Raw genomic sequence first — 72,089 nt, 5'->3', positions numbered from 1 at the left:
CATTCTGCAGGTACTGACGACAACTTGATCATTTCGCAATTCCACTTCATTGTTATGATAAATACAGAGATAGGGGACAGGAGGAGCTTTGTCATTTTCTACCCTGTAAGAGAATAAAAAAGAGCCCAAATAACAAATGTGTGTATAGATTGTAACCAAAGGATTTTAAATACTTTAAATATGTTTTATTTTAATATGTATTGTTGTTACAGCTACTGAAATGAAAGAAACCATGCACCCATCTGACAAATTTTGCTGTGCCAGTGCAACCAGCTGATTGGCTGCTTCAAATGTCCATGGCCAAGCCCCTCTGTCATCATTGGTCTGGTTTTGTGTAGCCTATCATGATCATGAGTGGCTGCACCTGTGGGTGCAGCATAAAAGGCTGTTTGGTGCAACTGCAAAGAGATTAGACTGATCAGAGAGATCTCCTTGATAGCTCTTGCCTGTGTGGCAGTTGGTGAGGCCTTTTGGAGGCTGATTTTAACGTACAAAAATACTCTTATCTCCCGCAATGTGTCCAAACTTCCTCCTTATGTTGCGATCTCAAGAGCCGGGTTGTAACAAATGGGGGCTCGTCCGGGATAATCTGGACTCTTTGGAGGAGGTTCTGGTGTTTTAATTGAGTATTGTGTTTTTACAGCCTGGCCTTTGTTTGTCTTTAGAGGTTTGTGGATGTGGCGTGTGGTGATTCGTTGGTACTGTAGCAGTTTGGTTTTTGTGTGTTTGTGTATGTTGCTGCCTGGGTGAAAGCAGTAACTTAAATTTGAGTTATAGTCAGCTGGATACCACATTGTTGGATTAACAGGAAACTCTAAATTTTAGCCTGCAGACTTACATCTCTTCAATGGTGAGGTCTGGTTTCCAAAGAGATTCAGCTGGAACTTCTATGTATGGAATTTCACAAAATTCACTTTTATTCCATTGAATATATTCATTATTCCACACCTGGAAAAGAGTAAAATGAGGATTTATATTTTATGTCTTTTTCAGTCAAATAGCAAAATAAATAATGATATTATATATACAGTGGGTATAGAAGGTAATTAGAACTCGCCAATTTTTTACTCTTTGTTATGCAGCATGTTGCTTAAATAAATGAAATTTATTTTTTCCTCATTATTTGTACACACAGTACAGACTCACTAGTCCTTGGCCTCTGTCTTTATGGCTAGTGTACAGTCTCACACGGTGGGGCAAAATGCATTTAGTCAGCCGCCAAATGCGCAAATTCCCCCGCATAAAAAGATGAGAGAAGCCTGTGATTTTCATCATTTTCATCACCTCAACTATAGAGACAAAATGATAAATAAAGTCCAGAGAATCACATGGTCTGATTCTTAAAGAATTTGTTTGCAAATTATGGTGGAAAAAAAGGTATTTGGTCAATAACAAATTCCACCTCAATACTTTGTTATATATCCTTTGTTGACGATGACAGATGTCTAAAAACCAAAGCTTTCAAGGTTTTCGCACACTGCTGCAAGTATTTTGGCCCATTCCAACATGCAGGTCTCCTCTAGAGCAGTGATGTTTTGAGGCTGTTGCTGGCAAACATGGACTTTTAACTCTCTCCAAAGATTGTCTATGGGATTGTGATCTAATGACAGAATAGGCCACTCCAGGAACTTGAAATGACCTTCCTTACACGGGCAGTGTGTTTGGGATCATTGTAATGCAGAAAGACGATATACATGACCCCATTCATTCTTTCCTTTACACGGATCAGATGTTCTGGTCCCTTTGCAGAAAAACAGCCCCAAAGTATGATGCTTCCACCCTCATGCTATACAGTAGAATTGGTGTTCTTTAGCTGCAACTCAACATTATTTCTCCTCCAAACACGACGAGTAGAGATTTTACCAGAATATTCTAGTTTGGTTTCATCTGACCAAATAACATTCTTCCAATCCTCTTCTTGATCATCCAAATGCTCTGTAGCAAACTTCAGATGGCTCTGCACATGTACTGACTTAAGTAGGGAGACACGTTTGGCAGGGCAGGGTTTGAGTCCCTGGCAGCATAGTATATTACTGATGGAAGCCATTGTAACTTTGGTCCCATGCTCTCTGCAGGTCATTCATTAGGTCACCCTGTGTAGTCATAGGATTTTTAATCATTTTGACCCCACAGGGTGAGATCTTGCATGGAGCCCTTGATCGAGGGAGATCATCAGTGATCCTGTATGTCTTCCACTTTCTAATAATTGCTCCCACCGTTGATTTCTTCACAACAAGCTGCTTACCTATTACAGATTCAGTCTCCCCAGGCTGGTAAGGTCTACTGAATAGTTTCTGGTGTTTTTTCACAGCTCTTTGGTCTTGGTCAGGGCTTTCTGTTAAATTGGAATAAATGTCTCCCTTGCAAATTTGTGGAAAAAGCACTGGTAAATCGGACCAATGCTTTATGTTGTCCCAGAGCTCATATGGGCTTTTAATAACGTTAATGTTGTCTTCATTACATCTTCCATGTAGCTCTACAACCTCTGGTTACTTTGCTTCCTTTGAACTGCAGCTGATTAAAGTCGGGCGTAAGGACCCATGTTACTGTGCTGTGGTTTATTGTCCACCTGGTCCAAACAGTTCTTTCCTTCAGGAGTTTAGTGACTTTCTATCCTCCACTGTGAAGCTGTCCAGGCTGGTGATTGTTGGTGACTTAAACATCCACGTTGATGATCCCTCAGACCACTTTGCCATGAATTCCTCCAGCCTCATGGACTCCTTCAGCTTTACCCAGCATGTTTCTGGCCCCACACACACCAGGGGGCACACTCTAGACCTTGTTTTTACCCTGAGTCTAAATGCTGACAGCTGTTTGTCCTGAGGACGTTTATTTATCTGATCACCATAGCATTTTTTCTAACTTGTCAGTTTCTGCGTCCCTACCTCCTGCTTGCCGTCTGGTTAGTTCACGTTTTTTTAATGAGAGAACAGCTAGAAATGTTTCTGCTGCTTTTGATCCACCCTGTTCTTCTGATAGCGACCTAGTTTCCTTAACTTCTCAGCTTAATGAGCACTGCCTCTCCATTCTGGACAACATTTGTCCTGTCAGAACCACATCAGTTCCTGCAGTGAACCCTACTCCCTGGTTAAATGACTGCATTCACAGCCTGAAGCGCCAATGCAGAAAAATTGAGCGCTTGTGGAAGCAAACTCGCCTCCACGCCCATCTGCTGCATCTAACGGATCTTCTGACATCCTTTAACTCTGCAGTCAGACACGAGGGTTGCCTATATTTCCAACCTGGTGTCCCAGAGCAAAGGGAACCCCAAGGTGCTGTTTAACACCATCAGCAAAATTGTCTCTCCTGCCTCTCTTACAGCCTCTATCCACTCTGTTGCAGACTGTGAAAACTTTCTGTCTTTCTTTGTGGACAAAGTCAATAAGTTTATATCTAGCATCTCTCCCTCAGCTTTATCTCTGCCTCTCCTGACTCCAACCCGACCCGTCATCCTGGATAGCTTTGCTCCTGTTTCTTTGCCTGAGTTAACCAAACTAGTTAACTTTATGAAGACCTCTGCACACCCCTTCGACATCTTACCATCACCTTTGTTTAAAAATACTTTTCAGTCCATCAGTCCCAGCATGCTCTCTATAATTAATGCTTCTCTGGTTTCTGGTCAGGTCCCTGCTTACTTTAAGAACACTGTAATGCACCTGCTTCTTAAAAAACCAAGTCTCGACCCCTCTCTCCATAGTAGCTTCAAACCCATTTCTAAACTTCCGTTTATCTCCAAGATCTTGGAAAAGGTTGTGGCTAAACAACTCACAGCTGCTCTTGATGAACATAACATCTATGATAGCTTCCAGTCAGGTTTTCGTAGAGCTCATTCTACTGAAACAGCTCCTCTTAGGGTCTCTAATGACTTTCTGAACCACAGTGATGAAGGGGACTGTTCTGTTCTGGTCCTGCTGGACCTAACGGCAGCCTTTGACACTGCTGACCATCACCTACTACTGGAGTGGCTGAGAGACTGGGTAGGCCTATCAGGACCTGCTCTGGAGGGGTTCTCCTCTTATCTTTCTGAGCGCTCCTTCTCTGTGGCCGTCTCCAAGTTTAGGTCCTCCACCACTTCCCTCACCCATGGTGTCCCACAGGGTTCTGTGCTGGGGTCTCTGCTCTTCCTTCTCTATCTGCTTCCTCTTCAGCACATCCTGAGCTCCTTCAAAGGAATCTCCTACCATCTTTACGCAGATGACATCCAACTGTACATCTCCTTTAAGCCCCATGAGATGTCTAAGCTGCAGTTGTTACACACCTGCTTAGACTCTATTAAAACATGGATGGCTGGGAACTTTCTATAGCTGAATGAAGATAAGACCGAGATCCTCATCTGTGCCCCAGACAAGCTGGTTCCCAAAGTCAGAGGCTCTCTTGGTCAGCTTGCTTCTCACACCAAACCCTCTGTCAAGAATCTTGGTGTGACCTTTGACCCAGCTCTCACCCTGGATTCTCATGTCAGTTTTCTTGTTTGCTCTTTCTTCTTCCATTTCAGGAACATTGCTAAGCTGTGTCCCATTCTGTCCTGCTCTGAAGTTGAGACTGTTATCCACACCTTCAACTCCTCACGCTTAGACTACTGCAACTCTCTTTTCACATGTCTGAGCAAAACCTTCCTGAACCGTCAGCAGGTGGTTCAGAATGCCTGTGCTCGGCTTCTGACCAAGTCCTCCAAACACACACTTCAGGGTTCATTTCAAGATCCTGGTTCTGGTCTATAGGGCCTTACATGGACAAGCACCACCATACATTGGTGATCTTCTCCATCCCTATACCCTCAGCAGGTCCCTGAGGTCCAGTGGCCAAAGCCTACTGGTTGTGCAGCACACCAGGCTAAATACCAAAGGTGACAGATCATTTGCTGCTGTGGCCCCCAGACTCTGGAACTCTCTCCCCCTGAGTCTATCAGTGGACTCAGTGGTCTCCTTTAAAAAGCAGCTAAAAACTCAACTGTTCAAGCTGGCTTTTGTATGACCTTCTTCATCACCCTCTCCTTATTCTGCTCTCCCCACCTTCCTAAGGATCCACTGATTTCCCTCTTTCCTTTTCACACACACACACTCTCTCTCTCTCTTTGCATTTTATCCACAATTTGTCTATTTTTGCTCATTTTAAATATATTTTTAATAATTTTCTAAATTTGTTTTTCTATTTAACATTTTTTTGTTTTTGTGAAGCGCCTCGTGATTTTTATCTTGAGAGGCGGTGTAGAAAACATCTTTTCTTCTTCTTTGCCTGCCCTGCCTGTAGCAGCTCTGCCTTCAGAGACAGCGGTTCCACCTGCAATGCCCCTGCCTTCAGAGACTACAGCTGCCCTGCCTGCAGCAGCTCCGCCTTCAGTGACCTCACCACTGGCTCTGAATTCTCCATAGGTTCCTACCAAGGTCCAGCCTCCTCCTGTGGCTCCGGCTCTGCCTGAGTTCAGGTTTCTGCACTTGCTATGCTACCGCTGACTCCTGAGGCTCCAGCCACTCCATCGCCACTGGCATCCTGGGAACCGCCAGCTCCTGATCCTTCATCGCCGGCCCCCCAGAGTCTCCTGGTCCCCGCTCCTTCGCCACCGGCCCCAGAGTCTCTGCTGGTTCCTGTCTCCCCGTCGCCAGCCTCTGTAGTGTTTAGTGTTAGTGTTTTTGCCCAATCCTCATGCTGCTCCTGCTCCACACCATTGATAATAAACATTTAAATTTATAACCTACCTGTCTGCCTCATGGATTTCCTGCAATTGGGTACTACAACAACCTCTTACCAATGACAGAGGCTACCTCTTGAAGCTCATCAAGAGAATGACAAGAGTATTATACATATACATATATATACGTGTGTGTGCGTGCGTGCGTGCGTGTGTGTGTGTGTGTGTGTGTGTGTGTGTGTGTGTGTGTGTGTGTGTGTGTGTGTGTGTGTGTGTGTGTGTGTGTGTGTGTGTGTGTGTGTGCGTGTGTTAAATAAGAAAATTCTCACCATGTAAATCCAAATGTATGAAATGAAAGTTTGGTCAGTTTCTTTCTGTGGAAAAAGGAAAATAGCATGTATGAAAGCATGTTCATTTGTACACTTGTGCCTGACCATGCATTTACTTGAAAAGGTTTATTATAACAAAAGAATATTACATCCTAAATATCAATACGCCTTTCCACAGGCTCTTAGAATCATGTGATGTAGCTCAACCAAACTATATATTTCATTAATGCAATAATAGTAAGAGTAATAAAATTGAAATATGGCATATATTTTGCTGTTTTCTACTAAAACAAAAGAGGAGGAGTTAAATTTCCAGTTAACCTTGCCATCAGTGACAACAATGAGAAGAAAGACAACATTGTGGCAAATTCTCAAATATATAATATTCTAAGATAGTCTAATACACTACATTCAATCTAAATATTTATTATTCAAAAATATCAATTAATCAATCAAACTTTGTTTGTATAGCACTTTTCATATACAAAAAATACAGCTCAAAGTGCTTTACAGGTTAAACCCATTCCCTAAGGAAATGGGTTGTCGTAGTATATCATTATAAAATACTCAACTTAATTTTGTTGTTATAAACATTTTATAGTTTTCTAATGTTCTTACATTAGCTTGAATAATCTAAAGTGTCATAATTTTCTATCATATTCTTAATTATTATTTTTTTAACTTGTTCATGTTTTTGGTGGCATTCACTTTACCAGAATAGGACAAATGACTACATTTGATCAGTTTAATCAATCATTTCTTATATTTTCTATGTATAAATTTATTAAATATTTGTTTATTTTTATGTTCATGTACTATGGAAAGTTTTGTCCAAAGCAACTTACAAATGACGCTGTTAGCTGAAGCTAGTTGACAATCTAAATTATTGGTATGTGTAAAAAAAATGTCATGAGGAAGACAATAAAATTACATAGATTTAAGAAATTATACAAAATACATTTTAATTTTAACTGGCAATGCAATGCCAAACTAAATGAAAAACAAGATGTATATAAGAAAACTAGAAAAATTCAACTATCCATCTTCATTATCTGAACCACTTTATCACAATCAGGGTTGTGTGGTTCTGATACATAACTATCTCCAGCGGACATCAGATGAGAGACGGGGCACTCCCTGGACAGGTAACCAGTCTATCACATGGGCACACAGAGACAAACAACCAGTCACACAATCCCTCACACTTAGGGACAATTTAGAGTAACCAATTAACCTAACACATATGTTTTTGGTCTATGGGAGAAACCAAAACCAGAAAACCTGGAGAAATCCATGAAATGAATTGGGAGAACATGCAAAATCCACACTTCTTGTTGAGAAGCAACAATGCTACCAACTTGCACCACCATGTAGCAAACAGAACAAACAAATAACATTATAAGCAGGAACCAAAACACTGAAAAACCACTATGAGTAACTTACCACATCTAAGATGGCATAGACCACCATTTGAAGTTGAATGACCGTCTTTGTATTGTAATCTTTCACAGGCCGGCTCATGATGTATCTATCATTGCTTTTGGTCAGATTCAGGTGCTTTAAAACATCTTCATAACTGCAGATATGTGCTAGAAAACAAAGCATATTATAGATAGATAGATAGATAGATAGATAGATAGATAGATAGATAGATAGATAGATAGATAGATAGATAGATAGATAGATAGATAGATAGATAGATAGATAGATAGATAGATAGATAGATAGATAGATAGATAGATAGATAGATAGATAGAACATGTTCATGCATCTTATTTCTGTTTATGACCAACAGAGCAATAGGAAAAAAGTTTTTATAGTTAAACAATATTTTTCTGTATTGAAGATCTCACTGACAGTGTAGCTGTCTTTTTGATTGAGGAAATAAAAAGCATTTTCTGATACCTTCTTCCGTAGAACTGTGGTTGAATGTCTGATTGTTTGCATATTCATATCTTGTAGTGTTTCCTGTTGAGTATAAAAAAATACAGAATTTCCCAAATGGAATTTATCCATCAGTATATCATTAACTCAAAATATATAGTACTTACAAGATGGATAAAGATTAGTTTGTATCCAATATTTTCTCCAAGCTTTTAATAAATGATGCTTGACTACTGCTTAGAATTTCTAATTCTAAATAAGATTTATTTCAACTCTTAATAAAGAAAAAAAGCTTTTCCCAGACATTTTGCATTTGCTGGCCATGAGGTAAAAAGTGTATTTCCTTATTTCCACCGACCACAATAGCAGCATTTTACCTGCACGTTCCCTTCTAACCAGGAGCCTTTCAGATACGAGTGAACACCACATATTAATTAAGGATTCTATACAATAACAAGCTGTCACAACCTCCAACCGTCGGCACTCTTCCAGCCACAGAACCACACCCTAGAACTATACTTCTCAACCACCCGTGCACCAGACAGCACGACCACATCAACCACGCCTATAAATGGAAGCACCCCACTTGCATCGTCACTCACACATCGCTGCTTTGGAATCGAGCCACGAGTACTTGAGCCATTCGTCTACTTTGTTAGTAATCAGTGACTTCATCTTCCTTACACTGGAACGCCGATACAATCTCATTTCCCTTCAAGCTTCGTGCAGACGTTCCTTTATTACTCAAGTGTCTGCCACACTAGATGCTAGTCTCTCTGTGTTTGGGTCGTAAGATACTGTATGTTACAGCCAAACTTCCTACGGCCCCAGTCTTGCATCCCCTCAGCCACCTTCCTGACACAAGCAAGGAGTAAGACATCTGCTTGTATCCAAAAAGATCTGTGGTTTATTTGCTGTTGTGTTTACATAGGCTACAGGGGTTTCACAGGAAGTGACGTATGTTTATCTGCACGTAACTTTTATTTAGGTAGTTTGTGGATGTTGTACACTGTTTCATGTTTGACTTCTGGTGTGGTCCAATCTAAATAGCAAACTTGGATGTGTTTTGGAAGCATAGCATGTAAAAAATTGACTCAAAACATAAAGATAGTGTTTCTTAGCTTCTGGCATGCAACCAAACATTATACTTTGCTGCCAGTGGAAAGGAACCCGTCCACTACTACAGTGGCTAATTGCAATGCTTCGCAGCTTTTTGCAATGCTTTCACATCCGGTGGAAAAAGGTAGTAAGGCTGCATCAGCTCATTTGTGTTACTGACTGAACCTGGCTTGAGGGAAGATCATCACTGTTGTTGGTCATAATATAGTTTACCATAAAGCAATGATTGATGACAAAACTCATAAACTGCTAAGTCATTTATTCTGTCTTCAGCTAAATGATGATTGTGTGTGTGTGTGTGTGTGTGTGTGTGTGTGTGTGTGTGTGTGTGTGTGTGTGTGTGTGTGTGTGTGGTACCTGTCACCTCCGCAAAGCTCTGATTGGTGCTCGGCTGATCACCATGAAGAACGTCTGACTCTGAAGTGGAGACATTTATACCTGGCAGAAAATAAATTTTTTTGTGGGTTGGTTGCTTTGATAAATTTTCATTGTGCACAAATGTGGCAAGGTGAAAAAATGAGGGCGCGGGCAGGATTTGATACCTAGACTCCTGGGTGAGAACCACACTCGCTAACCAGGGACAACCCCTTGGCGAAGTATCCAGGGCGCATGATCATTCGGAATACAGTGACACTCACCTTGTCACACATCTCAATTTCAAACTTACCAGGTCTCAAATCTGCCCAGTAAATTGGTGAAGGCTCTCGGTAATCCATACATACATAGGTTCAAATTAAGTCAGCTGGGCTTTATTACATTTTGAGTTCTTCTGACTTCACATCAAAGGACCTTTAATTCAAACTAAAAAGTGTAATATTCTTTGCAGAATTTAAATTGTAGTGAACATTGAAAATTAAAGCAAATGTCCTCTGGAAAAACCTGTCCAGATTTTTACCTGATACGTATTTTAGGGTGGCGACCATGGCTGAACGAATAAAGCAGTTATCCCATGATCCAAAAGTCATGGGATCGGTTCTCAGTCCAGGCAGGCAACATACTCAATGTGCCATTCTTGGGCAAGATTTTGTAACCAAAGATGCTCCTGGGTGTGATACAAATTGCAGCCCACTGCTCCTTACCAATAAAAGTATGGGTCAAATGAGAACAATCTCCTCAAGGGGATCAAAAAAGTATAAGGAAAATGTGGATGTACTCTCGGATTTGAAGCCCTCAGAGAGATTGTGTCAAGCCTGTGATTACAATTCTGTTATGGTTTGATTCCAGGAGACACAATAGAAGAAAATAGAAAATTTTATTAAATTTGGGATGTGGCCTTTACTGAGACAAACCTAAAAAAGGGAAGATGAATACAATTATATTTAAAATAGAAAGGCTTAAGTATGGTAAAAAGTATTGTAGTATAGTATAGTATAGCATAGCATAGCATAGCATAGCATAGCATAGCATAGTAGATAGATAGATAGATAGATAGATAGATAGATAGATAGATAGATAGATAGATAGATAGATAGATAGATAGATAGATAGATAGATAGATAGTTGGACGGACGGACGGACGGACGGACGGACGGACAGACAGACAGACAGACAGACAGACAGACAGACAGACAGACAGACAGACAGACAGACAGACAGATAGACAGACAGACAGACAGACAGACAGATAGACAGATAGACAGACAGATAGACAGATAGACAGATAGACAGATAGATAGATAGATAGATAGTTAAATGCCTTCCTTTTAATAAAGCAATCTCACCTTTTAATAGTTTGGATCTACAGACATCCTGGACTCGACTCATCTGCCTTGTCCAGTTATCAACCTATCTCCAGACTTTCTTTTATTTCTAAATTACTGGAGAAGGTAATTTACTGATCTACAGACATCCTGGACTCAACTCATCTGCCTTGTCCAGTTATCACCCTATCTCCAGACTTTCTTTTATTTCTAAATTACTGGAGAAGGTAATTTACTGATCTACAGACATCCTGGACTCAACTCATCTGCCTTGTCCAGTTATCACCCTATCTCCAGACTTTCTTTTATTTCTAAATTACTGGAGAAGGTAATTTACTCACAGTTGACTGAGTATTTGATGGGAAATATATTTTTGGAAATTTTTCATTTCGGTTTTAAGCCAGTCCAAAGTACAGAATTGCCAATGCTCCAGGTTTTCAATAACATTTTATTGACAACTGATTCCGGAGACTTTGTTATTTTGGTATTGTTGGACCTGTCGACTGCAATCTATACTGTATCATACCCTCCTGATTTTTAGGATGGAACATTTTGTGGGTTTTCATGGACTAGCGCTGGATTGATTTCTATTGTACCTGGCTGACAGAATCTTCAGTGTCTCATTGGGAGATTTTACTTCCTCTAATTCTTCATTCTCTTGTGGGGTTCCCCAGGGTTCTGTGTTGGATCCTTTGTTGTTTCTTTGTATCTGTTACCTCTACAGTCATGGCCGAAAGTTTTGAGAATGACACAAATATGGGAAATTGGAAAAGTTGCTGCTTAAGATTTTATAATAGTAATTTACATATACTCAAGAATGTTACGAAGAGTGATCAGAGGAATTGCATAGTTCTTCTTTGCCATGGATATTAATTTAACCCCCCCCCCCCCCCCCTCCACACACACATACACAAATAACTTTCCACTTTATTTCTGTCATTAAAGGACCTGCTGAGATCTATTCCGTAATTGTCTTGTTAACTCAGGTGAGAATGTTGACGAGCACAAGGCTGGAGATCATTATGTCAGGCTGATTGGGTTAGAATGGCAGACTTGATGTGTTAAAAGAAAGGTGATGTTTGAAATCATTGTTGTTCCATTGTTTACCATGGTGACCTGCAAAAAAATGCATGCAGCCACCATTGCATTGCATAAAAATGGCTTCACTAGCAAGGATATTGTGCCTACTAAGATTGCACTTAAATCAACAAGATCATCAAGAACTTCAAAGAAAGTGGTTAAATTCTTGTTAAGAAGGCTTCAGGGTGTCCACGAAAGTCTAGCAAGTGCCAGGATCTGTCACGATGGGGAGCCAAGAGGAAGTTAGGACCCAAAGATGCAGAGAACCAGATGATGCTTAGTGGAGCAATAAAGTAAAAATTATTTTTATTTAATAATTAGTCCAAAAAGACAGGGAGCCAAAACACAAAATTCAAAGTCCAAAAATACGTAAACCTGGAATCCAAAACGAAGATCAAAGTCTAGAGGAGGGAAACGAGACAAAGGTGACAAAGAACAATGACCGAACAACAGACAGAGACGCAGACAGGGTTATATACACTGGGGCATGATGGGAGGCAGATAGGCTGCAGGTGTGTGGGGAGAGAACCAGGTGAAATTAACTAATCAGGGAGGAAACTAACATGACCTAAGAGTAAAAAACCTAAAGACAAGATGAGCCAGCAAAAGTACCTAATATTCTAAGGGGAAGGGAAACTACAAAAACCTGTGGGAAAACATATTAAAGAGACTAATAAAATGAGAAGCTGAACCTATAAAAAACTGCAAAGGGGTGACTGGGGAGACTGAAGGAACACAGTACCTGGGAGGTAATATCTGGAGTAGAGCCCTACACGGGCCTAAAATCTGAGCCCGTGTCCGGCCCGACCCGAGGAGGTGGAGCCCCAGCCCGACCCCGTCCAAAAAGGTTTTCAGGATTCTCTGGCCCGACCCGAGCCCGACTTTTTTTTAACCAACTAAATGAAAACAAAGTGTGTCAATCCTGACCAATGTGTTAAAAGACATGCAGGATCCAATCAATTTGTTTTTCCCTCATTTACAGTCACGGAGATAACGGCGCAGGCTCTGGTGTTAATCAAGTTAAATTTTATCTCTTTCCAAAAATTTTCACAAGAAAACAAAACAGTTAAAAGCAGGGCTTGTGTTGTGTTGACCGGACAGTTTCCGTATTTGACTGTTTATTTTGATGGAAAAAGAATAGAAAGAATTACCCCGACACATGCAGACGAACTGACATTTTTTTCATTATGCACATTGCAGATGTAGTTAAATCACCCAAGAAAAGATTCCCATTTGAACATCTGAGCTGGACACTGGTTAGGGTTAGGCCGGGCCGACCCGACCCAAGGGCCTAGGGCTTCAGTGCAGGGCTCTAATCTGGAGGGCTGAAGACCAGGGGACACATGAGGAACACAAAGAGACACATAAGGGGGATTCTTAGAGGGGGATAGAGCGCACAAGGAGACACATGAAGGAGACGCAGACACAGACCAAGACAGGATCGTCTCCTAACAAGGATTCAGGATAACGATTCAGAAATGGCAGCAGGCAGTTGTGAGCGCATCTGCACGCCGCACAGTAAGGCAAAGATGAAAGGAAGATGGCCTGGTGTCGAGAAGGGCAGTAAAGAAGCCACTTCTCTACAAAAATACGCATCAGGGACAGATTGATCATCTGCAAAAAGTGTGGTGAATGGACTGCTGAGGACTGGGGCAAAGTCATATTCTCAGATGATGCCCATTTCCAGTTGTTTGGGGCATCTGGAAAAAGGCTTGTCCGGGGAAGAAAAGGTGAGCGCTACCATCAGTCCTGTGTCATGCCAACAGTGAAGCATCCACAGACCATTCATGTGTGGGGTTGCTTCTCATCCAAGGGAGTGGGTTCACTCACAATTTTGCTCCAGAACACAGCCATGAATAAAGAAAAGTACCAAAATACCCTCCAACAGCAACTTCTTCCAACAATCCAACAGTTTGGTGAAGAACAATGCATTTTCCAGCACAATAGAGCACCGTGCCATAAGGCAAAAGTGATAACTCAGTGGCTCGGGGACCAAAACATTGAAATTTTGGGTCCATGGCCTGGAAACTCCCCATATCTTAATCCCATTGAGAACTTGTGGTCAATCCTCAAGAGGCATACGGACAAACAAAAACCTACTAATTCTGACAAATTCCAAGAAGTGATTATGAAAGAATTGGTTGCTGTCAGTCAGGATTTGGCCCAGCTGTTGATTGAGAGCATGCCCAGTTGAATTGCAGAGGTACTGAAAAAGAAGGACCAACACTGCAACTACTGACTCTTTGCATAAATGTCATGTAATTGTTTATTAAAGCTTTTGAAACATATGAAGTGCTTGTAATCATATTTCAGTGCATCACAGAAGCAACTGAAACAAAGGTCTAAAAGCAGTTTAGCAGCAAATTTTGTGAAAACTAATATTTGTGTCATTCTCTAAACTTTTGGCCACAACTGTAGGTTCATGACATAGGTATTATTTTCACAGCTATGTAGATGATACCCAGGTATACATTCCTTTTAAGAGGAGCCTCAATCATGCTTTGCAGTCTCAGTTAGATTGTCTTGTCGAAGTTAGGCAATGGCTGTTCTCTTACTTCCTCCGTTTTAATGATAAAAATACAGAGGCTGTAGTTTTTGGTTCGAGTGCTTCATCTGGGTGGGTGTGGTTGACCTTGGTGAGCTTGCCCCCTTCTTGAAACTGAGTGTGACTTCCTTGGGTGTTGTACTGGACGGGGATCTTGTCTTGGGCAAGCAGATCAGTGTGGTGGCTAAATCTAGGTTTTATGAACTTAGAAGGATTGCCAAGGTAAAGAACTTGCTGTCAAAAAATTATTTTGAAACAGTAATTCATGCTTTTATTACATCAAGGCTTGATTACTGTAATTCCTTGTACTTTGAGTTTCACAATCCCACCTCTCGCGTCTTCAGTTGGTGAAGAATGCAGCTGCACATTTGCTCACTGGGATGAAAAAGATGCAGCATTTTATTCCTGTCTTGGCCTCACTGCACTGCTGCCTGTTCAATTTAGAATCCAGTAAGGTACTTTTATGGGTTTTTAAATCCATGCATGACCTTGCTCCAGATTACCTCTCTAAACTGCTGGTTTTTCAATCCCCCTCACGGTCTCTGAGGTCGACTTATAGGATGCTCCTGGAAGTTCCAAGAACAAGACGTTCGCTTACAGGTAACAGGGCTTTTTCTGTAGCAGCCCTGAAATGTGCTGCCTTTGAACATCAGTTTGGCATAGTCACTGTCTCATTTTAAATTGATTGATTGATTGATTGAAGTTTTCTTTGCAGACTCATGGTCCATAACTCACTAAAAACATACAAAAATGAGAACAAAGGCATAATAACAGGAAGAAAAGAAAAACTAGTTTTTCAGGAGGCAGTTAAACCAATGTTTCCAAAGTATTGAAGTGTACCATATAGCACTGTTTTCACTGTTAGTCAGCAGTGAGATTACACTATTGTCAGATGTATTCATTCGACAGATAAACGAGTACATAAAATTCCTTAATACAGCGTTCAATGTGCTGATACCAACAGAGACAAAGAGTTCCCTTGTTCTAGTCCACCTGGGCTTTTTTTAAAAAAGAGTCTTAAGGCATCATTGAAAGCCACTTGTAGTCTCTGAAGGCTGGCTTTTTTGTAATTCCACCATAAGTGAGCTGTGTACAGCAAAGTGCAGTACGATCGAAACAAATTAACTTTTACATCATTAGAGCAAAAACCAAACTTCCGAGAAAGTAGGTTCGCTTGTGCATATAACACCCGGCACTGACGGTAAATGTCCTCATCATCAGTCAAGCGATCTGTGTACCCAAATATTTTACTTCATCTGTGACTCTCAACAGATTGTCAGAAAACTTAAAGCCTGGAAATGTCATGCATTTGTCCTCCTTGATTCATTCATGCCCATTCAGTTCAGAGACAGTAGCTATTTCATACAGTGTATTAATCCCAAAACAAAGTCAAAGTGAATTCAACTCAGCAAATGAGACATGTTTGGGTTCCTCTGTTAGCCCGTCAGTAATGCTGCAGAGCATCAGCACTTCAGAGGAAGTATTTTATTTATTTATTTTTAAAAAAAATTCTTGTTAACTCAGAAAAACAGAGCATTATTTTTATTTTATTTTTTTTGTAAAAATTATCTCATTAATTAACAATTTTTTTTATTTTTGTGTGGCTGACTGCCTTATGCTTCCTCAACTGAGTACAAAAATTGTAAATAGATAAAAAAAATCAATTTTTTGTGGCCAGCAAATTGTTTCATCTAATTGTTTTGGCCCACATGGCAAAAGGTTGGGACACCACTAATGTACTGGAACAACAAAAGTAAAGTGAGGTTCCTCTACCAGCAACCTAGTAAATTAACACTATATTCTGGTCCTCCAACATCCAACTTTTTTGCTGAACATAATCGCACGATAGGACTTCTGCAGAAATTAGTGGAATACCTTAGAAACTATAATAAAGTAGAGGAAACCAGTACAGGCTTTTAAGACAGATGTTTGAGAGAGCAGTAATGTAAGCCATTAAGTCAAACTGGAATGACAACATAAAGGAGATGAGGAGATGTCAGGTTTCATCTTTACAATTTCATATCAATACACACCATTATTCTTGTGACCAAAACATCTTTCATGTTGACCAGGACACTGAAGACCTCAATGACCCTGTGAATTTGACATCACAAGAAAACTGAAGAACTGTTACGTTTTTTTTTTAGCTTGATTAGAGAAGCTTCTATGATGATAAAAATGTTTGAAAAATAAAATTAATGAAAGGAAGTTCAGGTTCCCTTGGACAAGAAATCACATTCTCTGGATGATTGAGAAGTTCCACCAGCAAAGAAAAAATAATCAGCCTGCTTAAATATTGGGAAAAACTCCCCCAGTCAGAAATAAAAGCAACGGAAATAAAGTTCATCAGCTGTGATTAATAAAATGTTTTTTACAAGAAAATAAATAAATCAATTATCCACTGACAGTATGTGTCTTCTTGTCAAAGAAAAGGCAAACAACAGAAGACACTTCTCGGTCTATAAGCATCACAGAATGAACTGGTCTTACCTGTGATGAGGACCAGAAAGCAGATGAGAGTGAGACTCATGACTCACTCTGAACAGTGAGCAGCTCTTTCTTCTCTGAGCTATCTGAATATGTTTCCTGCTGTCTTAATATCTCTGCCAGGGACCGGATGGCCAACACCCTCAGCTTAGATCCAAACTGTTTATTGCTGCTTTCACAATAAATTCTTTAAAGGCAGGACTGGGATTAAGAAGATCTAAATAAATTAAATTATCTCTGAAGTAATTTCCATTAGCTTAATTGTTACAAATTGTATGGTTGGGACACCACTAATGTACTGGAACAACAAAAGTAAAGTGAGGCTTCCGTTGAATGGAATGTGCAGTTTCACTATTCATGTAGAATATTTCATATATTTGATTAAAATTTCCTGAATAAAAACAGTAGAATTGAACTTATTTAAACTAATGTTTAACTAATTTATTTTGCCCATTTTAAACTAAATATATGAAACTGAGACAAAACATTGTAAAATGTTATCTTTCTCGGTTTTCCATCAAGGAATAATGAAAAAGCCTTGAATGAAGCGTCCATCCATCTTTACATTCATTCATTCATTCATTCATTCATCAACGTTTACCGCTCGAATGCAATGATGCCCCAACAGCACCACCATTCACCCAGGGGTAGACGACTGGGACAATAATTCAGCCCTGAAATATCTCAATCTGTCCGATGTTGGTGGGTAGGGGGTATCTATGCTCTTGTGACAGCGCACTGGGACAAGCGCTGCGGCAGGGTATAGAGCAGCAGGATAAAGCACTGAGATAGTTGAGCGGCATCTCTAATCAAGCCTCCCATTTTGTATTTACAGGTGGCAGAAGGGGAGGAGGTGTGGTCGGAGAGCTGAGGACTACTAGTGTGAAAGCTTAGTAGTGTGAGAGTCATGAATAAAACATGTCTCTCTCTCTCTCTCTCTCTCTCTCTCTCTCTCTCTCTCTGTGAGTATGTGTGTGTGGGTTTGTGTGTGCCTCGACCGTAGTTGTTGCTGGTACGGCTCTGTATTAGGTTCCAGTGGCGGCTGGCCAGTAGAGGGTGATAGGGCGCCGCCCTCCCAGTTTCCCCTGTGTTTTTAATTTTTATTTAAAAAAATAAATAAATAAAATTAACAATAATCACATATTCTAAGTTAATTGTGTGTTTTGTAACAAAAATAAATCATATATATATATATATATATATCGGTCTCTGCCGGTCTCTGCCAATCTCTGCCGGTCTCTGCCGATCTCTGCCGGTCTCTGCCGAGCGGTGGAGGCTGTGTGCTGTTTTTCAATCGCCCAAACAAGACGGGACCGGTTGTCCAATTGCTGACAAGAAAATCAAAGGGTAGGAATGGGAGTGTATCCAATCAGCGTCGACGTTGTTTCAGAACGTTTCAGAAGCATGATGGGCGATAGAGCTACCGCCAAGGCTTTCGTTGGTGTTCGGTAAAACTCGGAGAGTCTCGACTCCAGCACGTTTTTGGTCATGACTCGTGACGGTCGTGACGCAGACGTAGACATGGACGCCAGTGTGCCTACAACATGGATACTGGATCTCAACAGCCACTGAATTCAGTTCGGTCTCTTCTCCAGTATCCGTTTGAGAGGAGAACTATGGTGGAAAAACTTAATGTCAAAGAGCTTGGACCAGATCAGCCCGACGTAAAGATAAGCCAGCAGGACAAGGAGAAGGGTCAACTGTACACACAACGCTTCTACCAAAATTGGTACACCAGGAAGCAGTGGCTAGCTGGATGCAATCACGCTAATGCGTTATTTTGCTTTCTGTGTTTGTTATTCAAAACGGCTGGGATCCACAGAAGGTGGATGTGGAACTTGTGTCTCATTGGGGACTCCATTCATTCTCTGACTGAGGAATGCAGCGCATCAGTGCAGCAGCCAACAAAGAAACGGAGGACGTTTGGACAGGGAGAACAGCAGCTGGGTGCAGAGGTAAGCTGTACATTACATTTTTGTAAACAAGACAATCAGAATCAGAAATCCTTGGTTGTCCCACAAACCGGGACATTTGCTTAATAACATGTACATTGTTTAATGTGCAATAACTGTAAAAACTAATTTCAACACACATACCTATTATACATATTTAATCATGTAAATGTGTATTTCAAGTAAATTTGTACATACATCAATCTGATTCCATTTTACTTGTTACACTTCTGCTGCAGCAAACAAATTTCCCAGCTTGGGAAGTGGGAAATATGACATTTGTAAGAGGATACTGATGACATTATTTCCTATGAAAGTGTTTCCACTTTCCATAAGTCCTAACAGTGTAAATTTCTGGCATTTTGTCTAAGTAGTGTTTACTACCATTACTGTAACAGTGACCTGCTCATAATTTTTCGTGTTCACTCAAATGTTGAAATTAAACAAAATGTTTTTGTTACTTGCCTCTTGCATTGCCTATTTACCATTTATGGTCATGTTATTTTATGTGCAATTTAATGCAGTATTTTTCAACCTTGGTCCGCAAGGCAGTTTGCCAATAGTCAGACACACCTGGATTAATCAGTTTGTCCAATGATGTAAGACAGGAAATAAAAGAGCTGTGCATAATTCAGGAAATAGTGAAGCTGTGCACAAAGCTCAGAAAGCACAAGTTTGTTTAAAAAAAAATAGCACAGCCCCACCAAAAATATTTTTCACCAGCCGCCACTGTTAGGTTCTCTGACCAGATAGGAGGAGGCTGATCATTTATGCAGTGTGCTCGATCCTCCAACGAGAATACAACAACTTGGAGTAAATCCACCAGCCGTCGACGTGCATGTTTTATTGGTTTGAGGAGAAGTACACGATCAATCTTCAGTCATTAAAGCCATTAAAGATCAATTTTACCCATATTTAAATACATTTGCAGTGGTCTCTTGTCTAGCCTTGTAAGTCGTGCTCTGGGGGAAAAACTCAGATGCTCCTGTTTGACGACGCAGAAATCAGTGGCAGCAGACGACCGGTTTTGGAGACTTATTTCCTGATATTTGGACTTCTAGCCTCCGGTTACCAAATAACTGCTCAAATAACACAAGCCTGAAGGACTTATGTGCCTTGGTGGGGTTGCTTATGCTAATGGTTAGCTTCTACTTGCTAAGACATTCTCTGTTGTTTCCCGGATGCTAAACCACAACAGCCTTCAGCTCCATGACTCTAAAGCTTGGTTTATGCTTGACGAATTCACTTTCCGCTTGGTGATGCGGCTCGCGGATGGAACGCGCTTCACAACTCGCAGCGTTTATGGTTCATGCGGCTTGTCTCTGCGGTGAGCCAATATTCTCCCAAATTGAACGGGGCAGCATGGAGCTCTACGGCATGCATCCAACACTACACCATAGTAGAAGTAGAAATGACTGTTGTTTACAACATGGCATTCCAGCATTTTTAACAGCGTCCTCGTCTTTTCTGACAGTGCGAGCTATTTCTCCAAGAATTATTAACAACATGTTGATCACGGTGATCTTTGAGAGCTGAATCATACAAATGCCTGTATTTACGAACCTCTGCCACACTAGTTCTTGCCAGTCCGCCATGTTTTTCCACGTCCTACCGTCCGCGTGGTTAGAAAATTTCCTAGGTGCGCGGTGCGGAATGTTTGGGCCATGCGGAGGCGCGGTGGAGGGGCGTTGTTGTTAAAATGACGCAAGTTTGCCGCGCGGAGCGGTGCAAACCTCGCGGACGCATCAAGCACAAACCAACCATTAAGTGACCGTAAATCTGCCAGGTATTTAAAATCCCAGAGTTTCACCATCTATTCTCCAAGTGAATAGGATACATTCAATTCAGTTCAGTTCAAAAATACTTTATTAATCCCAGAGGGAACTTGATTTGCAGGACATAATTTCCCTAATCCAATATCCTGGTGATATCCTGGTGGTATACTCGTCGTATACTGGTGGATGAGAGTCTGTGAGCTGTCCCTTCAAAAGAGTTACCTGGATCATTTAAATCCTCTTTATGCTAATCTTATAGCCACAGGTCGGATCAAATAAACCCAGAAGCAAAACTTTATGTGTAGATCCTAGATGCAAGATGCAACTGATATCTGGGTTCTTCGTATGACAATAGCTAAAGGCTCAATAGCAAATGCAAATAGGAGGGGCGATAGTGGGCATTCCTGAAACAGTATCATTGGTTTAGACAGAGCAATATAGCAATTTTATCCAGGATATAAATGTGGGTCCAAATTTAAACATTGCCAAAGTCTCAAAGAGGTAGTCACAACATATTAAGCAAACTTGTCTGGTCTATACCATACTATAGGGAGCAATGTCTCAAAAAGCTGAGACAAGAATTTTGACATCCACATTTAATGCAACACCAGTCTCAACTCAGCCTTCATTTGTAGAGCACCTCACAGACATGAGTCATGTCACCAAGTGCTGTACAAAAAGAGAAGAAAAACAGAGAAACCAACGGACAAAATTAAACCAACAAAGTAACAGTTACTAGTGTGGTGAGACAGTGTTTCATCCTCCCCACTATGTGTGCCAGGTGCTGCACGTTGGGCATCTGATTGAAGTGCAGAGCAGTTGGGATAAATAGAGATGGATTGCTAGCTCTGTGTCTTTGCTCCTCTGCTCTGTGGATTGCTTGTGGCTGTGATGCCTGGACTGATGATCATCCAGGATCGTAAGTGCTGTGTTTAGCCTGTGGTAGGTGGGCGTGGTCGGTTGCTGGGTGTCACACCTGTTTCTGTTTTAATGCTGGGTTCACTGGCTCACTGTCAAGAGTGCTGGTGCTGCACAGCTTCAATCTGATACCTGTTGGTCTGCTTCCCTTTGGTGACAGATACTGATTTCATTGCTTGAACAGCGTGGAGAACATAACTGCCCACCTCAGTGGTGACAAAGGTGAGGGCTGGGTTTCAGTCTGGTGCATATTGTCATGACTCCCATCCTTCACCCTCATTTCACCTTCATTTAGCTCACCTGGTCCCTTCACCAAGCTCCTGACGAGCCCTGTTTCCCTGGCAACCACAATCAACTCTATTCTTCTCACCTGTTCCTGTCATCAGCTTCATCCACTTCACCTGCTCCTGACTCCTCAGCTCATGTCACACACCTGCTTCCCCACTATAAAAGAACCATCCACCTATCCAGTCTCTGCCAGATTATTACAGCACTGCCAGTGAAGTATTCTCCAGCAATTCACCCTGCCTGATCTCTGCCTCCGGACCTCGTTCTTTGCCTGACCCCTGCCTTGTATTCTGCCTGCCGACTCTGTCTCCAGCCTCGCCCTCCTGGTGACTCTGCTTAAAATAAAATATTTTTTTAATATATTTTTACTGTGTTGGCGTCTTCACGGGTCTTCTGAGTTCTGTTCGTGACACATATGTGTGATTTTCTGAATTAAATTTCCTGTGCAGAATTTTGTTGCTTATTTTCTTTATTATATTCAATGTCTTTCGCATGTTTTCCCTTTAGAATAAGCTGATGACAGCTCCCAATCCACCTGTTCAACCACAGCGGTTTTATGTATCTCATTGCCTGGGGCCTTAGTGTTTTTAATGACAGTTTTATTAATTGTGAGTAAAATGATCTGTTTTAATATATGTCCATCAGTGGTCTTGCATCTTTTGAAACTATGACCTTAGCAAATTTGGGTAATCGGGCTGTCCACATGGCATTGCTTGGTTGGAACATTTTTATTTTCCCTTAATAATTATGTAACAGTATATTATATATTATGTTATAACAGCAACCGCTAACCCACAGACATAAAATCCAGATTATGAGTAAATCTTCTGCCTCATTTTAAAAACTGCTACTGATGTGCCCGAGTGCCTTACAAATAAGCGAAGTTCATTCCATAGTTTTGGACCCACTCTGAAGAAGACCCTATCTTCCTCTCATCTTCACCCAAGTCCGGGGATCAAAAGCCATTGTAGAGCAGCCAGGATTAGTGTCACCTGTTCATGTTTTCACTTGCCCTCCAAGAATCTCATTGCAGCATTCTGAACAAGCTGTTGCCGAGCTACAGCCCTCTAACCTACGTCAAATTAGACAGAGTTACTGAAGTCTAGACATGAGTTGATTAAGGCAGAAACAGTTGTTGGATAAATACAGTATTGGGTGTACGGAAATGATTTGTTTGGTTACCATCTGGTGTTTTTTAATTCAAACAAAGGTTCATTCCATCCATCTTCTGAACCCGCTTAGTCCACGTAGGGTCGCGGGGGGGCTGGTGCCTATCTCCAGCAGTCAACGGGCAATTAGGTGGGGTACACCCTGGACAGAGAGCCAGTCCATCGCAGGGCAAGGTTCATTCCATGTTCATATTTTGTTATTATTCTGTGCCTCCGGCAGGGAGGTTCAACCTTGTAAGTCTGCAGTTCTGTTATCACAAAAGCTCCCTAGTGAAGTCCTCGTTTCTCTGTTATACCAAGAACCTGGGAAAGTTTGCTTTCTGTGAGGGGGGTGGGTGTGTTTATCTTTAATGTGTGTGTGCTATGTACTTTTGAATAAAACCTTTTTGCGGGCATCTGCTCATCGAGAGACCGAACAGAAAGCCACTGGTGTGTATCTTCTTTCTATCCTGTTTTGCAAAGTCTGGTTGTTGATTATTGGTGATTGGTTATCGGTATTGATAAACTAAAACCTTAAATCTTTAACCCCCTTGTGTGTGTTGGACTTTCTTTGAGGTAATCCTGGATTGACTAAATAAAATTACCCAACAACAGCAATCTCAGATTCCTGTCTGTAAGAGCTGCAGCATAATGCTTGTTTATCCTTTTTCAAAAGCCCAGAACTCAGCCGGAAAGCCGTCTGGTCCAGATTTGCTGCTGATCACAAAAACAATCTCATTCACCAAAATATCAATTTCAAGATCCTCAAAAAGATCCCTACTCACAGAAGAGGTGGCTATACTGTTGAAAAAAGCCTCCAAATTATCTGCCATAGAGGAGTCAGATGAATACAGCGAGGGTTAAAATCGACCAAAACGCAAGTGATTGTCTCATTGTCCAAACACCTGATTCCTTGATTGTCAATAATTGTGGAACGTTCTGAGGCTGATATCTGATGCAGCTGATGTGCGAACAGACGTCTTGCTCATGTTCATAATATTCACAGCGTGATTTAGAGAATGGGTGTTCGTTCTGTTGAGTAGATAAGATGTTAAATTCTGTTTGGAGCATTATGCATTTCTTACTCAGTCGGTGAGGGGCACCGTCATCTCTTCCGTCAATGATTTCAGCTGCTCCTCCCTCTTCTGTCTCTTATCTGCACAGTAAGAAATTATTTCACCCTCAGATGAGCCTTCAAGGACTCCCAGATAAGGGAAAATAAGATTTCATGGGTTTTGGAAGGTCTGGATAAAAAATAATGTAATCTCAGCTTTCATGAACTCAACAAAACTTTCTACCAAGTCCAGCAAACAATTAAATTGCCAAGGATGCTACACCAGCCGTGAGCTCGGGATAGTTAACATTTATGAGCCAAGTTTTCTTTACGATGTCAGATACTTGGTACAAATAAAATACATTTTCACTTCTGGGCATGGTATTTAATGGTGCATAAATATGTTGCAGTAATTATTTGTTCTGTTTATGTATGAGGTCCTTTTACATCATTCAGAGGACTCAATAATGATTACTAATAACATGACTGTAATTTTATAGTAATTGCCTCAAAGGATAGAGAAATGTATACAGAAATAGTGCACATGGAAAAAAGATAAGATCAAATAAAAGACAAAACAACTTTCTCTCTGTTGCCTGAAGCCAACTACTTACATGAACATGCATTACAACAGCTTGTTAATATGGCCATATCAGCACTAGACATTATTACTGTTAGTTCATAAGAAATAAACTGTGACTTGTGTAGGTTTCCCAACATTTTTATTAGAGATTGTAATATCCAGCAATGGTCAGTTTTTAGGTACAGTTTGACCATTCAACATCTGGTGAAAATGGAGACACGAGACTGCATGTTCCCTTTAAATCGGCCTGCCTTCATCCCATCAGCTGGAGCTCAGAGCCTCTCTGCAGCTCTGAACACGTGATAACGTATTGTCAAAAATGATGTTCTCTTCTCAAGGTCCAAGCTTCCCTTATCGTCTTACAGGATTCTTCATGACTCCGAATAAGGAACATTAGCAGCTCGGATTAGTTGCTAAATCAAAGAATAATTTCTTCAATTAAATATGAACTTTTAAAACTTATAAGTTAGATAATCATTAAATAAACGTTTGTTTATTGCTACTTATAATTATAATATAAAGAAATGCTTTCATTAATCTGTGCTTGAGTGATTGAATTTTGAAATGAATGTCATGATTACATTGAAAGGTTTATATATGTTTCAGTATGTTGATATGACAAGGTCATCACCATTTGCGCTCACACAAGGATAAAGTAAAGTTAAGACAAACACGACACATAGATAGTCCTTTACCCCAGATCAGTGCATCGGTATCAAGGAAGGCGTGTTTCTGAGGTTGCCTTGGTAATATTCCTCAACTTGTCAACCTCTGGTTGGCTACACAAATCATAACATGAGAACATTAAAACTGGACCACTCTGGTGATTCATCAGTTCTTGAGAAAGCTTCAGACGGCCATCTGAAGCAAAACCTCTCTAACCCATCAAAGCTTTTGACACGCCGTCAAAATCTTTTAGCACCTGCGAAGCTGATATAGCTTACAGTTCCTGCAGAACAAGCTGATAATTATATATATATCAAAGGTCAAACATCCATTGATGTGGCAAGAATCTAAACACTCTTAAAACAAAAGTAGCAAAGAAATTTATGTCTTAAATGAATAATTCATATAAATTCACTACAAATCGCACTTGAGTCCATCGTTTAAAAATACTATTATTCAAAATGAGCATGTTTTTAATCCTAATGTGACAGTGCTTTGCTTTTCTGCTGCAGAGTTGGATGACAAACCACATGCATTTAGAAAACCACAAATTTCCTCATTTGCACTTCTACAACCAGGATGTGGGCAAGTAAAGCTTTTAGAAGAGCACATTTTCATTTTTTAGCAAAACAAGAAATCAGAAATGAATGCACTAGCTCCGTCCGAGAAAACAGATGGAATTAGAAATGTCCAAGTAAGCCAGGAAATGATTTTTACTCATCTATTTCAGAAATGTGCTCCTTTAACTACAGACATTTTAGTTTGTGAACCTTAAGCTCTCATTTCTGTTTTTACAATTTTGTTTGTTTCTTCAGCTGTGGGCAGGATCAAAACCAGCTCTTAACCTGTTGCCTTGGTTTCTGACCAGAAAAGGGGCAAAGGTTTCAATTGAGCCTTTGCCTCAAGCACAAGAGTTTAAATACTGTGTTTTGTTCACAAGTGAGTGGTGGATCAACGGCCCTTAAACTTAGCTTATAGTTCTCCATCACAATGGTACAGAAACATGTACCCATATCGATACAGGCTTTTATTGTTGCCTGGAGAATGGCGTTTCACAAAAATAAACAATAATGAACAAGAGTCTGCTTCTAGACCTGCAGAAAGAGAGAAGAAAAAATAAATAAATAAAAATGGGACACAACAACAATACAACAAGATCCAGTTATCACTGTGTCAACTTGATGAAGAAATATATACTGTAAATCCACTAATACAGGCCCGGGCCTGTATTTTACTCAAGCTCACCAAGCTCCAGGCCTTTATTGGAAGGAGGGCCAGAATTAGAGGCAAGCCTCAATTTCTATTTGAGTTCGGTTGGTTCGCTGGAGTTTTTGACAATTAAAATTGCGCCCACATTTTCAAAGTTAAACACATTTCTTTTAACAACGGTAGTTTCGGCTTCAGCCCTCTCCCCCCTCCCCCTGTGCAGCGGCCGCAAACTCACTGATGCGCCTGCAGCCTCTCAGAGTTCCTGCTGCTCTAAACATTAAAATAATTATTTCATTTTCTGTTCCTCACTTCTGATTACCTTCAATGGTGTCTGTTTGTTGCAACCACCAGGTACAAAAACTAACTTGTTTTTATTTGACTATTTTTCTGTCCTGTCTCTGTTTATTATCTCCCTGCATCTCCTCTCAATCCTAAAGAAAAGCTGCTACCTGGTTTCTTATATATTCACCTTATGAGTTACCTTTGAACTGCAGTTCTAAAAGATCTACCGAACACAAAAACAGCGGGGTGCGCGCTGCGCGCCGGTCGCACCGATGTGGTGCGTCACCGGAGGACAAAACAGGTGATGCGCCCCGCTCCACAGCAGCGAAAAGCATCAGGCACAAATAAAAGACAGAAAGCATAAAAGGAAATGAGCCGACATAAACAGTCGTGTGTTAAATTAGTTTTTGAGGTGGCGACACCTAATTTGATAATGTTACTGTGGCCGTGCTCAGGACGCAGATGTCTGGAGCGCGTCAACAATCAGAGCTTTGCATGCGCAAGCTGGTTAAGGTTAGGATGGGGGTGAGGGGAAGGTTAAATTGCAAGAGGGTAAATGTCACAATTTGGTTAAATGTCAGTTTTACGGCGGGTGTCAGTACCGACGCTCTGGCTCAGCGTGTTGCCTCCCGACGCGCAGGAGCTTGTCACCAGCTGACAGCACTCTGCTGTCTTTTCCGAGGACTGCATCTTGCCGGTCATTATCACGTGATAGTGACTAGTCGATGACAGGCATAAAAAGTCAGTATAGAGCAGTGATGTCCACTAGTCGACTAGTTCATACAACCCCTATTGCTCCCCAGAGTATTCTGCAGCATAATCAGCACGTTCCCTTTAAACTTGATATCAAATTTTCGCCTCCTCTTCGTCTCCGCACCTGCCATGGTTAAAGTAACCCTCGCGGTCTATCACTGGCAAATCAAAAGTGAGATGGATGACACAACCACCCCCCTGTGGTACTTGCTTGTTACCATATTCCACCCGGCCACAATAAAAAAAAACGGCCATTATTCACCTCCGCCGACTCCGACACCGGCCAAAATATGATACCCGGCAGTTAATTAAATACAGGCTAATATTAGAGGATTTACGGTATATATATATATATAGCCATGCCCTGATGTGGGGGCTGGGGGGTGCGTCGACATGGTCGGGACATAGAAGGGGGTGCGCGGCTAATTAAGTTTGGGAACCACTGTTCTAAATATAAAGCCCACTCGTTTTTAAAAAAAATTCTATAAAACCTTCATCTTCAAGCAGTGATGTATAAAACCTCCAGTTTTTGCTTGGTGGGATTGTCTTCTTGTTTACCAGAGTTAAAAAAAAAACGGAGCATGGTCGCTGACAACTATGGGGTATATCTCAGTGTCTGAAATGTCAGCCAACAATGCTGACTAGAAAATAATCCAAACGTGAATGAGCGTGATGGACGTGTGAAAAAAAAGTATATTCTCTACGGTTAGGATGAAGAGATCATCATGCATCACAAAGCTCATAATCACTCAAGTACTGTTTAACTATGTTAGTGGATTGCCAATTGCGCTGATTCCCAGCTGTACTGAACCTGTCTGTTAAAGAGTTCATCCAAAAATTTAAATTGCCTCCAAGTATAAGTGGACAGTCCAAGTGTTCGGAGAGTACAGAGAAAAAATTATGAAAGAATGAAGGGTCATCAATATTTGGACAGTATATGCTGACAATACATGAGCTTTTGTTCTGTACAAATATTTTTAACATTATAAATCTACCTTCTGGATCCGAAACTGTGTTCAGTACTGTGAAATTGATGTTTTTGTGTATTAAAATAGCTACACCTCTTTGCCTAGAGTTATAGCAGGCAGAGAACATGCTGGGAAACTCAGGTGTTTTAAGTTCATCTGCGGATGTGGCAGATCTATGAGTGTCTTGTAATAATATTACGTCTGCTTGCATTCTCTTTAGCTGATCAAAAATCTTTATTCTTTTCTCCATGGAGCCAGTTCCATGTACGTTCCATGAGACAAACTTTAGTGCACCCATAGATGTGTGTGAGAGTAGCTAAAATATGACGCCTTCATGTGAATAAGATGGAATAAGTATCTAAATGTATAAAATAGTATGTTAATAAATAACAGAAAAGTAAATAAAAATAATAATAATAAAGATCCAACAGTGTTTGTGGTTGTATTATTTGACGCATAAATTATGATATTGTGCTGTGGATTTAATATATATCTTTGTGTGTGTGTGTGTGTGTGTGTGTGTGTGTGTGTGTGTGTCAGTGTGAGTGTGAGTGTGACGGACGGACGGATGTTTAAAAAAGTGGGCTCGACTCCGTACACACTTGCGTGCCTGCCGGGGCCCTACGCAAGGACGGATAATGGCGTTGCGTGTCTCCACACTGATGCAGACGGAGAAGCATGACTCAGGCTTTAGTTGCTGTCAAGCAATCCCAGAAGTACCAAAAATTGCAGTTCCACCCTCATCCGCTGGGGGCTGGTGTCAGAAGCGAGCAAATCCTCATTGACTCCCATGTTAAAAATACCAATTTCACAGCAGAAATAAACATGTTTACAGCCTGGTACCAAAACATGTTTTTTGTTTAAATGATCTAGTTTACACTCATGACAACTCTGAGGGGGGTGAATTTTTTTCTCACTCTTCTGTTTAAGTGTATTAAAAGCCTAAAATTCTGTATAATTAATGAGCATCAGACCCACGTGACCACAGAGCTAGCTCCGTGGAAAGGCCTCAGTAGAGCCTCGGTCTGGCTTGGAAACTGTTCCGGGATTTTGAGTCTCTGTGTTTGTGTATTCCTTTTTGGATATTATTTGTGCAATTGTTGGACAAAATGACTTGCTGTGGCATTAATTGCACTAATAGAGCGTCCAAGGAATCTCCACTTCATTTTTTCGGTAAGTAAAATTATATTCATGTATTTTAGGTCACTGCCGAGCTGAGCTTAGATTTTAACATGTACTGTTTAAAGGGGCATTATGCAAGTTTGACAGCCAAAACATGTATAGAAATAATAAATTTCTTCTTCATACATTCTCCTGCAATGCCCTGGTCCTGTAGAATTAGCCCTGGCATTTTTACTGTGATTGCCTGTTTTTCTGTAAAATCACAGAAAAAGAGAGTTGAGCTGAGCTGCTCGGGTCAAGCAGGCTGCTTCATGCGCGTTCACGCTCAGGCATAGCCCGTAGCATTTGCTATCAGTAGCTTTAGCAGCAGAGAGTGAGGTAGTGCCAACTCAGCGACTTTGTCGCTGTTCCTAACGCCTAGTGATCAACCTAGCTACATTTCTGAGGACCCTTCACTACTCTTTACTATATATTTCCTGCAAATTAGCAACAAAATAGCCATTTTCACTCCGAACCGTTCTTTGAACGTTGTTTCAGCTGTCATCAAGGATATAAATGTTACAGATACAAAAGATGTCACTGGTTCTATAGCTCACCTAGTGAGGTGGCGGACTCTTGTGCGGAAGATCTGGGTTTGATTCTGGATGTGAACATAGTTTATTTAGAGTTTATTTTTTACATTAATGGCATATTTTTTTACAGTAAGATGCCCAAATTTTTATTTGAGACTCGCTAAACAGCATAGAATTCACAGATAAAAAAGATGTGGGTTCAACTTTCATTTTGGAACAGTTTTTCAAGCAAGGGAAGGGAATGATCTGAGCTTGCAGGGAGACTGACCCATCATAAACCGTTGTCGGCTGTGCTGAAGAGAAAGGTACAGAACCAAATTATTTAATTAATTAGCTGCACGTTTTCCTGTCCTCCGTTCTCCGGGCCACCCTGCCCCCCCACCCCCACCACACACACACACACACACACACACACACACGGGACTGTCTCAGCTTTTATTTTCGTTAAGGAGTGTGCACTTACAGCATGCGTGCCTCGTGCACGAGCCTACTATTGAAGCTGCCGTTACGCTTTTGGCCTGAGGGGGCAATCGCGAGCATAACAATTCAAAACTCCGTAAAGTCCCTTTAACCATGAAATTAAAATGTAATAGGGTAAAACCCAATGCATTTAACATAATGCTGCACTTTAGAAAATGGGTTGAAATATAACATGTTGGTGGAGCTGGGTTCCGACTATCGGCTTGTGGAGCTCTCGGGAGACCTCTGTTTTCCACCCGTTCTCCCCTCCCCGCAGCTCAGCACACCTCTGTCTGATTGCGGCTTCTGTCAGCTGCGCGGGCTGCTGGCTGGTTCTCCCCTCCCAGCAGCTCGGCGTATCTCTGTCTGATTGCAGCTTCTGTCTGCTGCACGGGCTGCCAGCTTGTGGAGCGTTGGTATGGAAACCTTTCCACCCGGTTCTCCCCAGCGGCAGCTCTGCACATCTCAGATCGCTGCGCGCTTGTCTGCTGTGCGGCTGCTGGCTTGTGGAGCTCTCAGACACCTCTGTGTTCCACCCGGTTTTACCCAGCGGTCAGCCCGGCGTATCTCTGACTCAGAAGCTCTGGTGTTGTGCACAGTTAACTCCGGTTGTAGCTAGGTTGCTACCTCTGTTAGCTTAGCTCCCACCTCTGCGTTAGCTTTGGGTTAGCTTTGAGTTAGCTTGTAGCTATCGACCGGGTGTCGTCAGTTGATCCCAGCCTTACAGCCCCACCCTCAGCTCTACCTCTCTTCCCTTTTGTGGAATTGTCTGGGCTTGACGGAACCTGTGACACGGTCAAAATGGCGGTGGTGGCCACCTCCCATTTATCTCAAAAATGTGTTATTGGAGTCTACAGAAACCCATTGTCCAATATGTCGATGGTTGCTGTGGACAACCTGATGCTGCCTGGGTAGATGGCTCCTCTGATGGCGTTTCCTTGCCTTACCTTACTTGGCTCATCTGGACTCAGCCGAATATAAATTTTACTGATGTGATTGTGTGTGTGTGTGTGTGTGTGTGTGTGTGTGTGTGTGTGTGTGTGTGTGTGTGTGTGTGTGTGTGTGTGTGTGTGTAGTCTGACGCAGTGTTGGAAAGTTGTCCTGTTGTGCCATACAGATGTAAAGGTACAGAAGCAGGTAAAGAGAGGAAAGGAAAGAATTATGCAGGTTAAAGAAGAAGAAAGAACTAAAAAGAAAAGGTGATGGGGTGTGAGGTGGTGATGAACAGGTGATATCATCTAGAATACAGATTTAGCAGCTGTTTAATCCCGACGTGCTCAAACCCAGTGAATCCTGATAAGAATAATAAATGTCTAACCTGATGTTGGGCTAATACAGCCAGTCTGTCACTCCTCGCTCCTTGTAAATTTTATTGTCCACATAAAGCTTATCCACCGAGATGACAGCCCTCTTCCCATCTTGGATCAACGTTTTGCGCAGCGGAAAGAGGACTCGGCGCCGGTCCAGGATTTACTTAGGGAACTGGTCATTTACGCTGAAGTCTTTTCCTTTGAGCTCTCTTCCGTGACTTTTAACAAGATCCTTCTACTTAAAATGTTCAAATTTAGCCATGATGGGACGAGGTCTTCTGCTGTCCACTCTTTTAGCTCCAAGGCGATGTACCCGGTGAAAGGTGATGTTTTTTACCGTTTCTTCGGGTATCTTCATTTGGGTCTGGAGAAAGCTTTTTTTATTGTTTGCTCGCAGTTCTCCGCCCCTCCCGTCTGCTCCTGCAGGCCTGCGAACACCAAATTATCCCTCATGCTACGGGCCTGAAGGTCCAAAATCATCTCCTTCAGAATCTTGTTGTCCAGGGTGATCCGCATCATTCCCTCTTCCAGGGAAGAAACGGACTCTCGCAGAGACGCGTTCTCAGCAGCGAGCTGCTCAACGTGCTCTTGGTTGAACTCCAAAGATGTTCAGAGGTTCTGAAACTCCTCGTGTAGAACCTCAAGCAGATGAAGTCGCCCCTCAAATCCCAGAAGCCGTTTATCTATAGAATCTAATAATTCTAATATGTCCTTACGGGGAGATGAGGCCTCAGGCGAGTCCTGAAGACGGCTCCTCTTGGTCCCAGGTGTTTCAGTCTCAGCTGCTGATTTCTTCGGACCCATAACGAAAAACTCCGTCAATATAGTTTTGTAAACTTTCTAAATTTTCTCCACTTACCTCCAGGTTGAGTGAGTTATACTTACCAGATTATTTTTTGAGTTGTCAGTAGATAAATTAGATGAAAATGCATCTTAATTGTGGATGTTTGTTAATGAGCTGCCATCAGCTTCAAACGCTGCCGTGTATCCGGTGATCGGCCGTCAGCACATGTTCAGCTCCTCAGCCTCCTATCTGCTCCCTGGTTCCTAATAACGGGTCACATTCCTGCTTTTTAACCCAACAGCGTAACAGTTTAAGCCCATCTAAATGTTCATGAGCATCTCTGCTGATGCTCAGGAGCAGAACTGGGTTATTTATATCAGTTCTGTGAAAACTCACAACACTACAGTCTGTGGAAAAACATTACTGCATTTAAGAAGGTGTTTTTTTCCACAATATACATTTAAAGACAAGATGGAGGTCTGATGACTCAAATAATAAATTAAACAAACACATTTCTTTATTTCTATTTAAATATTGTGTAGAATACTCTGTATGCTCCCTAAGAATTCATTCTGTTAAGGAAGGGAAATCATATTTTTCATTAGTGGAAATCTACAGAATGATGCACAGATCTGCATTAATACATTATATACACTAATGTGATTATCAGTAAAGTCAAAATAAATGATACCAATCTAGGGATTATTGTTCTATAAAATCTGGGGCAGCTGAGATTTTGTCCCATAACCATAAAATAAATTATGTTGGTATGAAACTCACTCCAGTAGCTCAGAGTACACGTCTGACCTATACATTCATTTGTTAGAGAATAATATTTTGTTTGATGTTTTGTAAAATGCAAAACAAAAACCTGTGTCAACTAAAACCTTTGTGAATTTTAGTCGACTAAATCTGACTAAGACTAAAATACATTTTCGTCATCAAGACTAATGGGCCATTCCCATCTGTACCGGGTCGGCCCAGTCGGCCCCAGCCTGGACCGGTTGATTCCACACATCCTTGTCTTAAGCCCATGTGGGCTGATTCTACCCACCAATCAGAGGCTTGCTCTAATGGAAGGTGTGAATTTGCTGTCAGCAGTGGGTGTGTTGGCCCTGGTCGGCCTGAAGCAGACCCTCTCGAGAAGAGGGCTGAGAATGAGCCTTGGTTGGGCCGGAAAAATACCAGGCCACCCAGATATGTAAACAACCTATGCTACCCGGCCCGGGCCGACCCGGTACAGATGGGAATGGCACATAAGACCAAAACTGAGATGTCTGCCAAAGACAACACTGCCTGGGATGTGATATTTTGGGAACTGGGACCACACAGGAGGTCTTCCACAGGATGGGGACCTGCTCCAACCAAAGGCTCAGGTTGAACATTGTGTTTCCACTTATAAATTTGTGTTATGGCTTTTATATTTTTTTAACCTTCTGGGCCACCGTATTTGCTGGGGTAGCATTAGCTCATAAGGTAGAGCAGGTTGTCCAACAATTGGAGGGTTGTAGAATCAATCCCAGAGAATTCTGCTGTTGTATCCTTGGGCAAGACACTTAACCCACCTTACCTGCAGGTGGGGTCAGAGGGACTGGTAGCACCTGTAATATTTTCAAGCTTTTCAAAGAATGTATGGAATGTCTGAAAAGCACTGCAACAATGTCAGACCTTTTATTCACATTCATTATTTAGTGTTATACACACTGCCATGCATATTAGTTTAACTTTAATATCCATGCTGAATTTATTTAAAATGTTTTTTTTTTTTCAAATTACAAGTTTTTGGTACCTTTCACTTGTTAAGTAAACACAGCAGCAGCAAAAATATTTATATTTCTAGGGACAAGATTAGTGATGGACATTTTTAAATGTGACATATACCATAATGACGTCATTTGGAAAGAAAACATTTAAATTCCTTCAAGTGAATATGGCTTTAACTTTTTCCTGCAAAGCTGGTTGAGATGAGTTCTCCTGTGATCTTTGGTGTAATATAAATACAGTTTCATTAAAATGAACTATCCAGATATGACTCTGTTTCAGCTGTGTTCCACTCAAAGAACATTCCTAGCAAGAACAGACCAACCATTGTGATGTAGAGAAAAAAGAAAACTCTGTCGACTCTTTTGGCCACTCTGGACCAATACCCAACATTATCTTCTGTTTTGTCCTTGATGAGACGTGCCATGGTTTTCTCCATCAGCCTCAGGTCTTCTGAAATCTGCTCCAAGGTGCAATACTCATCCATATGTTTGATGTTGTCCTGCAAAGGTGGTTTGACATATAAGTTTATAACTTTCAGTTTGAGCTCACTGGGTCTGCAATGAACAAGGAGGAAAAAAATGCAAACCTCTTTAGGAGCATGCAGCATCTCAGATGGAGTTTCCCCAGCTGACATGTTGTAGATTAAACCACCCTGAGCCCATTCATGAACTTCTAAAAAGGATGTTTTTCAGAAAAGACTAATATTAGATTTAAAACCATGTCAAAAATGGTAGTTTTTATAGTAATTGCCTGATTGGTTGCAGTCACTCCAGTGTTCCTGAGGAAAGCAGTAGAGGCACCAAATTTTCTTCAAATCAAACCAGAGACAACGTCAGCATAAACCAACATTGAGAGTGAATAACAATCATATTTAAAGTGTTGGCTTCTCTCAGTTGTATTTATTTTTAATATTATTTTTAATAAATTATGGGAAATCTCAAACTTTTGTAACACTGCAGGATTGGCTGTAGTTTATGTAGAATCATCCTAAAGTAGGTAAACATGTTTTAGTTCTAACAGTTCATTAATTGATGAAGAGGAAACCTTTTGAAAATTTACATTGAACTCAGTGTGGACAGTCATGCTTAGTCTGTGCTGCCACCTTAAGAAACTTTACAGGAACAGCAGATAAACCATCAGGGAGCAGCTGCCATAATCATATGCTTCTAAGTTATTAGTAATATGTCATTATTGCCACTCAGTCATGGATTGATAATCAACTTAATTTTAATGCGTATATAATTTTTTTTACTAAGAATATATTTTGTATGTGTCATCTTTAATGAAAACATTTACCATCATGTTTTGTTTATTAAATATTTTTAAATTATGGAAGCTTTTCTGTAACTGAACTAAAAATTAACTCTCACCTTTCTGGCAGCAGTGAAACCTCCTTTTCCTTGTTGTATTTGATTCTTGAACCACACAATGGTTTGTGTCCGTCTCACATTCTTGGGAGTTTTTCTCTAGCAGATACATCACCAGAATGGTCTCCAGGAGGCTGAGCATCATCATAGCAAAAATACCTATGCAGTAGACCGCTGGGAGAAGCATACAGCACAACACAATAAACTAAGACTGCTTAGTATCTTAGACCATTGACATCATTATGTTCATTTACCGATGAGTGGCACCCTATTAGAGGAAGATGGTAGAATTTCGTTGAGAATGAGCTGTAACACAGTAATGGCGAGCAGAACGGTGACTTTGAAGCTGAGTTTTTCTCCGGAGCTATCAGAGATCATGAAGGAGGCCAAATCCAGACTCAAGAAGAAGAGGACAGGCAGCAGGAAGTTGACGATGTACAGCACAGATCTCCTTTTCATGGTGATCTGAGAAAAAAAACATACATGTCATTCTGCAACATGTTTAAGAACTCAGTGGTTTGGAGAGATACCAGGTAAAGTATTTAACAGCATTGACCGCCTAGTCAGACCATTTATGCACATATTAAACAAAAATGTGGGATTCTGCTGAACATGAAATATGAGGACTTGGCCACTGTTGGTAACAAGCTGATGTGCTTTGTAATTTTCAAGCTGGTAAATCTATTGTTACAACACATTCTCACTCCCAACACTTGGTCACTCACCTTCTGTCAGCCAACAAAGCCAAAAGTGCCCATTGATTCTAATGCAAATCCCAATGTGGCATCAGAGTGACCCCATGGGATGTTCGTTGGCGCTCTACTGAACACGCACATTTGACCCCATCCAAACCTTAACCCTCTTGCTATTTCTAACCTTCCCCAACAGTGACCAAGCGTTTCTGTCCCACGCGTCTGGACTGAGATGTTGTTGGTTTGGGGCCCAGGCGAGGGGAGGTTCTAACTAGCGAGAGGGTTGGGGTTTAGATTGGGTGCAAGTAGAAGGTTAGAAGTAACAAGAGGTTCAGATGTCAAGGTTCAGATGTGGTGAAATGTGGTAAATTAGTACAACAATGTCAAAAAAGGGCACTTTCGGTGTTGGTGTCTGACCTGGAGCGTGAATGACCAAGCGTTTGTTTGGAGTGATAATGTGTTTATTGTTTCATACAGAACAAGCAGGATGAGTCTCAAAAACCACTGCAAGTCCTCCTGAAAAAGTATATTTTTCACATGTTTATGGCTCTGTGCATTTTTTTTTATTTAGTTAGGTAATTTTTGAAGGTCATTACCCTAACCATTTACACAAATTAAAATTTAATATATATCAGACAGTGCACTCAACAGCAACTCAGTGCACTGTCAATGATGGTCACTGAATCTCAAATTGTCAAAAACAGACTTTGTGACGTGACCGAGTTTGCGACCAGGAAAACTGAAAAAAATTGGAGATAAGGGAGGATTTCACTAGATGGACAAAGGACAGACAGGAGAGAGATGGAAACAGATGATTAAGCAACAGAACACATAAGAAGAAGTAAATAAACATAGCGACACATGGACGCAGCCCTGAAGAGTGTAAGAAATCAAAATGTAACCTTTGTGTTTATTACAGTGGAGTTTTAGCAAACACAGATGCTGGTATTTTACTGTAACTTAAAAAACATTGTAAAACAGGGGGTGCTTGTGAATTTAATTCCACATACCGTGTAAATAACAACATCTTGTTCTGTTAAATCACTGGCGTTGCTGGCAGTGACCGTCATGTGTATGAATAACCACTCATACTGCGTCCGCATCAGCTCACGAGACCACTCCGTGGCCTCTGAAGAGTTATCACTGGGCTGCAGCCTGATGTCCTTGACTGAAGAGGAAATAAAACACTGTAAAAAGGTCTCCAGACAAAGAAAGGATGAAAAGTTGCTTTGTTCCACACCAAAACAAAACACAACCTCAATACTAAATAACAGCAACTGGACTTGAAACTATAAAGTTTTAAAAAAATCTGATCTAATTTCTCTGCAAACCTTTAGAGTCAGTCCTAAATGTGTGTTTCATTCTATTTTAGAATTTGTAACGTCTTGCAGAGCAAAATAAAAAAATGCCAATGACTTGTTCGACAGTTATGGGGACTGTACTAGATCCTGTAGGTTAAAGATGTTTTTGCCAGTTGAATACAACTTGAGCCATGAAGAAAGTCCGGCTGCAGCTTGTGAGATCAAACTGACACAGGGACTTGTGTTCCTTCTTCACATTTTATTCACTGTCTCAAACTCAGAAGGCTAATTTAGATGCTCTCACCAGTGTGTATGACAGATTTGAAGGTGAGGCTGCAGCTCTGAATGTCAAAGGGAAATCTGTAAGTGTGCATCCTACAGGTGCTGACTAACACCTGATCGTTCTGGACTTCTACGTCTCCTTTGTTGTTGAGGGTGAGATAAGGACTCGGGGGAGCTTTGTCCTTCTCTGTCCTGCAGGAAAACACAAGCACAACCAGGGATTAAGGACCTTATTCTAATCCCATTCGTCTCTAATTTTAATAAATTATTTGTTTCCCTCCATCCATCCATCCATTTTCTTCCTCTTATCCAGAGTCGGGTCGCGGGGGCAGCAGCCTAAATCGAGAGGCCTAGACTTCCCTCTCCCCAGCCACTTGGGCTAGCTCTTACAGGGGACGTGTCCAGAAAACCTCACCAGGGAGGTGTCCAGGAGGCCTCCTAACCAGATGCCCGAGCCACCTCAGCTGGCTCCTCTTGATGTGGAGGAGCAGCGGATCTACTCCGAGCCCCTCCCAGATGACCGAGCTTCTCACTCTATGTCTAAGGGAGAGCCCAGCCACTCTGCAGAGAAAACTCATTTCGGCCGCTTGTATCTGCAATCTTGTACTTTTGGTCACTACCCACTTTCCCTCATGTTGACTTATGTATGAGCATTGTTCAATTTTTCCTTCACTCTTGTTTGAGAGGTATTTTTACACAACACAAAAGTAGCATAAAAACATACACATGTGAGGGAGTGCAGAATTATGTTTTAGTGGCAAATAAATAAACATCCTATATTGCATTATATGTAAGACCCATTTCTTGTAAAATGAATAACAAAAACAATAATTACTAATAACAATCATGTATTTGAAACACAATGGTTATTTGTGGATTTTTAAAGCATATTTGATCCAATAACACTTACATTTCCTCAATAGTGAGGTCTGGTTGCCACAAAACTTCAGTAGGAATGGAAATATTATCAATGCCACAAAAGTTATTTGGATCCCAGGAAATATACTCATTATTCCACCTCTTTAGGGAAAAAGACAAAAGGTTATGGGGAAAGTAGATATCAGCTTAAAGTAAACGTTTCATTTAAATGTCACAGTTTGTTTCGTAGAACTCACTACAACAGTCCAAACGTAAGGAATGAACTTCTGGTCCTTCTCAACCTGTAAAATTAGAGGAGAGAACATGATTTTGTTATTATTATTATTATTAGTAGTAGTAGTAGTAGTAGTGGTAGTAGTAGTAGTAGTAGTAGTATCTTCCACAAATAAGCCACAAGACTGGTCAGGACTCCTAAGATTCCAGTGGGGTGTGGCTAGACTGACATGCAGAGCACAATCATTTAGCTTCTGCTCCTGTGTCTAACTAGATGTTAGACTAGATGTATATTGGTATTCTTCACATTACTGATCCTTCTTTTGTCCTGGATGAAGAATGTGAAGCTTATTAATTTCAAAAGCTTATTTTTCTCATTGTTATCCTTGTCTGGTTTGTTGACTAACTGACATAGTTATAGTCCGCCACATGTTTTCACACAAAACCTGAAGTAACTTTTGATTCCTGTTGAAAATATGCACTTTCTCTGCAACAAAATGTGTCTTTAGACCAAACGGACAGCATGTGTTAAATCCATGGTAAATATCAAATGGGATAAGAAAAAAACATCTATCATTCTATAGACTCTTTCTTTTTTTTGTTGTTGTTATTTTTGGGGCAGCGACCTTGACCGGCAGCAGATAGGTGTAACTTAAGCTTACTTAAGTTGCATTTGACTCCAGTGCCTTAAAGTATTTTATAACTCAAAGACAACAAATCAGTGACTACTCACCACATCTAGGATGGCATAAAGGAGAACTTCCAGGGAAACCTGAGTGGGATTTTTGTAGTTTTTAACTGGACGACTCATGGAGTAGAGCTCATTGCTTCTGGTCAGATTTAGATGGTTCAAAACATCCTGATAACTGCAGATTTCCTCAGACGAAACTTCACCTGTTATAAAAGATGTATCACACATGGATTATTCAGGTAAAAAATATTTTTATTTGAACTGTAGAATAATGCTTTCTTTAAAACTCCCAACTATTGATATGTTAATTACATAATTGCATTTGTTTCCTGTTTGCTGTGTGTCCAGTGCTTCTAAATTTGTGATGAGCCCATTAAAAGCAGCTCACAAATATGGGCGGTAATTGGGATTGATTGTGGTCATTGAGAGGCCATTATGAGACGGACATCAGCAGGATTACAGGATTTTGTTTCAATAGTACACTAATTATTTGGAGCCATGAGCAGTGTGTTTCAGGAATAGTTATTTCACCAAACATAACAGATATTCTGGTTTTATTTTAGTTTGTTACAAGATAAGATATTGTGCTGAAAGAGTCTGTCACTTTGTAGAAGGAAACAACTACTCCCAGTTGGGATAGTGAAGAATATATAATTATTAGATATGATTTGCTTAACTGTATTTAAAACTATCTTGTCCTGAAATTTTGTATTTTTGAGGGTCATATTTTACTTTTTACGTCTGAACTCTTTGATTTTTATTTTATCAAGATGTTCTGCATGCCTTTCAACATCTTTTGATTATTTATTAATTCATTCTTTTTGTTCTTGTGGAAGAAAAAAACCAAACTCAGCCTAAAACCTTAGAAAGTAAGAATGTTCCAGCTGGCATTTTTAATCAGTAAATCTTAAATAAATTAATTTTAACTGTTAATCCTGAGTTAATTGTGTAACCGGCTGAATGTTATGGAAGCCTACCTGAGATGAAGAGCAGCAGGAAGAAGCCAACAGGTATCATGACTACAGCACCTTTTCTCTTTAACACATATGTGTCCGTGTCCTCTCAGTGCTGACTGAAGCTGTTGACAAGTCTTTTGTGGTGATGATGATGATGACATGGTTAGCTGAAAAAGGGTTGGGCAAAGGGATTCTAAATGTGTCAGGGCTTTTTTTTTTCTTATTCCCATTTGTCTGAGAGCCATCTGCAAATGAGCTACGCCCTCATGCCCTGGATAAATGCACAAGAATACGTCCAGATTTAATTACAGAAAAAAGGAAATGGAAACTGGCTCCACTAACCTCTAAATATAAATGTCTATTGTTTGGTTTGGATAAGGTTAGGCATTAATACATTTTTCACAATGTGTTCAATTAACTCTGAATTTACATCTGTAAATGTTCTGATAATATATCAGGGGTGTTTTGAATAATCTGATTACAGTTTCAGTTTATTTATATAGCATCAATTCACAAGAGTCGTCTCAAAGCACTTCACAAAGTGAACTTACTTGTCAGTGCATTGATCTCCGTTAATTATGCTAATTAGTTAAATGTCTCCTATGTGTTTATTGAATTTTACATACAATTTTTTAGTAAAAGTAAATCAAAAAGCATTAAAAATCTCATTATCTGGAGAACTTTTAGTTCTCAGCTGTAGAGGAAGAAAGAAGAAAAGTTCATATATATATATATATATATGAATTAAAACATATATCAAGTGGGGAAAATTTTAAATTTCAAACTGAAATTGGAGAAGGGCAGCAAAACTGGAAGGTGGATCAATCAGCTTTGACCAAAATTTCTGGTCTCCAACCTGTTTAAAAACTTTATAAATGACCAGGAAGCCCAAATTACAATTAATTTAATACAAAATTCTGCACAGAGTACTTTATACAGGTCATCGGATGGTCAGGATGGGGTTTGCATTGTCTGACACTTGTGCACACTGCACAGGCAACACTCCTGACAATTATATCCATGCGCCATGGTGCTGTCTACTTGTTCATGGATTCTGGTGAAGACCTCTCAAAGTGTCTGAAATGTGATATCCCAACTTCCCCGGATAAGTGGAGGAAAATGGATGGATGGGTGGATGGATGGATGGATGGATGGATGGGTGGATGGATGGATGGATGGATGGATGCACAATTAGGGAGCTGAACAAACTATCAGCTATATTAGAAGGAGAATGAACACTGAACACAGGTGTACACAATACAGCAAATAAAGTATAGAAAACTCAACTGAATTTTTTTGAAAAATCACTGACATATTTAAGGTGATGTCTAACCACACATAGAACACCTAAAAACAATATCCACCATGGTTCAGGTAGAAGTAATAAAAACAAGTAGCAGCTTGTGTGGTGAGTTTATTCCTGTGTCTCCTTTTGTGAACGTGCACAGCAATAAGCATTGTAATGAAAACAAATCACCTTCAGTGTGTGACATAATTATGATGTACAGGATGTCAGGCTGCAGGGGAGGAATGAGTTTAACATGTCTGTGATAAATGAGCAGGACAAGAGGGTCGGACTGAATGAAGAGATGATCAGAGCAGTCATTAACACCAGCAGGGTTTGTGGGTCTATGTGCTTTTTTTTACGTTTCTGCTTGCTAAATAATTTAGGAAGTTTTTTTTAAGACTTTTCAAATAAATTTGAACCAGACAGCTTAAAGGTTTTACAAAATCTCTGCATAAATCATTTTTTGGTGTGTTTATTTATTTATTTATTTATTTTTGTGGCGTACTTTACAGTTCATTTTAGAATGATTTATGATTATAACCTAGGGCTCCACATGGTCAAGCTCCTCCCTATATTACTGAACTGTTAAAGCCTTATGCTCCAACCCACCAGAACCTTACAGAAATTCCTAAAACCAGATATAAAAGTCGAGGTGGTTGCTCCTTCCAGGCTGTTGCACCCGACTTTGGAATGATTTTCCTTTATCCTTACATTGACAGTCTGGACACTTAAAAAACAGCTAAAGACCCTTTTATTTAAAGCTGCTTTTACCCATAAATTTGTATTTTCTTATTTTTAACTCAAATTTGTAATAATATTTCATTTGTTTTGTGGTATTTTATAATGTTATGACTTTTTTTTTTATCTGATTTTACTCTATTTCTGTTTTGAGATCATTAGGATTTTATGACTATGATTTGCTTTGTTTTGATCAATGTGAAGCACTTTGTGATTTTCTGTCTGTGGTGAGCGTTATATAAATAAAATTTACTTACAAATTTACTTACTTACATTCATCATCTACCCTCATAGTCAATCTTTTAACGCTACGTCCAAAAGAGTCAGTTTTCACCTATATACTGACCAACATCTACAGCATAAATCCACTTTCTAATTGGCCTTCCAGAACCAGAAGGTTCTGCTCAGCACGTGTTGACATTCCATGAAAACAAAACATTCAAACAAATATTCTCTCCCAAGGTCCTACACTCTTTGCATGAATGCCAGACATCAACATTCTTCACTCTGAATAAGTGAAAACTTCATGACTTTTACAACTTATAAGTTAAATAATCATATGTGATGAAAGAACAAGATGTTTAAATAAAATGTTTGAATAATCTGTGCTTAAATCAATGAATTTGAAATTAATATTGTTCTTACAATGATCCATTTATATCACAAATCAGTATGTGTTTATTTTAACAAGTTAATCATTGTTTACACTCATACACATTACAATAAGATACATATTAATGTTAAAAACATGTTTGTATCTGCAAGAAGGCATGGCTTTCTGAGGAAAGTTTTGGTAAAGCCTTCCAGACATGGCACATTCCGATTTGTCAGAATGCACCAGAAATTATAAATAATGAGTTTATTGAAACAGGCTTTACTTCCTTATTAGTTCAGTTTCCAGCTGAGCCCCGATTTGGCCAAAGCGGGAAAGAAGCCTCTTTTGAAACAAACTCCTTTGACCTTATGTCAAAACCTTTCTGCAATGCTGCAAGTGATTACAGACACAACAGCTCTTTTCAGAGCTACTTCACACCTGAGACATCTAATCTGCAGACCCCGGGTTGTATCTCATGGCCGGGGAAGCTGAACTCAGAGGAATCTACTAATCTCTGATTATTGTGGTTTCGACGTCCGGTGACCTCACCACTCTGACCGCAACCCTCCGGACCGCCGGGAGCAACTCATACAAGGGTGTCATAAGCCTGCATACTGGTGTATGATGAGGTTTACAAATAAACAACTCTCTAGTTTATAACAAAAAACAAATTCTTTTACTCCCAGATTTCACAATTTCTCTCAGATACAATAACGGTTGCTACAACATCTAGCTTCCATCACAACACCTCACATCCACCACACCACATCTCCTTATTCATATCTTGTCATGTATCATTAGTTTAGGGAAAGTAATTAAATTCATTTTTATACTACATACCTGACTCTGTCTGCATTAATACGAAGTGTGTTTATGGTCACTGAATAAGCAAAGAACCCTAGAATCTTCTGATTAACCATTCAAAGATCAATCAGATTGATATTTCATTTTTGTAAGGAATATCACATCTTTTTGGTCATAATTAATATGTACTAAATGCTACACACACATAAGAGTGCACAAGGAGAAGAGCCAACAGTAACACAAGTTATGGCAGTGCTTTATCCAGTTTACTTGCAATGGCATAATTAATTCATACAAGTGCATGTCTAAAGTATTTTTGAAGAAACCTAGACTAATACACATTTTGTACAATGAGTATAGAAAAGAATCTCTTGTTTGAAGGACTTCAATCTTTTTACTTTTCATCCAGTTACATTTACATTAAAATATCTTTAAACTTTACTAATCCAATGCAACCTATAACACTTGTTGAAAAATGCCAATGTTACAGTTAAAGAAGAATTAAAAAGAAGAAAAGAAAATAGAAATTAACAAAGGAAATATCCCCTTTCAAAACAATACTTTTCAGCTCAGTCAGGGAAAGTAACTACTTCCGTTTCCTTGGCAGGTTACTGGCTTCCACCTGTGATCAGTTGTAGTCAATGTGATTAGTGGAGCATAAAAACAAATGTTTTTAGAACACTTTCTTGCTCGGTAGTCCAACTGACAGCAAGGAACTGACTATACATCTTTTTCTTCTGATGCAATAATTTCCAACTTCTGTAAATTAAATGTAAACTATACCTACTTGAAACTGTGAAGAAATATGAAAAATTCACATTTCACACTTTGGATCATTAAAACTCTTAATTTATAATGGTTTTAAAAACAATAATTAATGGATAATACCAAAACACACACTGACAGTTGTGTTTCTCAAACCCGGATGTGTACCCACCAAGCAAATACTTTTCAAACCATCACATTTATTTTCTCCTTTTAGGCATAAAATGTTTAACTGTTACTGGCATAGACATCAATTTATGATGCCTGTGGTGACCGGTAGCTTGTAGCTCCAGGCTCTGATTGGTTTATTTCTCATCTAGTCTTACCTGTTCCATTTGCCGATTGGTTAATTTTCCCACCTTTTCCATTTTCTGACTAGATTTTTGTTAATCGTCAACAAAAATGTTAATATTGTCAGTATTCATAATGTAGTCTTTATTGAAGTTTTATGTGTGTGTGTGTGTGTGTATGTATATATATATATATATATATATATATATATATATATATATATATATGTATGTATGTATGTATGTATGTATGTATTCCACAAGAACTTCCCAAAAAAGGCCCCATTAAAGCTGGTTAGAGCTTTGCCAGAATGCACCTTGAAGGTTCTGATGCCAAATGGAAAAAGGAAGAAGGTGTCATGGTCACATGAGACCATGATGTAACTATTTGGCTCAATACCAAATGGTAAACCTGGTGTAAATCTAATGCAGCTTACCAACCACAACAAACCATACCTACACCAGGAAGGTGGCAGCATCTTTTTATTGGGCTGCTTCTTTGCCTCAGGGAATGGGGTTCTCATTAGGTTAGAAGGAAATGGATGGGGCAAAACCGTCAAATTCTTGAAAAAATGTGTGTACCCGCTGCCAAAAATTTGGAAATGGGTAGAAGATTCACCTTTCAACATGACAACAATCCAAAGCACACAGGAAAACTTACCACACAGTGGTTGAAGGAGACAAAAGGGAAGGACCTCATGTGGCCCAGTCAGAGCCCAGACCTAAATCCAATGAAAATCTGCAGACATATTTGAAGATTGCAGTCCACCAACGCCTACCATCCAATCTGACTGAACTTGAATGGTTTTGTAATGAAGACTGGCCAAATACTGTTCAATCTAGATGTGCAAAGTTCATAGAAAACTATCCCAACAGACTCAAGGCTGTTATTAAAGCAAAAGGTGGTTTAACAAAATATTGGCATTGTGGGGAGTTCCTTTATTAATCTCAGTATTTCTTGTTTCTTATTTTTGAAAACTATAATTGTGCTTTTTGTCAGTTGGATGTTATTGGTTTTATTGGATAAGTAAAGCTGGATAAATATATGTAGTTTGTGTTTTCATGATGGAAAGGAAACAAAATCAATGTCTTTGAAACAAGGCGATTACTGTCCAACCCCCACTGTGTGTTCAAGGCATTAAACGGAAGCTGCATTGTTTTAAGTGAAACAGATATAACGTTCCTAAGCGTTCCATTCCATGAAGATGAAGGACAAAAACAGGAAAACAGTGATGATGTAGAAAAAGAAGAAAACTCTGTTGATCCTCTTTGCCCAGTGCACAAATTTCATGTTTTCTTCTCTGCAGCCCAGATGTAGATAAACGGTTTCCTGCAGTTTCTTCAGCTCATCCAGAATCGACAGCAGTACATGAGCCTCTCCTGACTGAATGCTGCTGATCACCTGTGAAACCACACAGATGCTGTTGGATTCTGCTAGATCCAACTCTTCATGAGTAGCCTCTTATCTACTTCACACAGATACAGCTATTATAATGCAATTGACAACAATCTTCAGACTGTGTTTGCAGTAAAGATACTGAGTTATGAGTGTGTGACTAACTCTAAAAAGACAAAGTTATAATGTTCTGGACATATGATCTGTGCAAACTGTTGGAATGACCTGAAAGTCCAAGAAGTTCCTGGTTTTCAAGCTACAGCTTGTATAAAGTGCCTTTCTGTCAGAGTTAAAAGCCTGTGCACTAAACAACGGGGGTGGGTGTGTATGTGTGTGTGTGTGTGTGTGGGGGGGGGGGGGGTTCCATTATAGCATGAGAGTTTAAACTCTGACAGCAGCATCTATATTAATGTCAGACTGAGCAGAGAGTGATGCAACAGACTTTAGCTTATTAGGGGAACTGATTGTAAAAAAAGCATGAGTGATCACCACTGGACACACAGTCTTATTATGTTTGTTTAATCCTCCCACTGTCCTATTGAGTGTGACCGCGCAAGGAAAGTTGACCATTGAGCAGGGTTGATAGTTTATCCCTTGGGTCCATGTGGCAGGGGTGAGGAGTGAGCACCACCTCACCCCTGCCACGTGGACCTCAAGGGATAAACCATCAATCCTGCTCAATGGTCAACTTTCCTCGTGGGGTCACCCATAAAGACAGTGGGAGGGTTAAAAGCGTAAGCATTGAGGTGTTTGTCACAGATCCACCATGGATGGTTACGTTTATGTGTGTAATGCTAATGGAGCAACAGAGAAAACTATTCATTATGTTTACAAAGTTGAAAAAAGTTGTGATTCATCTTTTCAGAAGCACAAAGAGAAAATTAAAGGTACACAAAAAATGTTACCTCTTCAGCAACGGGCAGCAGCTCTTGTTGTTTCTCACTTTCAGACACTCTGCAGAGACAGGAGCAGCAAGTCTGCTTTTCAGCATCTGAAAGAGATTTGTTGCTTCAGTAACCATGCAGATAATTTAATTAACATGCAGATTCAAATGTGCAAATGGTTGGTGCTCAAACTGAGTAAAAGTAATGTAGGAATCATCTTTAGGCCTCACATTTAGAAGTTCAGCATTTTGACATTGACTTGTTTCTTGTCTTTGTTAGACCTTAGTTTTGGAACAAATTCATTTCCTTGTATAATTCATCTGTTTATTTCCTCATTTGTCCCTGCCCTATGTTTGATTTAACAAAAATAAATAAACATTTGTGTCCAGCGTTAAATGTCCAAAACTTTAAGACATGTCAGTCTCATTTAATTCTGGTCTAATTTAATCAAAATTAGCCGAAGGAAACACAAAAAGATAAAGTATGAAAGGAAAAATGTGACAATGTTGGTCAAAACATCTACTGGGATGTAATTCTCACCCATGTTGCAAATCTCAGTTTTAACATTCATTTGTTTGTCCTTTACGTCATCCTTCCGAGGGAGCATGACCTCTGAGTCTTTGTCCATCAGATATGTGACCAAGATTGTCTCCAACAAACTGAGCAGCATCAGACCAAAAATCACAATGCAGTAAGTCGCTGAAAGGAGGAAACCTGCCATGAGCAATGCTTTGATTTAATCTCAATTTAACTGTTAATGTGTTCGGGACGAGTCTGTACCAATGAGTGGAGTCTTGTTGGACGTGGAGGGCAGAATTTCATTAAGGATGAGCAGCAGGACGGAGATGGCCAGCATCACTGTGACTTTGAAGCTCAGCTTCTCGCCTCGGTTGTCAGAGATGAAGAAGGAGGCAATATCCAGAGTCAAGAAAAACAGGACAGGCATCAGCAAGTTAATGACGTAGAGGAGGGGTCTCCTCTTTATGGTGATCTAGTGAAACAGCAGGGAGTAGAAACTGGTAGCAATGCAGCAAACATTACTAATGTAAAATAACAGTCATTCTCGTTCTCCTGATGTAAACTTTTTACTTAGTAGCAAATACACAAACATCTATAACTCTGTCAGATTTACAGAAAGTGGTTAACCTTTAATGACACAAAAGTTACCACAACACACAGAGTGCTCAAAGATCACACTACAGGTGATATTGTATGACACTGTATATTTTTTATAATTAATTAATTGACGTTGTCATTTAGTTAAAAGTCTGCCATGTAAGGCAGATATATATTCATTTTGAGGAATGCCAAGTTTTTTTGCTCAGCTGTGTTTTTTACTTTGTTTCCTTCCATATTTCCCTACCGTGTACTTGAGTAGCTCCCAATTTTTATCATTATAGCTGAGATTGGAGCTGCTGACGGACAGCTGCTGGAACTCCCACTCTCCCTGACTCTTAATTACCTCTCGTGAAAACTGAGTAGCCCGAGAGGAGTTTGAGAAAGGTAAAATTCGCATTTCATTCACTGTGGGAAGAGACAAGAGAGAAATAAGGCTTCAAGACACCATGAAAAGAAACATGCTACTCGCAACACTGATTACAACTCACAGCAATGTATAGCAGAACCAATGGACAAGGTGCATTCCTGTGTGTCAAAGGGGAACTTGTAGACATCCATCTTACAGGTGCTTACCACCCTCATCTCCTCTTCAGTAGATACCGTCCCATCATAGGACATCACAACGTATGGATTCTGAGGGGAATCATCCTTCTCTATCCTGGAACAACACACACACACACACACACACACACACACACACACACACACACACACACACACACACACACACACACACACACATTTATTATTATTATTATTATTAGTAGTAGTAGTATTATCATTATTATTATTATTATTATTATTATTGTAATAATTTAAAATGAAGTTCTGACCATTACCTACTCTCCTGTGTGTCTGTCATCTGTTCAAAGCGTGAGCACCTTAAATTGCAATATTCAGTTCCACCAGAGGGTGGCACTAACACTACATAGAATTTGTGTTAGATATCCTGGTTTTAACATTATAAACACATACAATTTAAACAGCTACAGGCAGTGGCGTGTCCAGATCTTTTAAAATGGGGTGGCCCAGGTGAAGCACAACTTTGTGCATGGGTGGCACCAATGGTTATGCTTTCTTTGTTTCACCCCCAAGTCTTTTGTGGACAATGAAAAGCCTATTTAAAAGTAAATTAGTGTGGTGGCACCTGGGGTGGCCAATCAGATTCCAAGGGTGGCATGAGCTACCCCAGGCCACTCCCTGGACACACCCCTGGCTACAGGTATGAGTGTGTGTGAATGATGGAGTGAGAGAGAAAGGAAAGGTGATCCAGTACCTCCTAGCATGATAGCTATTTACCAGTCCTACCCCACGCACACTTCCTGTTGCTGCAAAAATGTGCCAACAGGAGGCATTGCCTGGCAGACTAAGAGCACAGTGCTGCAGCAGTGACTGACAATACCTCATCAGATATTGTCAGTTAGAGAAATGAACCACTAATAAGCACACACACACACACACACACACACACACACACACACACACACACACACACACTAACAAGCACACCCAGCTCGGATGGAGAAATGGCAACTCTCTTGAGGATTTCTCCCTACCTCTTTCACCAGAGGTCAGAGAGGAAATGAAGGAAGGTTTTGGAGGAGGCAAGTGACTCCGATCTGTATCATTTTGTTTCAATTCATGAGTGGTTGAGCCAGTCAAAGGCGTGGCTGAAAAACAATGGCTTTTATACACCACAGCAGATGTGCAGCAGATGTCATGCAGTGTCACGGTATGTTGTTTTAATCAATAGAAATGGCTAATTCAAATCCAAATGTAGGGCAGACTTTTAACCTGAATTAATTTCTCTGCAGTCTAATTAATAATTAGAATTGCTGTTTTAACAATAATTTGTCCGACAAGGGAAAATAGTTCACTAAAATACAGTGATCAATCTCACTCCTTAAAGACCAAGTCCACTCTTTCAATGCATGTGCAGTGGTCTCTAGTATAAATGAATGCCTAGTATGTCGATCTCTGAGGGAAAAAATTCTAGCACTCCTGTTTCAAGAACTAGAACTTTTTATTCTTATTTAGTTCTTGTACCCTTTTATCTCTTTTTCTCCCTAAGGATTAGGGACGAAGCTTCATGTTTTATGTATTTGCTGCTAGGACCGTGAATTTCTCTTAATGAGAATGTAACGTCCAGCAATGGTCAGTTTTTAGGTACTGTTTGACCATCCAACATCTGGTCAAAAAAGAGACACGAGACTGCATGTGTTCCCTTTAAATCGGCCTGCCGTCATCCCACCAACTGGAGCTCAAAGCCTCCATCAGAGATTCCCTCTGATGTTTTCTCTCAAATTGAACAGGTCGTGGACCAAGCCGATGCTCTTACCAATGAAGTCAAGCGAGACAATCTACGGCAACTTCTGTTAAAATACAAGGTCTTTCTTTCACTTGACTCCTTGGACTGTGGGCTAACCACTATCCACGAGGTCAGGATTCCTACACCGCCACATGCTGCACTGACTTTTGTGCGTCAATACAAGATTGTCCTGGCATCCCATGGACCGGTCCAGGAAATCATTGAAAGCCTCTTGGCGAAGGGTATCATTCGACCCTCCAACAGCACCTACTCGGCTCCATTGTGACCGGTAAAGAAACCTAAAGGTAAGTGGCGACTGACCATTGACTACAGGTAACTCAACAAACAGGTTCCCTTGTCTAGGTGGCCGATGGCGTGCCTGGAACAAGAACTCCCGAAGGTGAAAGACGCTAAATACTTCTCCATCCTTGACATTGCGTCTGGATTCTGTACAATTCCTGTCCATAAGTCTGACCAATATAAATTAGCTTTCTCCTTTGCTAACCACCAGTACACCTTCACTCTGTGTCATTTTGGCTATTCCAACTCACCAGCTGACTTCAACATCTTCTTGGACAAAGACTGCCTTGATGCTCGAGAGCAAGGTACCCTAATCTATTTCAACGACATTTTTGTTCGTAAGCATACCTTGGATGACCACCTGTCTGAGCTGGACCATGTCATGGGTCAGCTCGCAGATGCTGGTGCAAAGATTTCTCTCGCAGTGGTGGTCAGTGGTGCAGGTTAAAGGTTCAGTTTGTTGGCCTCCTTGTGGGACCACAGGGAATGCAGCCTCAACATGGCAGAATTCAAGGAGTGGCCACCACCACTGTCGCCCTGTACCACTACTGGCTGACCCTGATCACTCTGACTGCACCTGTGCATCGACCGAGGCACCCCCAGAGCGCTCACCTGCGCCGAACCCTCGCAAGGCCGTGCCTGCACCAGTCTACAGTCTTAAATGTTCTTAGTTTCAGTTTTCAGGACTGGCAAAGTATCTTTTGCTAGTTGCGTGTGTCGATTTGATATCTAATGCAGCTAAACTTCCTCCACAGCCTCCTCTAACGCGACTGTATGAACCTGGGCCCTCTTCGGGTATCACACTCCGAGAGCGCCCAGATCTATTGATGACTAACTACCGTCTGTCCACACTAAAGATTTGTGTTAAAATTGACCCCGCAATGGCGTGTACTCATGAAATGATGATGACACTGCCATTTCACCTGCTGTATCAGTCAGTTCAGTCCAGTGGCGCTCCGGCTTACACTAGCGAGCAGTATTTGCAGGACCTGAAGAACCATCTGCCTGCAGCATTTTATTTTTGCACAGACAAATCTTGAACCGTCACCTTATCGTGGTGGAGGAGTTTGAGTGCCCTAATGATCCTAGGAGCTATGTTGTCTGGGGCACTTAGTGCCCCTGGTAGGGTCTCCCATGACAAATTGGTCTTAGGTGAAGGGTGAGACAAAGAACGGTTCGAAGGATCTTTCATGGCGGTTAAAACGAAGAGTCGGAGTACCCGGCCCGGAGGGTTACCGGGGTCCCACCCTGGAGCCAGGCCTGGGGTTGGGGCCCGTGAGCGAGCGCCTGGTGGCCGGGCTATCGCCCATGGGGCCCGGCCGGGCCCAGCCCGAACCGGATACATGGGCTCGTCCAACTGTGGACCCACCACCCGCAGGAGGAACATGAAGGGTCCGGTGCAATGCGAATCGGGTGGCAGACCAAGGCGGGAGCCTTGGCGGTCCAATCCCCGGACAAGAAAACTAGTTTTTGGGACATGGAACGTCACCTCGCTGGCGGGGAAGGAGCCGGAGCTTGTGGCAGAGGTTGAGCGGTACCGGCTAGATATAGTCGGACTCACCTCGACACATTGCATTGGCTCTGGAACCCGAGACCTGGAGAGGGGTTGGACACTCTACTTTGCTGGAGTTGCTCCGGGTGAGAGGCGGAGGGCTGGGGTTGGCTTTTTGTTAGCCCCGAGACTCTGCCTGTGTGTTGGGGTTTACCCCGGGGGACAAGAGGGTAGCTTCCTTGCGCCTTCGGGTCGGGGAACGGGTCCTGACTGTTGTTTGTGCTTATGGGCCAAATATCAGTTCAGAGTACCCACCCTTTTTGGAGTCCCTGGGACGAGTGCTAGATAGTGCTCCATCAGGGGACTCCATTGTCCTGCTGGGGGACTTCAATGCTCACGTGGGCAATGACAGCTTGACCTGGAGGGGTGTGATTGGGAGGAACGGCCCACCTAATCTGAACTCGAGCGGTGTTTTGTTATTGGACTTCTGTGCAAGCCGCAGTTTGGCCATAACGAACACCATGTTCGAACATAAGGATGCCCACCGGTACACTTGGTACCAGGGCAGCCTAGGTCACAGGTCGATGATAGATTTTGTAGTCGTATCATCTGACCTGCGGCCGTATGTTTTGGACACCCGAGTGAAGAGAGGGGCGGAGCTGTCAACTGATCACCACCTGGTGGTGAGTTGGATCAGATGGCAAGGGAACATGCCGCGTAGACCTGGCAGACCCAAACGCATAGTGAGGGTCTGCTGGGAACGCCTGGCAGAAGAACCTGTCAAGACGGTCTTCAACTCCCACCTCCGGCAGAGCTTTGACCACGTCCCGAGAGCAGTGGGGGACATTGAGTCCGAGTGGGCCTTGTTCCACTCTGCGATTGTCGAGGCGGCTGTTGCCAGCTGTGGTCGTAAGGTGGCCGGTGCCAGTCGTGGTGGCAACCCCCGTACCCGCTGGTGGACACCAGAGGTTCGGGGAGCCGTCAGGCTGAAGAAGGAGGCCTACAGGGCGTGGCTGGTCTGTGGGTCTCCGGAGGCAGCAGACAGGTACCGGATAGCCAAGCGGGGTGCAGCAGTGGCAGTTGCCGAGGCAAAATCTCGGGCGTGGGAGGAGTTTGGGGAGGCCATGGAGAAAGACTATCGATCGGCTCCAAAGAGGTTCTGGCAAACTGTCCGGCGCCTCAGGAGAGGAAGGCAGCAACTCGCTCACACTGTTAACAGTGGGGATGGGGAGCTGCTGACGTCAACTGAGGCTATAGTCGGACGGTGGAAGGAATACTTTGAGGAGCTCCTCAATCCCACCAATGCGCATTCCGAGGAGGAACCAGAGCTGGGAGGCCTGGGGATGGACTGTCCGATCTCGGGGGCAGAAGTTGCTGAGGTAGTCAAACAACTACACAGCGGCGGAGCCCCGGGGGTGGATGAGGTTCGTCCTGGGTATCTCAAGGCTATGGATGTTGTAGGGCTGTCATGGTTGACACGTCTCTACAACATTGCGTGGTCATCGGGGGCAGTTCCTAGGGAGTGGCAGACCGGGGTGGTGGTCCCCATCTTTAAGAAGGGTGACCTGAGGGTGTGTTCCAACTATAGGGGGATCACACTCCTCAGCCTCCCTGGAAAGGTCTTCGCCAAGGTACTGGAGAGGAGGGTCCGATCGATAGTTGAATCTCAGATAGAGGAGGAGCAATGTGGTTTTCGTCCTGGCCGTGGAACTGTGGACCAGCTCTATACCCTTGCAAGGGTGATGGAGGGGGCATGGGAGTTTGCCCAACCAATCCACATGTGCTTTGTGGATTTGGAGAAGGCTTATGACCGTGTCCCCAGGGGCACCCTGTGGGGGACGCTCCAGGAGTATGGGGTGGGTGGCTTTCTGTTAAGGGCCATTCAGTCCCTTTACCAGAGGAGCGTGAGTTTGGTCCGCATAGCCGGTAGTAAGTCGGACCTGTTCCCAGTGAGGGTTGGACTCCGCCAGGGCTGCCCTTTGTCACCGGTTCTGTTCATCACTTTTATGGACAGAATTTCTAGACGCAGCCGTGGTGTGGAGTGTGTCGAGTTTGGTGGCAGGAGAATCTCGTCTCTGCTTTTTGCGGATGATGTGGTCCTCCTAGCTTCATCCAGCTCTGACCTTCAGCTCTTGCTGGGTAGGTTCGCGGCCGAATGTGAAGCGGCTGGGATGAGGATCAGCACCTCCAAATCTGAGACCATGGTTCTCGACCGGAAAAGGGTGGCTTGCCACCTCCGGGTCGGGGGAGAGGTCCTACCTCAAGTGGAGGAGTTTAAGTATCTCGGGGTCTTGTTCACGAGTGAGGGTAGGAGGGATCGGGAGATCGACAGGCGGATTGGTTCGGCGTCTGCAGTGATGCGGACGCTGAGCCGATCTGTCGTGGGGAAGAGGGAGCTGAGCCAGAAAGCCAGGCTCTCGATTTACCGGTCGATCTACGTCCCAATCCTCACCTATGGTCATGAGCTTTGGGTAATGACTGAAAGAACGAGATCGCGGATACAAGCGGCCGAAATGAGTTTCCTCCGTAGGGTGGCCGGGCTCAGCCTTAGAGATAGGGTGAGGAGCTCGGACATTCGGGAGGGACTCGGAGTAGAACCGCTGCTCCTCCGGATTTAAAGGAGCCAGTTGAGGTGGTTTGGGTATCTGGTCAGGATGCCTCCTGGACGCCTCCCCGGGGAGGTGTTTCGGGCATGTCCTGCCGGCAGAAGGCCCCCGGGTCGACCCAGGACACGTTGGAGAGGTTACATCTCCAATCTGGTCCGGGAACGCCTTGGGGTCCTGCCGGAGGAGCTGGTGGACAAGGCCGGGGAGAGGACGGCCTGGAGCTCCCTAATTGGGATGCTGCCCCCGCGACCCGGACCCGGATAAGCGGAGGAAGACGAAGACGAAGACGAAGACAGACAAATCTGGAGAAATCAGCTGAGGGCAGGAAGGCTTCACATTCTGAACTCAACGTAGGTGATGAGGCCTGGTTCTACATCTTTGCTCCTAATTCCAGTCACACAAAAGCAACCTCTGTTAAACTGGCTAAGAAACTTTTGCCGAAGTGGTCAGGTCCATACCTGATAACTGAAAAACTCTCTCCGGTCGTGTATCAGCTCAAGATCACCGAAGGAAACAAAGATCCCATCTATAAGTGGGTCCACATGAACCAAATCAAACCGCACAAGGGTTCCACTAATTTAGATGATATTACAACCCATGACTGATAACCCACCTCGCATCGAACCAAAATTTGGGTGAATTTTCCATTGCCTGTCCCATAGTTCTCTGTTTCAGGTTACACAAATTTGTTTGTGTTTGTGTGTGCATGGTTGTACTTCCTGCCTATGCATGATGTGCAGACTTGGGGTGACTTGGGATGGTGAAGCTGTGGGTTCCTGGAGTCCTATAATGGTTAGGTATTAACAGTAAAAGTGAGTACTCCACAAGCTGTTGTGTTTGATCTCAATTTTATCCAAACTCCATTTTTTATTTTATCTACTAATCTCTAATTCCTTATGGGGTATATTTACATATAGGTTTTATTACTAACTTCACTGATTTACATTTTAGTGTTCATCTTCTTTATATTACTGGTAATTATATTGTGACTTCTTTTGAAAGGTGTTCACAGATATACATTCTGCATTATTTCACTACAGCTGATTCCCTGTCGTCATTTCTATTATAATCTATTTTATTTTGACTTTTACCAGTTATGGGCTACAGATTATTTTGCCCTTCTGTTTTGATAACATTTTTGCTCCAATATGTTGATTTTCCCTTACATATATTATAGGGTTATGCTGATTTTGTTCTTTTTGCAACACTTTTCCAGTACATGTAGTTTCCTGAATTTCATTTCTTTCACCTGAACTCCATTCACATACTTTGCTTCACATAGCACATATTGGGTTCACACCATTTGCTTCACATAGCGCACATAGGAACATATAGTGCTACGTTTCTTTTATTTTGTTATTTTGCATCAGACGCAATCTATGTGTGTCTACATTGAAGTGCCCTGTGTCTGCTCTTCTCCGCTCCTGGGTTTTGCCTGTGGTTGTCACTTCCTGGGAGGGTCTCTCTGCACCATCGCCTGATTCGGCTGCCTGCTGCCTGAGGGTCAGGTTCACTCGGGTCTGAATGTCCTGTGGTTCCTGCCATGGTTGCAGGAGTTCTGTGGTTCGCCTGGGGCCTGGTCCGGTCCCTGCTCATCTGCTTCCTTCCTGAGGATTACGATAAGTGGAGTAACCCTTTTTAAGTTTGTGAGCTACGTTGACTATTGTCTGGTGGGGGTTTGCTTTCCTCACTCCTGTTACCTGGAAACTAACCTGTGCTTCCTCGACTGAGTCCTTAGGGCCTCTGGGACTGTGCAACAGCCTGTGGTTTTCGCCAGGACCCCGTGCCCTTGCAAAGGGGGGATATGTAACGTCCAGCAATGGTCAGTTTTTAGGTGCTGTTTGACCATCCAACATCTGGTCAAAAAGGAGACATAGGACTGCATGTGTTCCCTTTATATCAGCCTGCCGTCATCCCACCAGCTGGAGCTCAGAGCCTGCAGCTCTGACAGAGATAATGAAATCATAACAATAACATTCTCTCCTCAAGGTCCCTCAAAGAGTAGCCATTTATCTAAAACTCCTTGCTTCACAGAAGAAAGAAGATTTTAAAATCATTAAATAAATGTTTGTTCATTGCTACTTAAAATAATTAATATAATGAAATGCTTTCATTAATCTGTGCTCAATGATATATGCTTCAGCAGGTTTACTTGACAAAGTCACAACCATTTGCAACTCACACAAGAACAAGTAAGGTTAAGTTAAGTCCATGACACATAAATAGCCTTTACCCCAGTTCAGAGAATCCGGTGTCAAAGAGGGCATGTGTTTCTGAGATTCTTGGTAATATCCCTCAAACTTGTCAACCTCTGGTTGGCTACACAATCATAACATGGGAACATTAAAACCAGATCACTCTGGTGATTCATCAGTTCTAGAGAAAGCTCCAGACCGGCCACCTGGAGCAACACCTCTTTTACCACCAAAGCTTTTGATACGTCGTCAAAACCTTTTTCACCTGCAAAGCTGATAAAGCAAACAGTTCCTGCAGAACGAGCTGATATTGTTTAGACTCCTTAAGAGTCCACCAGAGACGCGCGGTTCCATCCATCTGTCGTGACCCAAGACATCTCTGGACTGAAGGATCGGTGCCACGGTATTCTACAGCCCTTCGGTGCCAGAGGTCATCCAACCTCTCTGACCTTCGGATCCACTCAGAGGGTCTCCGAAAACGGGTGAAGTAGACATGACAGATTGCGTCTGAATGTGCTTTGATAATAATCAACTCAACAGCTTAACGCAAACCTAATTACTTTACAGCCAGAATTCAAAACTGAAGTTCTGACTAACATCGCATTCACACATAGGTTTCATACATCACATCTAGTTCCATCCATCACAGTACATGCTTGGTTAACTTGTCATGTTTTAATTGTTGGTTAAAGAAATTCTTGCTTTTATAAACCTGACTGTTTTCTGAATCAAAACGAAGTGTGTACAATCCCCTAATAAATAAAGAGTCCTAGAATCTTCTGATTAAAGCACAATAAAGACCAGGCAGGGTGATATTCTATATTTAGATAGAGTATCACATCTTATTGGTCATAAGTAGAGGTAATATATCTGTTGAGCTCTTAAAGCACTCAATTTACCAAACCCTAAAAGATAAATAAAGTATCTATCTATCTATCTATCTATCTATCTATCTATCTATCTATCTATCTATCTATCTATCTATCTATCTATCTATCTATCTATCTATCTATCTATCTATCTATCTATCTATCTATCTATCTATCTATCTATCTATCTATCTATCTATCTATCTATCTATCTATCTATCTATCTATCTATCTATCTATCTATCTATCTATCTATCTATCTATCTATCTATCTATCTATCTATCTATCTATCTATCTATCTATCTATCTATCTATCTATCTATCTATCTATCTATCTATCTATCTATCTATCTATCTATCTATCTATCTATCTATCTATCTATCTATCTAGAAGTGAGCCAGAGGAGAGGTGAGCCAAAAGCGACTGGATGGGAAACTTAAGTCACGCCCATCTACTTCCAGTCAATAGGTCCCCTGAGGTTTGCCTGAGCTAACCAAACTAGTTAGCTCTATGAAGACCTCTGCATGCCCCCTCGACATCTTACTCTCATCTGTGTTCAAAGATGCTTTTCAATTCAATTCAATTCAAGTTTATTTATATAGCGCCAAATCACGACAAGAGTCGTCTCAAGGCACTTCACATAATAAAAATTCCAGTTCAGTTCATCTGTCCCAGTGTGCTCTATAAATAATGCTTCTCTGGTTTCGGTTGAGGTCCCTGCTTATTTTAATAATGCTGTGAATCCACCCGTTTCCTAAAAATCCCAATCTTGACCCCTCTCTCTGCAGCAGATTCAGACTCATCTCTAAACTCCCGATCATCTTCAAGATCTTAAAAAAATTGTGGCTAAACAACTCAAAGCTGCTTTTGATAAACATAACATCTATGATAGTTTCCAGTCCGGTTTTCATAAATCTCTTTCCACTGAAAGAGCTCTTCTTAAAGTCTCCACGACCTTCTGACTCACAGTGATGCAGGGGACTGTTCTCTTCTGGTCCTGCTGGACCTGACTGTATCACCTTCTACTGGGGAGGCTGAGAAACTGGATAGGCCTATCAGGAACTGCTCTGGAGTGGTTCTCCTATTGCCCAAGGAAACATTGCTTCTCTGCGTCCGTCTTCAAGTTTCGGTCCTTCTCCACTTCCCTCACCTATGGTGTCACACAAGGTTCTGTACTGGGGCCTCTACTGTTCCTCTTTTATCTGCTCCCTCTCCGGTACATTCTGAGCTCTTTCAAAGGAATCTCCTACCATTTATACGCAGATGACATCCAACTGTACATCTCCTTTAACCCCCATGAGATGTCTAAGCTGCAGATGTCACACACCTGCTTAGACTCTATTAAAACCTGGATGGCTGGGAGCTTTCTACAGCTGAATGAAGATAAGACTGAGATCCTCAACTGTGCCCAAGACAAGCTGGTTCCTAAAGTCAGAATTTCTTGGTCAGCTTGCTTCTCACACCAAACCCTCTGTTAGGAATCTTGGTGTGACCTTTGACCCAGCTGTCACCCTGGATTCTCATGTCAGTTCTCTTATTCGCTCTTCCTTCTTCCATCTCAGGAACATTGCTAAGCTGAGTCCCATTCTGTCCTGCTCTGAGCTTGAGACTGTTATCCACACCTTCATCTCCTCACGCTTAAGCTTGGTTTATGCTTGACGCATTCACTTTCCGCTTGGTGATGCGGCTCACAGATGGAACGCGCTTCACAACTCGCAGCGTTTATGGTTCATGCGGCTTGTCTCTGCGGTGAGCCAATATTCTCCCAAACTGAACGGGGCAGCATGGAGCTCCACGGCATGCATCCAACACTACACCATAGTAGAAGTAGAAATTACTGTTTACAACATGGCATTTCAGCAGTTTTTAACAGCGTCCTCGTCTTTTCCAACAGTGCGAGCTATTTCTCTCCAAGAATTATTAACAACATGTTGATCACGGTGATCTTTGAGAGCTGAATCATACAAATGTCTGTATTTACAAACCTCTGCCATACTCGTTCTTGCCGGTCCGCCATGTTTTTCCACGTCCGACCATCCGCGTGGTTAGAAAATTTCCTAGATGCGCGTTGCGGAAATTTTGGGCCGTGCGGAGGCGCGGTGGAGGGGCGTGGTTGTTAAAATGACGCAACTTTTCCGCGCGTAGCTGTGCGGACCTCGCGGACGCGTCAAGCATAAACCAACCTTAAGGCTACTGCAACTCTCTTTTCACGTGTCTGATCAAAACCTCCCTCAACCGTCTGCAGGTGGTTCAGAATGCCTGTGCTCGGCTCCTGACCAAGTCCTCCAAATGCACCCACATCACCCTGCTTCTCCTCCAGCTTCACTGATTGCCTGTCAACTTCAGGGTTCATTTCAAGATCCTGGTTCTGGTTTTCAGGGCCTTATATGGACAAGCACCATCATACATTGGTGATCTTCTTAGTTCCTACACCCCCAGCAGGTCCCTGTGGTCCAGTGATCAAAACCTACTGGTGTCATTTTCTGCGTCCTGCGTCCTCCTTATGTGTCTCCTATTCGGCATTCCTGTGCTTCTGTCTTGTTCTGTGTCCCTCTGGCCCCCAGCCCCTCCTGTCCTCTCTCTAGGCTTCCCTCAGGTGTCCTCCTATCACTCCCTATTAGTCCTCCTCATTCATCCAGTTATTAGTTGTTTATGCTTGCCCACTGTCTTTAGGTTTAGTTTATCCGTGTTTTATAGGTTTAGGTTTGTCTGCCCTCCTGCTTGTTCTTTCCCCTTATTTAGGTAATTGTTTGCACCTGCCTTCCCTCCAGATTTCACTCCTCACACCTGTCACCTGTTCCACTGATCTCCTCCTCTGTGTTTAAAACCCTGTCTCATCCTTCAGTGTTTGTCGGTCCATTGTTTTGTGTCTATGTTGTTCTATCTTCTCCAGAGTTTTGCCCGTGTCCATGCTCAGTTTTAGAGCTTCTGTTTTTGTATTTTTTGACTGCTGAATCAAGTCTCCTCCTTTAAATAAATGATGTACTTATTTCATCTGCCCCTGGCTTGAGTGTTTCTGTGTTTTTGGGTCCTAACCCCTGCTCAACGTGACAACTGGCTGTGCAGCGCACCAGGCTAAGGACCAAAGGTGACAGATCATTTGCTGCTGTGGCCCCAGTCTCTGGAACTCTCTCCCCTCTTAGCCTGAGATCAGTGGACTCAGTGGTCTCCTTTAACCCTCCCACTGTCTTCATGGGTGACCTTGCCAGGAAAGTTGACCCTTGAGCAGGGTTGATGGTTTATACCGCAATAATACAGCAGTCTACAGCAATTACCCAAAATTTGCAACTCATTTGTCATCAAAAAGCAGTCAGATTATTTAGAAATTTGTTATTGATTTTATCAAACACAAGGCTGAAGAAATCTGCTAATTTTAGGTTATCTTTGTAAAAGATGATGTTTATTTGGTAACATGGGGTCCAATTTGGACTAAGTTAGGAATAGTTTATGGTTATTGATTGTTTTAATAATCGTGTTGTGGTCTTTCATAAGTAAATGGCCATTTGACATACAGTATGTCAATCAGTGATATTCATTAGTTGTTTTTATTAATTTGTTTAAAATTCTGTTGTGAAATAGACTTTATGTTTGTGTGTTTGACAGACTCACATCTCATAGATGAAGAGGTCGGGTTTCCAGAGCGCATCTTTAGGAACTGACATCTCAGTGATTCCACAAAACTGAGCCGGGTCCCAAGAGATGAGTTCATTGTTCCACTGCTGAAGAGGAATAAAGGCAGATTAACAGAATTACAATTTACAATAATTAAAGCTTAGATGGACATTTTAAAGAGGCTTATATTCATTTTTCAGATATTGATAAAGTTGCTAAGACTGTGTCAGTCTGCTCACCATCGATGCCCAGATGAAAGGAGTAAACGTTTGAGTTTTTTCCACCTGAGAACAAAAGCAAATGGATCAGACATTCTGACATATTTTACCTTGAGATTATAAAGATTTAAAACAAAGCATACCACTCCCAGGATGGCATAAAGTAAGATGTCCAGCTTTACCACAGTTTTATGTGTGTAGTCCAGAACAGGCCGGGTCATTACATACACACCGTTATGTGGCGTCAGGTCCAGGTGGTCCAGAACATCCTGGTAACGGCAAACTTCACAGGACACCCCATCTACAGAGCAACGGGTTTATTAACAAAAACAGCACATTTTTAGTCCAACTTCATATTCTACATGTTTGTTGCATGCTGTTTTCTTTTATTATTAAATGTTCATTATTTTATATTTCCACAAATTCTGCAGATAGTGTTTGTTGCTGCTTCCTATGTCAGATGGTGGAAGTGGATGACTTTAATTTATTAACTGATGGCGCTGGAAAGACTAAGCTGGCTGTGGTTTATTGAAAAATCTAGTTTTATTAAAAATAAATGTTTTATAAATGTTATATACATCATAAAGTACAAAGACAATGTATAAAACGTTCAAATTATTATTTTTAGAAAATGATTCTCACCTATAGAAAAGTATGAACATGGTATTTTGTCATAAATGTATTATTATTATTATCATTATCATTATTATTATTATTATTATTATTATTATTATTATTATTGTCATCGTCTTCCTCCGCTTATCCGGGTCCGGGTTGCGGGGGCAGCATCTCAACTAGGGAGCTCCAGACCATCCTCTCCCCAGCCACCTCCACCAGCTCCTCCGGCAGGACCCCAAGGTGTTCCCGGACCAGATTGGAGATGTAACCTCTCCAACGTGTCCTTGGTCGACCCGGGGGCCTCCTGCCGGCAGGACATGCCCGAAACACCTCCCCAGGGAGGCGTCCAGGAGGCATCCTGACCACCAAACCACCTCAACTGACTCCTTTCGATCCGGAGGAGCAGCGGTTCTACTCCGAGTCCCTCCCGAATGTCCGAGCTTCTCACCCTATCTCTAAGGCTGAGCCCGGCCACCCTACGGAGGAAACTCATTTTGGCCGCTTGTATCTGCAATCTCGTTCTTTCGGTCATTACCCAAAGCTCATGACCATAGGTGAGGATTGGGACGTAGATCGACCGGTAAATTGAGAGCCTGGCTTTCTGGCTCAGCTCCCTCTTCACCACAACAGATCGGCTCAGCGTCCGCATCACTGCAGATGCCGAACCAATCCGCCTGTCGATCTCCCGATCCCTCCTACCCTCACTCGTGAACAAGACCCCAAGATTTTTAAACTCCTCCACTTGAGGTAGGACCTCTCTCCCGACCCAAAGTTGGTGTAGTAGAATACATTGGCAAGCCACCCTTTTCCGGTCAAGAACCATGGTCTCAGATTTGGAGGTGCTGATTGATTTTTCAATTTTGTTTACATTTAACATACATGCTCGGGCTGCATGGTGACGCAGTGGTTGGCACTGTTGCCTCGCAGCATGAAGGTCGCAGGTTCGAAACTCGGCTGTGGCCTTTCTGCGTGGAGTTGCGTGTTCTCCCCATGCATGTGCGTGGGTTTCCTCCGGGTACTCCCGTTTCCCCCACAGATCACAACATGCCCTATAGGTTATGAATTGTAAGTCGCTTTGGATAAAAGCATCTGCCAAATAAATAAACTTAAACATAAATAGCTTTTGCAGTGATCAGATACAGTCATAAAGACATTTTAAAAATATAAATCTGGAAAAAAAATGTAAGTGAAAACATGGACGTAGTTTTGACTTTAGAAATGGGGGAGACACAATTGTGGTAGGGGTGGGGGGGGGTAGGGATAAATATACAAAAATATGTATAAAACTACAGTCTAGAGGCTCTTTCATGCAATGTCAAGAATGCAGAACTGTCAAGGTAACAGGTGACAGGAACAGCCAATCACACGTTAGCAAGTATCAGCAGAGCCAATAGATGAGCTTATGGACGGTTCTAATGGGAAACAGGCTTCAACACAAGCGGTTGTTTTCCGCTTGGTCCTAGTAACAATAATTTTTACATGTTACATAACAGTTTTTGAAAGTACACTGTAAAGTAATAATATAAAACCAATGAACAGAAAATGGAAATAAATCAAGTGCTTGTACTTGTTGCACTATTTTTAGTTTTGAACCATTTTTACATGAAGTTTCAAAAAAATGTGATCATCTATCTTTTTAACTGTGACTTTTTTAAAAACTAGCTGCATTTTGGGGGTTTAAGTTAATTTAAAAATATTTATTCTATTCTAAGTTTTGACTGTCTAGAAGGGCAGAGATATAATTTGCATTACCATAACATTTTTATATATTGTAGGAGATTAGTACTACTGATTTTAAAAGAAGACAGAACACAAGAAATTTGACAATCTGTAAGTAGATTTGCATCTGTCAGATAAACAATCTGCAACACTTTTGATCATGATAAACAATGAGCAAACTATGAATGGATACTTGAGAAGACTTACATACCTGCCAGGATAAGCAGTAGAGGGAAGATAACGTTCATTGTTTCTGCAGGGTGAGCTTGCTGTAAGCTGCAGTTGAGGAGGGCTGTGCACCGAGCACAAACTCATTCACTGCCTGAAATGAGAAATCCCTCCCATGTGAACAAACGTGATCGATAACTAGCTCATACAATGTGGAGACACACAAAATGCAGTTGAGTCTCAGGCTGATTGTTTCAGAAAAAGAACCAATAAAGATTAAATTAAATCAAAATGCAGGAGAAAGACATTTATCTGTGTGGAAGCTGAGATGATGTGATTGTACAACCTCTTGTCGTCAGGAACAACAATAAAACAGGACAACAGGAAAAACAGGAAACATGACAAACAGGAACCTTTGGACACTTAAAAACAGATGATGTAACACAACAGAAAATGAGAAGGTGCAATTAGATCAGAGTGAAACATGATCTCTCACACGACATGGTAAAGACATTATGAAAATTATCCTCTGTTAACCTCACGCACATGCATAGGCGGAGATCCCAGGGGGGACGGAGGGGACGCGTCCCCCCCTCACACAAAGTTGTCCCCCCCACAAAAGTTATTGTAAACGTATAAATGCTATCAGTAAACCTGTATTTTCTTCTAAAACCACAACGTAAAAGTTAGTCTGCAAATACAAAACAATGAGTTTTTAATTGTTGAGAAATTATAGTCCCCCACCACGCGCTGTTTCCAACGGGCGGGGCTGCCGGCTCTGCCTCGCTCACAGCTTCACAGCAGCCCGCAGGCTCACAGGAGGCAGGAATCAAAAAGCCAGCGGTTTCCAGCAGTAAGTCATTTATCACACGCTTGTTCTACAAACTTAAATATGTATGTCAAATGTGGTCATAAATGTCAAACATTGACACCGATTATCATTAGATTTTCACCGGTCGGAGATCCCTTTATGACAGACCACCACCACCACAGTGTTGAGGGTCTGACCTCATGAGGAAATTACTATGCAGTGATTTTCTCCAAAATGACTGTGCTTAAATTGCTCTGGAAAGCAAATAATCACATCAGCGCCAAGAAACTTCATTTCCCATTATGCTTTGCACACGGAAGCTTTGGGATGATGTCACCGCCTAGTACCAGAAACACGTTCTGCGCATGTGCGGGAGGCCGTGGAGCTTTTCCCGCGAACTAAGACCATAAATCTTCAGCAGAGACAAAGAAACCTCGTTCTTTTGCCCAGGATACCTGGCGGTAAGGACACGCTTGTCGAACGCTCCGACTCCCTTGAGCACGCGGAAGCTCTAAGTGCCCAAGTTGAGCCCACGGAACTGCTGGAAACTACACTCCAACTCCATCAGGACCTGACTGGGAACGAGCGGAGCTCCATCCAGCTCTCAGAGACGCTGTAAGTTGTCAAACTCAGCCCAAAAGAAACTTCGTTCTCTTTGTGTCCAGCCCGTTGGAGAAACACTCGTGGGGCCAAAACAACGGAGAAAGCATCAAACCGACGGACGACGCCAAACTGCGGAGAAACACGGAGAACCGTCAAATCAAACAGCGGGGACGCCTTGCTGTTCTGGTGATCAGAAAACTCAGTTCTCTCTCTCCTTTTCTTCTCCCGTTTCCTCTATAGTCCCGAATAAGCAATAAAACAGCGCTATTGCTTAAAAAGTAGCTTCGTGTTTTCCTCTTTCGTTCCCAAACACGTCCGTCGGGTCATTCTGAAAGAATAAACTGCTTATTGATCATTGTTTGGTATCTTTAAATGTTTTCTGCTTGGCCACGTGGTTAAACTAAAAGATATTATTCGTGATTAGTCTTTTGTGTTGTTTCATGATCCTTTGAAATGTTTTGAGTGAATTTAAGGTTAAGTTACTGATGATTCTAAGTGCCTTGGAAGTTAAAGTGCAAGTTGCCACTCACACTTTAGCCAGACAAAGGGGTCAGCCATCTTGCATACAGACTCCATTTTAGAAACACACACACACATACATACACACAAAACACCTTGAACATTATTTTGAATATACATCCTTTTATTATATCACATGGTTATTATTCATTTATGCCACTGTTTATTCATTTGACAAATTGTTAATTAAACGTTATAAAATTCAGATTTTCGTCTCCAGTAGCTTTGTTGTGTCGAAGAGAAGTCTCTGCTCCGAGGATTCTACGAACTTCAAGAAAGACTGATAAGAGTTTTGGACTCAATTTTTCCCCGGTTAAAGGGGAATGGTGCCCCGTATATCTAAGAATATCTTAATTAATTAATAAATCAGTAAATATTCCCATATTTACAGAATTTATTGAAGAATCCAAAAGTAAGTTAAAGCTTACAAATTGTTCGCTCCTAATAACCCCAACAACAGTAAAAAACAAGTTGTCACTTCATGTTCTCTGGTCATTCCAGGATTATTCCACTATTATTATTCCATTCACTAAGGTGACCAAAAGTTCCTTTTTCCGGACACATACGCGTTCACGGTCTGCCCCTGGAATCTGCAGAGCATATATAGATCGATTAAAATGTCCGCGTTTCATCCTATTTAGCAGATGAATATGGTAGAATCAAAACTAACTGGTCGGATGTATGGAAAACCACAGCGTTTAACCGCTCTTATCCCGTCTTCCCCAGGCTCTGCAGTTGTTTACAATATGTCAAAGTACAGGTGCACCGTGCAGCTTAGGGATGAACTGGTTGCAGCAAATGTGTGGTGGAGGCACGTTGCTCAAAGCTCTCAGTGTTAAACATAGAGCCAAAGATCCCGTTGGCCACACAGACCCAAAAACACTATGAAAACTGAGAAAAGTGAGAGATCGATTAAATTGACAGATAAACTATAGAGTATGTATATGTTTAGTGTATTTGTAAAGTAAATGTTTTTAATTTTTATTGTTAAAATGAAACAAATATTTCAAGAATATATTTTTAGATTTTGTGTATCTTTTCATTCAGTAGGACTTAGATAAAGTTATTAAATATTACAGAGTTATTCTCTAATAGCCTACAAACATTTCTTTGATTTATTAAAGAGATTTTAATATTTGGATTGTAGTAGCTTTCATGTTATGTGATTTAATAAAATTTTAATTTGACATTTATGTTCTTTCTCTTTGTTGTGAAAAAGTTAGATATGTTTTAGTACTTAAAATTAATGCTTTGCATCCGTCCACACGTGTAGCTGTTGGTCAGCTAATAGCCATGTCATTTCAGGACATGTTGCTTCAACTATTAACGATCTACTTTTAAATCTTTATTCTGAATTGCTTATTCTGTTTTAGGCCACAGTTTTGTTATTGAAATGAAAACAAAAATAAAGGATGCTTATGGAGATGTACAAACTTGGCAAGATATTATTGTTGATCAGTATCCTCCAGCTCCGTTCTAATGACAATATCCCATCTGTGTGTGTGTCGCTGTCCAACTGTCAGCAGACCAGGTCAGTTGAAATGGCAGAGAAATGAAAAACAGCAGACATCAGGTCGTTTTTTTTATGCTCTAGAACGTCAAGTAGAAACTTGCATTTTGATAAAGACATCTATAGCAAAGAAATGAAATGCCTATGGGGCGACGGTGGCACAGGAGTTAAGTGCTCGCCCCGTAATCAGAAGGTTGCAGGTTCGAGCCCCGCTCAGTCTATCACTGTCGTTGTGTCCTTGGGCAAGACACTTAACCCACGTTGCCTGCTGGTGGTGGTCGGAGGGACCATGGCGCCAGTGCTCGCCAGCCTCGCCTCTGTCAGTGCGCCCATGGGCAGCTGTGGCTACATTGTAGCTCATCACCACCAGCGTGTGAATTTGTGTGTGAATGGGTGAATGACTGGTTGTGTTGTAAAGCGCCTTGGGGGGTTCCAGGAAGGCGCTATATCAAATACAGGCCATTTACCATTTACCATTTAAATGGTTTCATTAGGCAAAGTCCAGTCACTTGAGCACAGGCAGCCAGAGCCTGTCAGACACAGGCACAGAGTCACAGGTCAGTCTCTTAAAAGGACATACAGTGTTGTATGTAGAGAGCATTTTTTCATGTCCCCCCAAAAATTACTCTCTGAAGTTTTACTGTTTATTGTCACCCCCAAAATTGAAATGGGATTTCCGCCCTTGCGCACATGTGTGATGTTCCTGAGCCGAGGTGAGTGACATCACCCCCATCTCACTCTATCTGACTGATTTTCCACAGGTGACAGCGGAGGGGGGCCGCAGCTGCAGAACATCTCCAATCAGGGACGCGGGTATAAAAGGAGGATGGTGACACCTCATTACGCCGGATGATTGCTCCTGTATAGGTAGTCCCAGCCACTTGTTCTTGTTTTGTGAACTCGTCACTCGAATATAGGATATTTTGGATTATTGAACTTGGACCGCTCTGATTACTTTTTGGATTACCCTGAAATCTGGATGTTGTTTGTTCTCTCCAGAATCCCATTCCACCCGCCTCAACTTGCTGTTTTACTGACTGGACATTCACACCATGTCCCATCCTCCTCCGCTGAGCCTGGTTGGATCCCTTCCGCTGTCTAACCTGTTTCCTGATCACCCCTGGACTGACTTGAGCTCACCGCGGCTTCCTCACCTCGTTCTCCCCGAACGTTTATGGACTCGAGCTACTGCTCACCCTCTCCACAGGACTTCCCTGTGCACCTTTTGTTCCAGTTAATAAATAAAGACTTTAATTTCATTCTACCTGCTCGTCAAGTCAGATTACTGCATGTCTTGGGTTAAACACATTCCACGAGACATGACAACATGTAATGACCAGTTGTCCCTCTAGCAGCTGTGTCTTTGTGCAACATGAGGAAAATCTCACCAGATCAGATCCAGCCAGATCTTGTCTCTGTTTCTGCACATCTCCCATAAAATGGCATCACAGCTAGAGTTTGATCAGCCAACATGACAACAGGTTGCTTCATTAATGGCTGATTGTACTCACAAGCTGATCAGGTGACAAATTCCTACCTAAAAATGGGTGACAAGGTCTGAGTCTAATTACCTAATTCATGGTTTCATCAGTTACATCTGTCATCCAGGTTCGGATGCAGCAAAGCCGCCCCAGGCCATGAAACTACCACCACCATGTTTAACTGTTGGTATGATATTTATCTGAAAATTAGTGTTATTTTATCACCAGATGCAGCAACAGGTGTTTATCCCATATGTCACCAGTACATGAGGCATTTATGTGGCTTCCTTAGCTCACAGAACTTTATTCACTTTGGGTTTTGTGAGTTTTACCTTTAAAGCCAATTATGAAACTCGTCTGACATGCTTACTGACCAGCTTCATTTATTTGGTTTCAAATTTTTTACAAGTACTCCCGGCTGCAGATCATGGATTGATATGGGGCAGGCTCAGGTGGACTCAACTAATAACTAACTAATGTGGAAGAAAGGAAATAAACAATCCTAAAACCTTAAAATACACACAGTAGTAATAAAAATAAATGTCAAAGTTTGTTTTGTTTGTAAAATTATAAAAATGTACAAAAATATCTGAATTTACATTTTCATGCAGATCAACTGACTGAAGAAATAGACAGGTCTTCCTGCATAAATTCTCTCTATGGGCTTACCATCAAGAGCAAGAGTTATGTTGAATGTTACAAGTTTTTACAATATTTAAATGTTTTATGTTGTATAATTTATACATCTTTTCATAATTTTACAATTAAAATGTTAAATTTCTTAAAGTTATTAGCTGAGTCCAAATGCTTCAGGACAAATAAAATGTCACAAAGCCTTTCTTCCGCATTTGAGGAAAGAGTTTTACTCCGAGCCCCTCCTGGTTGACCAAGCTTCTCTCCCTGTCACTAAGGGAGAGCCCACCAACCTGTGGAGGAAACTCATTTTGGCTGCTTCTATCTGCGATCTCATTCTTGGTGGATCTCATCTACCCAATGGGGCCTTCCCACCAAGGAGCTGTTTGGCTACCTGAGTAACCTCAGCACCAGAGATTGGAGAGTCCAACCCAAAGTCCCCAGACTCTGCTTCCTCACTGGAAGACTTGCCAGTGGGATTTAGGAGGTCTTCAAAGTATTCTGCCCACTGATCCACAAAGTCCCAAGAAGAGGTCAGCAGCACACCGTCCCCACTATAAACAGTGTTGGTAGTGCATTGCTTTCCCCTCCAGAGACGCTGGATGGTGGACCAGAATCTCCTCAAAGCTGTACGAAAGTCTTGTTCCATTGTCTCACCAAATTCCTCCCCCACCCAAGTTTTTGCCTCCACAACCAACTGAGCCAAATTCTGCTTGGCCTGCCGGTTCCCATCAGCTGTCTCTGGAGTCCCACAGGACAAAAAGACCCGATCGGACTCCATCTTCAGATTGATGGTATCCCTAACCACCGGTGTCCATAAGCGGGTTTGGGGATTGCCACCTCGACTGGCACCAACGACCATGCGGCAGCGGCTCTGAATACCACTTCGGCAATGAAAGCACAGAACATGGTCCACTTTGACTCAATGTCCTCACCTCCCCTGGAACATTTTGGAAATTCTATCAGAGGTGGGAATTGAAACTTTTTCTGACAGGAGACTCCGCCAGACGTTCCCAGCAAACACACAATATGTTTAGGCCTGCCAGGTCTGACCGGCATCCTCTCCCACCATCAAAGCCAACTCACCAGCAGGTAGAGGTCAGTTGAGAACTACGCCCCTCTCTTCACCCAAGTGTCCAAAACATGCGGTCACAGATCAGATGAGACGACAACAAAGCTGGTCATCGAGCTGAGACCTTAAGTATCCTGGTGCCGAGAGCACATTTGGACACCTTTATTTCTGAACTTCATGTTCATTATTAACAATCCATGATGAGCACAAAAATCCAATAACAAACACAGCTCAAATTCAGGAGTCACCAGAAGGAGTGCTCTCCAGCACCATCTCCAATGACTCCAAATAGGATGAGTAGTCTGAACTGTAGTTTTGTGCATAAGCACAGACAACAGTCAGTACCCGTCCCCCCACATGTAGGCGGAGGGAGGCAACTCTCTCATTCACAGGGGTAAACTCCATCATGCAGGCACCAAGGTGGGGGCAACTACTGTACGGTGCCTCTCAGTGGGGGCAACTCAGAATGGCAGCGTGTCCAACCCCTCAAGGAAACTGGTTCTGGAGCAAGAGACATGCGTTGAGGTGAGTCTGACTACATCTAGTCAGAATCTCTCAACCTCACACACCAACTGAGGCTCCTTCCCCACCAGAGAGGTGACATGCCACGTACTATGAGCAAGCTTCTGTAGCCAAGGATCATAATGCCAAGTCCCCGCCTTCGGCTACCACCCATCACTCAATGCACCCATCCCCTTTGGCCCCTCCCACAA

General features: G+C 41.8%; 3 protein-coding genes and 1 long non-coding RNA gene across 5 annotated transcripts in view; 1 reads left to right on the top strand and 3 right to left on the bottom strand.

Annotated features, from left to right (window-relative positions):
* Positions 1-1,207, bottom strand: part of LOC107387523 (5-hydroxytryptamine receptor 3A) — a 5,574-nt gene extending 4,367 nt beyond the window's left edge. Inside the window, exons 1-3 of the mRNA XM_070545315.1 lie at positions 1,181-1,207; positions 839-948; positions 1-103 (exon numbers count right to left, since the gene is read on the bottom strand). The exon at positions 1-103 is cut by the window's left edge and continues 67 nt beyond it. Coding sequence (XP_070401416.1) covers positions 1-103; positions 839-948; positions 1,181-1,207 — 240 coding nt within the window. The remainder of the gene's footprint in view (positions 104-838; positions 949-1,180) is intronic.
* Positions 1,208-21,314: 20,107 nt separating this feature from the next.
* On the top strand, positions 21,315-22,062 carry LOC139063429 (uncharacterized). Its single transcript, XR_011516788.1, has 3 exons — positions 21,315-21,419; positions 21,579-21,640; positions 21,714-22,062. It is a non-coding gene; the product is annotated as an uncharacterized lncRNA (long non-coding RNA).
* Positions 22,063-34,268: 12,206 nt separating this feature from the next.
* LOC107387524 (5-hydroxytryptamine receptor 3A) lies at positions 34,269-40,929 on the bottom strand. 2 transcript variants are annotated; one of them, XM_054749319.2, is made up of 10 exons: positions 40,783-40,929; positions 39,848-40,008; positions 39,138-39,182; positions 38,933-39,042; positions 38,045-38,214; positions 37,450-37,607; positions 36,002-36,212; positions 35,751-35,921; positions 34,967-35,049; positions 34,269-34,879 (listed from the first exon to the last, which is right to left on the bottom strand). In XM_054749319.2, exons 1-10 carry the CDS (start codon positions 40,820-40,822, stop codon positions 34,625-34,627), a joined length of 1,404 nt encoding a protein of 467 aa, XP_054605294.2. In that variant the 5' UTR covers positions 40,823-40,929; the 3' UTR covers positions 34,269-34,624. The 2 variants fall into 2 exon arrangements, with proteins under 2 accessions (XP_054605294.2, XP_054605293.2); XM_054749318.2 differs by having other exon boundaries at positions 34,967-35,052; positions 40,783-40,928.
* Positions 40,930-43,543: 2,614 nt separating this feature from the next.
* On the bottom strand, positions 43,544-65,048 carry LOC107387718 (5-hydroxytryptamine receptor 3A-like). The gene is made up of 10 exons (XM_015962842.3): positions 64,791-65,048; positions 62,386-62,543; positions 62,264-62,308; positions 62,022-62,131; positions 49,129-49,298; positions 48,885-49,045; positions 48,302-48,512; positions 48,062-48,220; positions 47,543-47,628; positions 43,544-46,643 (listed from the first exon to the last, which is right to left on the bottom strand). The coding sequence occupies exons 1-10, from the start codon at positions 64,825-64,827 to the stop codon at positions 46,425-46,427; spliced, it is 1,356 nt and encodes a 451-aa protein (XP_015818328.1). The 5' UTR covers positions 64,828-65,048; the 3' UTR covers positions 43,544-46,424.
* Positions 65,049-72,089: the final 7,041 nt, after the last annotated feature.

This window comes from Nothobranchius furzeri, chromosome 16, assembly GCF_043380555.1.
Source record: "Nothobranchius furzeri strain GRZ-AD chromosome 16, NfurGRZ-RIMD1, whole genome shotgun sequence".
Taxonomy (NCBI): domain Eukaryota; kingdom Metazoa; phylum Chordata; class Actinopteri; order Cyprinodontiformes; family Nothobranchiidae; genus Nothobranchius; species Nothobranchius furzeri.
This window is presented reverse-complemented; position numbering and strand designations above follow the sequence as displayed.

Coding starts and splice junctions, on each gene's coding strand:
- LOC107387524 (XM_054749318.2), bottom strand. CDS start 40,822: ATGATACCTGTTGGCTTCTTCCTGCTGCTCTTCATCTCAG. Junction 39,043..39,137: donor CTTACGTTTGGACTGTTGTA/GTGAGTTCTACG, acceptor TTTTCCCTAAAG/AGGTGGAATAATGAGTATAT. Junction 35,922..36,001: donor TAATAGGGTGCCACTCATCG/GTAAATGAACAT, acceptor TGCTTCTCCCAG/CGGTCTACTGCATAGGTATT.
- LOC107387718 (XM_015962842.3), bottom strand. CDS start 64,827: ATGAACGTTATCTTCCCTCTACTGCTTATCCTGGCAG. Junction 49,299..62,021: donor GACCTCTTCATCTATGAGAT/GTGAGTCTGTCA, acceptor GTGTTGTTCCAG/GATAGAGAAGGATGATTCCC. Junction 47,629..48,061: donor AACTGAGATTTGCAACATGG/GTGAGAATTACA, acceptor AATCTCTTTCAG/ATGCTGAAAAGCAGACTTGC.